Here is a 72,089-nt window from a genome sequence, read left to right as displayed (position 1 = left end):
AGAGGATGGAAGTATCTTAGACATGCCAGATGAAAATTCACTTGAAATTGATCTGAACTCTAATGGTCACTTACTCAGGTTAAGTGGAAGAAAATAGCCACAGATATAATGGAGAACCAGCTGCTGGAAAATTGTTGCAGTAATAGTTAAAAAGAATGTATTTTATCTAGAATGTGAAGATGAGGAGCTAGAAATCTCATTAGGTTTCATTATTTCATTAAAGACTGTCATCTTCTTCTTTGATATTTTATTCCACCAATATTGAATTATCAATATTTAATGATTTCCATTTAATATATTTTATCACAGAAAATTTCATCTATGGTTTGTACCCTCTCCCTATTTTAGTGACTAGAAACACAATTATTCTAGAAATTAATGCTATCTCAAAAATATACACAAAAATAGGAATATATAAACCATAATCTTACAAAAGATTTTTATTCATGATCACAGCTTTTCATTTTTTTAAAAAGAATAACTGTTAATACTGCCCTTTAATACATTTGCCTACTTTTTATCTTCCTTATTGGAGGTTATAGGGAACTTGTTTGCTCATTTTATGTTGTTGATAAGATTACTAACCCTCTCCCCAAATGACCAATTTAACATCAAACAAAACATTACATAAGATCAAAAGGTAAACATACAACCAATAAACAACAGATAAAGGCTATTGAACACTCACAAATCCTGTGCTACACAACACATTTATAGATGATCTAGACAAAGGAATTCCAGTTGCTACCGAAAAGGGGGAGGGGAATACAGAAATTCGAACATAAGGGATATATCACAAGGAGTAAAAGAGAAACATTGCTTAAAAAATATCAATCACATTCCAGGCTTGTGATAGTTCTGGGATTCTGTAATCATATCAAATAGCCAAAATTCAATTTCCTAAGGAAGAATCTTCAGTGACTTGTTTTTTGTCTCGTTATCATCGTCTATATACGACCTACATAATTTTATGTATTACATTTATAATAGAATACGTAGGCTGAACTGGAGTGAATATTAATTAATATTAATGGTCTCCAATATTTATATGTTCTCATTGAAACTACTGGATAAGTATTAATCAAAGAATGGCAGAATTTGTGGAGCAAAAAGAGATGTTACAGTCAATATAACTTAAGGTCTTTATTTTATAGAGAAAAACACTAGAGTCCAAAGAATTTAAGGGATTCGTACTGAATAGAGAACATGTGTAACCCACTGATTGTCCGGCAGTTACATCCTAATCCAGAGCTGAGAAATCTGTCATTATATGTTCTCATAAACTAGAGCTCCGAGAATATCACCGTTTTAGGCAAAAAAGAATTTTATATGCAAACACAGGGTTAACATTTTTCATCTGCGGCTCCTCTGAGTATTTGAGAAACCTCTTCATTTTGAAATTTTCCCACTTTACGGGTTTTGCACTGCCAAAATCTATGCCTCTCTTGCCATGAATGCCGGCATTATAGACCTAGGTTCCTCCATCCTACATATTCATGAAAGACCTCAGTGTCAAAGTGAGCAAAGCAGAGTTAGTCATGTTTCCCAGAATTTACCATCCGTCAAACACACTGTTGAAAGCAACAGCTTTTTAGGGGTGAAGGTTGCAAAACCCCTGATATAAAATGTCAAGCGCCATTGCAGTGGCAAGGGTGATTGTGTTTTCCTGGAGAGAAACTTCAGAGTTGCGATTGAGTGTTGCTAGCTTTCTGCCTCTCAGGCCCTCCCAGGTTTCCATGTGATAGCCTATGTCATTTAACAAATCTCTTCTCTGCTTCTCTGTTTTTTTGTGACTAAAATCAATGAGCCATATATTGAGTACTGTTTTTTGAATTTCTGCTATGAGATAACTGTGGCACATGCTATGGAGAATAAAAGATGCAAAGATAGTTCATGACTCCTGGGAGTATGCACACTGTTAAAAATACCAGCAATTAAATAAGCCATGTGAAGGGTTGTAATGATTGCAGACAACAAATTAGAAAAAAAAATGCCTTAAGAGTTTAGAGAAGGGAGGTCAAATTAACATTCGTGGTGGTAATTAGTGTGTGGCATTATTGTTCTCCGATATTTTCATGTAAAGTAAGACTCCCCAGCTCTACCACCAGAGATTATAATACTTACAGCTGCATTTGAAGCTCAGGAATTTGCATTTTTATTAAGACTCCAGCTGATATTTGATGAATTCCGTACCCTAACTCCACCTACTAAAAAACAATACACAGATTAAACATAGACAAAGGAATTCAATATACTTTTTACACACACACACACACACACACACACACAAAGACAAACAAATGGCCAGTAGACACATGAAAAAATGCTTAACATCACTAATCATCAGGAAAATGCAAATCAAAATCACAGTGAAATATCACCTCACACCTGACAGACTGGCTATCATCAAGAAGACCAGATACAACAAAGCATTTGCGAGCATGTACGCTGATGGTGGGGAATGTAAATTGGTTCAGCTCCTATGCAAAACAGTATGAAAGTTGCTCAAAAAATTAAAAATAGATCTACCATATGATTCAGCAATTTCATTTTTGGTTATATACCCAAAGGAAATGAAAAGATATCGAAGAGATATATGCACTACTATGTTTATTACAGCATTATTCTTAATAGCCAAGCTGTGGAAGCAATCTAAGTGTCCACTGATGGATGAATGGATAAAGAAGATCTATCCGTCTGTCTGTCTGTCTGTCTATCTATCTATCTATCTATCTATCATCTATCTATCTATCTAAATATATTTATATCTATACACACACACACACACACACACACACACGCCCACACACATAATGGAATATTATTCAGCCATGAGAAAGAAGAAAATTCTGCCACTTGCAACATCGTGGATGGACTTTAAGGGCATTATGTTAAGTGAAATAAGTGAGACAGAGAAAGACAAATCTGGTATGACTTACATGTGGTATCTAAAAAATCTAACTAGGTAAAAACACAGTTAAATGGTGGGTACCAAGGGCTGGGAACTTGGGAAATAAGAGAAATGTCGTTTAAGGCTACCAAATTGCAGCGGGTAAAAAAATCAGTCCTAGAGATCTAATGCAAAGTATATTGAATAGAGACAACAATATTGTATTATAATATTCAAACTTGCTAAGAGACTAGATCTTAATTATCCCAAACACACACAAAAAAATGATAATTATGTGATATGATCAAAGTGCTGTCTATCCTTACAATGACAATCATATTACAACACATAAATATATCAAATGAACATGTTGTACACCTTAATTTAACGCAACATATATGCCAAATATATTTTAATTAAAATTTGTATAAGGAAGAAAATTTAAATAAAGTAAATAAAAACTATAGGAGTTCAGAAAAATTTTAGGAAAAATGTATCTTTAGAAATCATGCTTCTCAATTTTTTACAAGTTTTCTTTGATTATTATGAGCTTTATTGTCCCCCTTTACTTATCTCTTTTCTAAATGTTGTCTGATTTTAAGTTTCCGACTATGATATGGTATTGTCCAAAATAATGCTACATATTTCATGGGAACCTGGAAGGGCCTTAGAGCCAGGTGTTGTAAAATTAAAGAATAACCAGAATCCCAGAAGATGGTATCAAAACAGTCTAGGCAACATTATGTTTATAAAAGAATCCTCATATCTATGTTTATATTTCTCTTTGCCTAAGGTAATGCTAGCCCATATTCTATTTGCCTTTAACTAGGTCAGTCAGTATAGGCCATGTTACGGAGAAGTAAAAAAAAAAATCAAACCTCAAATCTCAGTGCCTTAATTTTTTAAGACTTATTTCTCATCTGTGCTACAGGTCAAGTGCCAATTAGATGAGGACACTGCTTTGTATAAATGTCATCCTTGCTCTAGGAGTGATACTAGTGGGGAAGGCATTGTGTGAAGTGGCAGAAGTAATAAGCGGTAAAACATGTCCTTCTTGTAAAATTTTCAACCATAAGTTTTATCTTGTTGTTTTGTTTTGTTTTTGTTTTGTTTGTTTTGTTTTGTTTGTAGGGGGAGCAAGTCACATACATGTCTGCTCTAAATTCAACTGGGCGGGGAACTGGAATCTCAGGAGGAGAGAGAGCCAGCATATTTGTGAACAGCATGTCAATCTGAAGGACTATTGTAAAAGTTTCCTAATTGATCTTTATGACTCCTCCACATTTCTCCTCCAGAATCCATTCTGTAGCCTACGGTCAAATTAATCTACTGAAAGGATGACTGTGACTACTTTGTTCTTTCCCAGAAAAGCCAAGCTTCTCTCCCGTATATTTAATAAGTATAATATCTCTGAGAACTTCCATACTGTGGCTTCTTACCTTCAATCTAATACCTAATAACTATTTACATGAACCCTGTGGTCCAAGCATTGGTATTACTGAATACTCTTCGCACTTGGTTTTTCTTTCTTTTTTTTTTTAATTCCCCATCCCCCACACTTCCACCCCTGACCTACGATGTTGCCCGTTTCCCTTAAGAACTGGATCTCTGAAGGTGGGGCATCTCCTCCCACTTGCTCTTGGCAGGCACCCTGGGCCTGGCATGGTGCGCCACTGGGGCTCAAACCCAGAATCTTCCGCCTTTAAAGCGGAAGATGCTAACCACTACTCTACCGAACTACTCTGGTTGTTCTTTCTGTTTCTTTACTTATATTGTTGAGAAACCTGAATTCAGGCTTAATTCACATTTATTAAGTAATGATTATATATCAGATAAATTTCTGTACAGTAATTATTTTGTTCTCATATCTACTTATCAAAGTACTAGCAACTCTTGAATCTTCATTTTAAAAGATATCTCTTCCAAGGAGACTTCCCTGATGATCCCAATTAGTTGTGATCTTTATCTGCTCCTAATCCTTAAGGTTTTCGGGTAAAACTTCATTTTAATATAACATATACTTTGCTTTTTACTGTAAATACCTGATATCTATCTAATCTTCAAATGAAAAATAGAAACCTTTTGGGGCCAGAAATTGATTTGCTTTTAAGTCATCTTTTGCTTAGCACCATGTAAATCATAGTATTTATTAAATAAATATTGAATTGCATTGTTAAATAAACATACAATAGCACGTGGACATTAATAATGACATATTTCACCTTGGAAATTAATTTTTTAAATTTTATCACTAGAGAATTCTTTAAGGCACTGTTCAAGGATGAACATTAACATTTTCTCAATATAATCAAATACATAAGCTAGTAAATACAATTCTGAGTAGAAACACACACACATACACATAGTAGCTCTAACAATGTCTAACTTTCATTTTTATTCAGGTTTTTGAGTTTGTTGAGGACAATATTGAACTGAGGGTATATTTAGCATAGTTCTTCCAAGTTTGGTAAATAGGACTCTCTTCTGCAGCCCATCTAAAAAATTCTTCATTTGTGTTTCAAAATAGTCATCAACTGCACTAACAACATAAGAAAAGAATAGGATGGTCAACTTCCAGGTGGGAAATTACTTCAACTCAGCGTCACATTTATTCATAACATTCAGGTTATAACATAAAGCAAAAATGGCCACAGAGGATGTTATTTTACTGCCTATAAGAAGCTCCTTTGTTTTTTTGAGGATTATATTTTTCCCTCGGTATATTTTAGGCACACTTTACCACTTAACAGGCTTTCGGTAGCTCATTCAAAGTACTTGCCATTCTCTCTTTTCAGGCACCTATTATTGAGGTTATCACTGGTAATAGCAGTCAGATTAATATATAATTCTCACATGTGTAATATAACAAATGAGATAGACTCACAGTTTGAGGGTCATGGTGTTCTACAATTGATGGTGTGATTTATATTTTCTCCCTAAAGTGTGATACCCATATTTACGGAAGGAACATTATTCAGTTTTTATTGAATAGTGCAGTTCTCCTGTCAAAGATACTTGGATGACATCTCAGACCTTGTGTAAAATTTTATATTCTTTTAAGAAGTAGCATTGTATTTAGATATATTATTTTTTAGTATTATTCTAAAAGAAAGTGAATTAATAATGACTTGTTTTGTATTATATAGGAAAGCTTATTATATATAGAAACTATTTCTGATGATGGATCCTTTGTTAACCCAATTATGTTATCTACTGCAGCATCCACTGTGGATAAGCAACATTCATTACCAAGCCAAGTACAGCTGTGCTAGAATCAGAGCTGGCACTGTGCTTACAAAGGAGATAAAAAAGAGAGAAACATACAGCAAGGGATGAGAAAGACATTGAGAGATCTGCATGCACACACGCACACACGCACACAGAACCTCCTTTTCTTTTTTTATCAACATTAAATCTGTCTTGTCCTTATAGAGTAAACATGGTCACTGGGTTTAGGGATGGCCACTTGTCTCAAGCAGTCCTTCTGATTTGTTTAAACTAGAATGGAGGAAAAAAATGTGCAGATCATCTCTGGGATTGGAAAATTTAATATAAAATTTGGTAGTTCCCTGTGTTTCCAACCATGTTAATTAAGCCAGTTAGTTGTAAGAAAGAATGAAACCCACAGAGAGAAACAAAGATCAGAAGCAGGTAAATTTCTGACGGCATCTGAGATGCTGCATCGCATAATTCTCGAGGATTAGCTGCATTCTTTCTTTCACATAGTTTGTTTGTAAACTATTCTACAGATTAAATGAGCCAATAAATTTTCTTTTGTCAAGCTAGTTATGTAGCGACCGTTACTCAGGACAAAGAGCTTTAACACAAAGTGAAAAACAGTGATACTGGAGGAACCTGGATGGGACTGGGAGTTGAAGAAATAGCACTGGATTTACATTGATGCTAAATACCAACTAGATAAGATGGACTTCAATGAACAATATGAGAGAAAGGATAGTGATTTGGTTAATTGTTTAATGACACTTCCCTTCCCTTTGGGGATAAATGATTGATCCCTAGCCTACTGATTCAGCAAATGGAATGTGAGTGGATATGTTGCGAGCACAGATTTTGGCTTGTCTTCTTTTGTTCCTTAGATCCATGATGAGAAGTTGACACTCTATTCAGACTATTGCTCCATGAATAATGTGGAAAAAGTAAAGCAGACTGAACTCAGCCTACAAGCTGAAGCAGAACCCTCTCAACCAATGTGCAGCCCATTAATGAGAAATTAAATACCAGTTGTTGTAAGCTACTGAGTTTGGGGCTGGTTGATTACATAGCACTTATTTTGGTAATAGCTGACTAATAAACATGAGTAACGAGTCATAGAAGTTCAAGGTAAAGTAAGTGCAAGAATGAGTAGAGAGACAACAGAAGGTGAAATAAAAGAGGTGAATAACAAGGGATAAAGAAAGAATTGCAAATAGAAAAACAAAGTTGAAATATGGCAAGTAGAGAAGTAGAGGATTGGAGAAGAAAAGATGAAGTTTTAGGAAGTAATAGAATTTTGATCGATAAAGTTTCTTTAACTCACACCTACAATGAATACCCTGAATGTTTTCAGAAAATGTCCTACTCAAATAAAATAGGCCAGATGACAATAGAATGTATAGACTTCATTGAGAATACTCATCACAATGGCAGTGATGGTTTAATAATTATGTAAACTTGAGTGAAATTTTCAAAATTTCAGCTTGCAAAGATTTTCTCTACTGAAGGTATTTTTCTCTTAAAAAAGGAGGAAGAAATGGAGGGAGGAAGAGAGGAAGACAGAAAGGGAGGAAGGGATGGGGGGAAATAAAGTACATACTGGTCTTTGGCCAAAGAGAGTCCATGTCAATTCATAAAGCATATGAACCAAGGTAACTTTTGTATTGGTTTGTAAGGCTAACCTTGACTAAAGTCCTGATATATTAAACTCATCTCTGTAAAAAGAGTAGAGAAGTAAGCTGATAATATTTAGTTCTTTTCTCCATGGGTTTTTAGAGGAAATAACCTAACAAAAAATTATTATGTCCTTATGAATGGTCTTGAAAAAAAGAATTCTCGAAAAGCTGCTCCCATTTGGATGTACACGGAGGTGTGAAATGATAGTGACTTTTAACTGAGAACACAAGTTGGAATACTGGAACATGTCATGTCACTCTGAATGCAGGATGTTCTAAGCAAAGTTTAATTACCTTGTTTTCACAAAATTAAAAAAATGGGACCTAGAGAGTTGAGCCAGAGTGTAGAAAAACCTAACTACATTATACCATATATTACAGCTATCTCAAAAGGAATCATGGCCCAAACTAGAAGAATCTTCTAGGGCAAGTCAGGGAAATGGCTATTTTTGTTCATGCATCCATTACCTAGGCTACTTTTCTTAGTGAAATTTGTTTAAAAGTCCTCCTGTCAAGAGAACCAAGTCGATAGTTTAAAATAATTGAATAAGAATATAAATTATGTATTTTCTTTAAAACTATGTGGCATATCATTCATATTTCCAAATTCTTTAGGAAAATAATTTAATATTTTGAACTTATTTTATATATTTCAGAAGAAAGTGTCAGAGCTATCATGGGGCCTGACATTACAATTGAAAATTTCATAAACATATGGCATGATACAATTGTCAGTCCTGCAAACAGAGATCAGCCACAAATAATTAAACTTTATTGCATACAATTCGAGTAGCATTCAGAGCATTAATATTTAAATTTGTAATAAAAACAAATCAGGAGAAATTCAAAATTGGTTTAGTATAATGACTCATGCTTAGTAGGCACACAATGAATACTTATTCTTGGACTAAAAAATTTCCACCGGATAATATTTTACATGATGAAATAAGGAATTGATGTATTTATGAAGATAATAAAAATCCAGGGAAGAATAAGTAAATTATCCATCAGACTATGATAGGAAAATTTAGTCAATCTCAATTCTGTTTAAAATCATACAAAATACCTCGCTGGTTAAATAAAAGAAAAAAATAAAGTAATTCTATTGAAATGTAAAATCTTGAAGTTTAAAAAAAATTGAAAAGGTTTTGCTTTAATGCCCACAGCATTTACTCTTAACACATATTTTGACAACTATGACTAATTATGGATATTTCATATTTGTATGGTAAGAGGCCTATGCATGAATCAAAACTTTGATCAACATCAGAACGCCAGTGCATTGAAGCATTTCTCCTGGGCCAGCAGGTATCTAATTTCTTAAGGAATTAAAGTGCCTACAATGAAAATACTCCTAAAGTGAAAGAGATTCCAATATATAAGTTTCAGACAATAACCATAATTAAAATATACAGCCTGTCATGTTGATTCAGCCCATGCATTCAATTTCTAAAGAGAGAGGAGCTTAAAAGTTAAAATTACTTCTTTCCACATAATGAGCTTTGATATGTCAGATCTCTAAGACAGGAATACTGTGTAATCAATACAGGGGAATATGGCAAATTGGGGTGCCAGGGACACTAATATGAGTCAGTTCTGCGGGCCACAGATGTTAAAGCTGCTGTAGAGATAGTAAAATATTCAGTGCTCACAGGAGCATCGAGGCATTTAGCAGAGAGATAGTAGGAGTGAACATCACCACATAGCTGAAAATCTTGAAAATCTTAGTAGTGGGGATGTGAGAACGTGTTTATGATCATTCAGAAGACGTTCAGGATGAGTAGATATGAGTGGCAGGGACCTTGAAGGGGGTGAATCAATAACTATGATAGGCCTGAGATTTTACACTATTTCTAAGCTAACAAGTTAGTCACAATGTTCATCAGACCAGGAGAGATGGACATGACTAGCTCCAACCTTACTTGATCCTTTGAGCTAGGATAACTGTATTATTATCCAAACCAAGACAGTTTTGAGAGTGAAAAGGGTGATACTATAATTATGCCTGAAAAAGAGGTATAAACCACATGGGTCATTTCTTAGAAATCTGCAATGTATGTTTACCTCATACATCCCTATTGTACTAAGGAAACAGAAACTCTCTGTCCTACTATCCTCATATTAACATTTTGTGAAGCTTGCAAAAAAAATGGGTTAATGTGAATTATGTGCCTATCCTGGAGACAATTACTGTGGCAAAGAGAATAGAGTGTTATGATTGGATAGTCTCTTCCCCTCTTTCTCCTTTCTAATGCTATTCCTCTCTCACAACACCTGACCTCCTTCTGATTAAGAAGACCCATTGCCCCTTACTTCCTAGTTTGCTAAAACCTGTTCCTGGCTTTGTCTTCGAAGGACTGTGGTAGATTCTTATACTTAGAGAAGAACATTTATAATATATACCCCCTCATGGAAGAACATAATAAGTAATCATTATGGAAGATCTTCCTACCAGCAATGAATGTAAGCAAGAATGAAAGAGTGGAAGGTATCAGAGTCCTCCATTCTGTCACACACACACACACACACACACACACACACACACACACACACACACACACACACACACACACACACACACACACACACACACACACACACACACACACGTACGCATTTGTATTTGGTCTCGAGTTCAAACTTTAGTTTCAAATGATTTTATCAGGCTGACTTATTTGTATGGATACAGCCAAAAGTAAGCACTGATTCTCAAATGATTTACTTTCTGGAAGTCAAAATAATAGATTAAATAAATATACTCACCAAAATAGAGGTTGGTAATATTACCATTTTGTTAAAATAAATGAGAGTTTTGATCAACATAATTTATCAATTGCTACCTTCATCTAAAGTAGTAATTAGGTCACTGGAAACACATTTTCACACAATTTGCTTATATTTACACAATTTTTCTGCTCTTATCTTTATTATTAAATAAAAATTTTCTTATTCAAAAAGCAGATAGTTACCCCTATGCTGTCTAAAAAAAATACACGCCAGCAAAATTGGAGATCAATTGGGCTATAGCATTTTGAGCATTTTGGGAGTCTGCTATCACAAGAAAATACATATCTATGCTATGACAAAATAATTCATTTATTTTCAAGATATTTGGGAAGATCTCTGTTGGTGTAAACAAATCTCATAAATTGAGTTAAGAAGTATGCTCTCATCTTCTATTTAAGGGAATGTTTTGTTAAGGATTGGTATTAATTCTTTTTCAAATGATTGGTAGAATTCACAAGTGAAGTCATCTGGTTCTGGCTTTCTGGCTGCTGAGTGTGTGTGTGTGTGTGTGTGTGTGTGTGTGTGTGTGTGTGTGTAAGGGAAACAGAGAGAGTGAAGAGAGAGAGAGAGAGAGAGAGAGAGAGAAATGTTTTTGATTATTTTAACTCAAAATTTTTACTTGTTATAGGCCTATGATAATTTAAAAATTTCTTCTTGGGTAAATTTAACTCAGTGCCTTCCTAGGAATTTGTCCAATTCATCTAGATTATCTAATTTGTTGACATATAATCCATAGTATTCCTTTAATTTTTAAAAATATTTCTGTAAAGTTGCTAGTAATATCTACTGTTTCATTATAGATTTTAGTAATACCATCTTCTTTCTTTTTTGCTTGGTCAGTCCACCTAAAGATTTGTCATATTTGTTAATCTTTTTAAAGAACTAATTTTGGTGTTACTGATTTTCTCTATTTTTCTTTTATTCCTTATTTAATTTATTTTCTCTTTAATGTTTATTATTTTCTTCTTGCTTTGGATTTAATTTTCTCTTCTTTTTATAGTTTCTTAAGATGAAAGGTTAAGTTACTAATTTGAGATCTTTTTTCTTTATAACACAGGTGTTTACACCTATAAATTTCTCTCTGAGCAATGTTTTAACTGAATTTTCATTTTTATATATTGTGTTTTTCTTTTTGTACATTTCAAAGTATTTTTTAATTTCCATTTTGATCTCTTCTTTGACCTATTGGTTATTTAAGAGTGTGTTGTTTAATTATACATATGCATGAAATTCTCAAATATCCTTTTATTATTGATATCTAGTTTCATTGCATTGAGAATATATTTTGTATGATTCCAATCTTTATAAATTTATTGAAGTCTGTTTTATGATTTAACATATGTGCCATCATTAAGAATATTTCACATATGCCAAAGGCACTTTCTGCAACAGGCAGCCAGCCCCAGACCGTGCTGTGGTCTTTCTTTAACAAGTTCAGGGGTCTGTGGAGGCCAGGTGGGAGGCTGCTGGCCTTGGTGTGCTCTAAGCCTTCAGCTGAGTGTCCCCAGAATCAGCACTGGCAACAAATCTGAATCGGAATTAACCTGGAGAACACCACTCACCCCACTCTAGTGACTCCCTGAAACCCTGCCTTACCCAATTCTTTTACACCTGAGACTCTTTCAGTGGCTGAGCTTTATGGGCACCCAGCATGTGGCAACAGGTCTTGGGGTACCCTGAGCCTTTTGCTGAGCTTCTCCAGGCCTGATACTTGGGGAAACCAGCCGTGGTTCACAGCATGGCCTTTCCCCTGCACCTACAGGTTGAGCACAGGCAATTGCCAACTACAGTCACTCTATGGTTCCTACCAGGTAGATCCTGGCTAGTAACAGGCAGTGGCTGACCTTGGCTTGCATTAGAGCTCCTCTCAGGAAGCCCCAGAACCAACACACGTGGAGGCCAGCATCAAACCACAACATTGCACTATGTGATTAATACCACAAGAAGTACACCCAAAGGGTGATGTTCACCAGCACCAGAGTCTGCTGGGTGACTCCCACCCTATGGGGTCAGCCCCCAGACAGCAGCTAGTATGCTGTGGGTGTGGCCAGTCCTCACAGCCAGTCAGCTTAAGAGTTAATCCCACCGACTGATGTACGAACAGCAATCAAGGCTCAATTACAACAAGAGGGCTCACACAACCCACACAAGGGACACTCTTGGAGAACTTGGCATAGGTGATTAGGGGAAACTGCACCACTGGGCCATCTACTACATAAAGCCACCTGGCCAAGACTGGAAGACAAAGCAGATCTACCAAATAGATAGAAATAAACACAGAGAGGCAGCCAAAATGAGGAAACAAAGAAACATGTCCCAAATGGGAGAATGGGAGACAACTCCAGAAACAGAACTAAACATAATGGAGGCATGCAACCTCTCAGATATAGAGTTCAAAACACTGATTATAAGGATATTTAGAAATCTAATGAGAACTTCAGCAGAGAGATAGTAAGCATAAAAAAGGACATTGAAACCATCAGAAGGAAACACTAAGAAATGAAGAATACAGTAACTAAAATGAATACACTTTATTCATTTTAGAAGGGATTGACAACAAATTAAATGAAACAGAGGACTTAATCAGTGATTTGGGAGATGAAAGTAATAAAAAAACAAACAAACAAACAAACAAAAAACACCAAATGAGAACAGCAAAAAGAAAATAGAATCCAAGAAATAAAGGGTAGTTTAACGAGTCTCTGGGACAACATCAAATTTAACAACATTCACATCATAGGTAGCTCACTAGCACAGAAGAAGAAGAGAAAGAGCAAGAAATTGAAAACCTATTTGAAGAAATAATGATGGAAAACTTTCCTAACCTGGCAAAGGAAATAGACATACAAGTCCAGGAAGTACAGAGAATATGAAACAAGATGAACCCAAACAGGCCCACACCAAAACACATCATAATTAAAATGACAAAGATTAAAGACAAAGAGAAAGGCAGCTAGTTACTTATAAGGGAGCTCTCATGAGACTGTCAGCTGATTTCTCAACAGAAACATTGCAGTCCACAAAGAATTGGCACGATATTTTCAAAGCAATGAAAAGAAAAGACCTACAACCAAGATTACTCTACCCAGCAAAGCTATCATTTGGAATTGAAAGAGAGATAAAGAGCCTCCCAAACAAGAAAAAGCTAAAGGAGTTCATCACCAACAAACCAGTATTAAAAGAAATGTTAAAGGAACTTTTTTAAGAGGAAAAGGAGGGGGAGAATATGAATAATAAAATGGCAATAACTATGTACCTATCAATAATCACTTTAAATGTAAATGGATTAAAGCTTCAATCAAAAAACACAGGGTAGCTGAATGGATAAGAAAGCAAGACTCACATGTATGCTTTCTACAAGATACCCACTTCATATCAAAAGACACGCAGAGACTAAAAATAAAGGAAAGGAAAAAGCTATTTCATGTAAATGGAGCCAAAAAAAAAGCTAGGGTAGCAATATCTATATCAGACAAAATAGACTTTAAAACAAAGGCAATAATAAGAGATAAATAAGGATATTACAGAATAATAAAGGAAACAATCCAACAAGAGGACATCATGCTAGCAAATAGTTATGTACCCAATACAGGAGCAGTTAAATATATAAAGCAAATATTGACCAACATAAATAGAGAGATTGACAGTAATGCAGTCATAGTAGGGGACTTTAACACCCCACTGACACCAATGGACAGATCTTCCAGACAGAAAATCAATAAGGAAATAGTGGCCTTAAAAGACACATTAGACCGGATGGATTTAATTGATATTTTTAGAGCATTTTACCTCAAAGCAGCAGAATATACATTCTTTCCAAGTACACATGGAACATTTTCGAAAATAGACCACATGTTAGGCCAAGAGAAAGGTCTCAATAAATTCAAGATTTAAATTATAGCAAGCATCTTCTCTGACCGCAATGGTCTGAAACTAGAAATCGATTACAAGAAAAAAACTAAAAAACACAAACTCATGGAGGCTAAATAATGTACTACTAAGTAATGAATTAGTTAACAATGAGATCAAAGAAGAAATCAAAAGATACCCTGAGACAAATGAAAAGGAAAACACAAAGACCCAAAATTCTGTGGGACACAATGAAAGCTGTCCTAAGACAGAAATTCATAGCAATACAGGCCTACCTCAAAAAACAGGAAAAATCTCAAATAAACAATTTAACTTTACACTGAAAGGAAATAGAAAAGAACAGCAAAGCTCAAAGTGAGAAGGAAGGAAATAATAAAGATCAGAACATAAATAAACAAAATAGAATCTAAAAAACAATGCAAAAGATAAATAAAACGAAGAGCTTGTTCTTTGAAATGACAAACAGAGGACGTGGTTCCATAGTGTAGCGGTTAGCACATCTGCTTTACACACAGAAGGTCCTGGGTTTGTGCCCCAGTGGAGCCACAGTTCATAGTCCATGGTCTACGGCCATGCCACGCTGAACAAGCCTGCCATCTGATCTGGAAGCTAAGCAGGGTTGGGCCTGGTTAGTACTTGGATGGAAGACCACCTAGGGAGACCAAGTGACTGTAGGCATAAATAATAATAAGTAATAATAATTTTTTAAAAAGATAAACAGAATTGATAAACCTTTAACCAGACTTGTGAAAAAAAAGAGAGGATCCAAACAAACAAAAAAAAAAAACAAGAAGAGAAACAAGAGAAGCGACAACTAACACAACAGAAATACAAAATACTATGAACAGTTATATACCAACAAATTCAACAATCTATAAGCAATGAATAAATTCCTAAAAACATACAATCTTCTAAGACTGAATAAAGAAGAAACAGAAAATCTGAATAGACTGATTATTACAAATGAAATTGAATCAGTAATCAAAAAACTTCCAACAAACAAAAGTCTTGGAATTGATGGTTTCATAGGTGAAATTTACCAAACATTCAAAGAATTAACAGCTATTCTTCTCAAATTATTCAAAAAATTCAAGAGGAGGCAAGTCTTCCAAGCTCATTTTATGAGACCACCATCACGCTTAAATGCAAAACCAGGCAAAGACACTACTGAAAAAAAAACTACAGGCTGATATCCCTGATGAACATGGATGCAAAAATCCTCAACGAAATCTTAGCAAACAATTTTATTTATTTATTTATTTTTTAATTTTTTTATTTTTTTTATTTATTTGTTGCTGTTTTTAACATGATTGCATTTTAAATAAGAAATCCTGATAGTGTTTCTTGTTCAGCTGATCTGCTAGTGGAAAACTGTCAGATTTTGTTTATCTGCTAATGAGTTATTTCTCTTTCATTCACAAAGAATAATTTTGCTGGATATGTAGTTGAAATAATTTTGTTTTGAATATGACATTTAAAGCACAAGCAACAAAATCAAAAATAAAGTGAGACAACATCAAACTAAAAAGGTCTGCACAGCCAAATAAATGATCAATGAAATAAAAAGGCAATCTATAGAATGGGAGAAAATATTTGCTAACCACACATCTGATAAGGAGTTAATATCTAAAATATATAAGAAATTATTTAACTCAATAGCAAGAAAAACACCCATATAATCAAAAATGTCCATGCTTTGTAAATGTTTCTGGGTTCAGATAGCCCATAACATTTATTTATACATTTGGTTTACAGAATTAGTACATAAAAATATTATTATGTTTTATTGGCCCAGTAATTGTGTTGTGGCAAATATTGCCAATAATAATTCTGCTTTGCCTCAGTAGCCTACCTGGTCATGGCACATGGGGTTAGATGATGGGTTGGCACAGACCAAATGTCAAAGTTCTTAATTTCTCAGTCTTTTAGCTGCACTATCAAATGGCAAATTGCACAGGTGAAAAATGGTGTCAAATATCAGGTTAAGTTCCTGTGTTTTTCTTCCCTTATAGTCTTAGACCCACAGGTTCTTGCTGCCTTCGTAGTCTGACAGTGATTTTAAACAAGTTTTGAAAAAATGTTTTTCCTGATTCTCTGGTTGTTTACAACGTAAGATTTGGTTGAGAGAAATTACCGTGTCATTGCTGGAAACTATGTTGTTGTTTTTGTTTTATTAAAATATACAGAAGAAAGACACTTCATTCACCAACTTATGTATTGGGGCTTCATGTAACTGTAACCTTTTTAAAGTCATTTGAGTTTATTACCCTTGAAAGAGCAAAATCATTAAATTAAATATGATGGGCACTTAAAAGGAGCTTTGTGAAATAGCTATACAAGTGCTAAACTTGGGAGTAAGAAAATAGAAGTTTGCACGCAGAAGCTGTACACTGTAATGGCTAAGTTGCAGTTTAAAGGTTTCTTCTTAATGCAAATGGCTTTTATAGTATCATATCCAAGGCATTTTCATGGAAAAGACATGAGCAGTAACACACTTCTTAGTGCAGAGTAAAACCTGGGGGCAGTTCACTAGCATACAAAGAATGAATCAGATATGGGGATCAGAAAGGTCTCAAGCCACACTGAGCAATGTCAGATATGATTCTAAAAACTGTAAGTAACCAAGGATCCATTTGATAATCAGAGAAGCTGAATATTCTAGACAGCAGTTTAAATTGAAAGGCAAGTGGGCTGTAGCAGAAAGGGGAATTCTTCTGGGAGAGAGGGTGGAAGGAACAGACTCAGGCACTGTGAATAAGGCTGAGAGAAACTAGGTCAAGTGCCGGGAGTTTACTTAGGGTCGAGTACTTAGGGAGAGGACATCAGTGGTTCTAACAAAGAGGATTTAATGATGAGACAACGAGTGAAAGAATATTAACAACTAGTATTTTAAAAATAAAATAAAGAATAATAAGAGCCCTAGAAAGGTGGCAGTTTTCCCTAGACCAAAGCAAACTAAAGCGGGAAAATGTGCAGAGTTGGCTAGCCAAGCATTAGGTAAACATGTTGAGATGCAGAAGTCATTATTTGACAGAGAAACTACTGGGAAAGGGAAAATTGAAGAGAGAGAGAATGAGAGAGAGAGAGGCAGACAGACAGACAGACAGACAGACAGACAAACACTAAGAATCCAACATCCAGATTCCGGGTGACAGAAACTGATCTATCTTAGATAGCTATAGTAGTTTTCGGCTTCTTTCCATATGTCTTGACTACCCCTCAATATTTTAATTTATTTTTATTTTATATTTTTAATTTTTAATTAAGTTTATTCGGATAACATTGGTTAATACAAATATATAATTTTCAGGTGTACATTATCATTTGAAATCTGTATATTCTGTTGTGTGTTTACCACCCAAAGTCCAATTTCCTTCAGTTATCAAATATGTGATCCCCTTTACCCACTTCACCCTCCCCTTAAATCCTATATTTGACCCCTTTTACCCTGTCTACCTCCCCCCTCATACCCCATCTCACTAGTAACCACAAGTCCATAGTCCTCCGGTAACCACTAGCCTATAGTCCATGTCCATGAGTCTCTGTTTGTCCTGTTCATTTGTTGCTTTTAGGTTTATATCTCATATATAAGTGATATCATATGATTTTCAACTTTTTCTGTCTGTTTTTTTTCACTTAGCATGATTATCTCGAGGTCCATCCATGTTGTCGCAAATGGCAGTATTTCATCTCTTCTTATGGCTGAGTAATAGATAATTGACTGAAGAAGCTGTGGTACATATATACAGTGGAATATTCCTCAACATTTTAAACTCTGTACCTGTCATGTTCGAATTACTCTCCCATAAAAATTACTGTCTATAACTAAAATGAGGCTCCATATCATGACAATGCCCTGGCCCAGCTAACTTCCACTTTCCTACTTCTTCTGCAGGATGTCTTACACTATAGATTATTGTCTGTATTCCTAACAGAAGAAAGTGACTCTCTCTCTCGCTCATTTCTACATTCTCACATCTCCTTTTACAGCACTAGATACAGAGACAGTGTTCAAAAGTTGTTTATTGATGAGTAATTCAATAATTGCATGCCAATTCGCCTGTGGACAGGCTTAAGCAGACAAGAGCAATTGGACAGATGATTACTCCAAAAAGAAAATAATTAAATGTACTAATAAATTATGAGTTTCTAATGAAAAGAAATACTGCCATGTGTATACTCTTGGCCACAGAATGATCCTCTTCTATTGAGGAAAATTCTTCCTCACCTCACCTAGTAATCCAGGTCATGCAAATGGACTCTGACAACCAACGGGCAACAGATGTTACAGCCAGATGGCCAGTAACTTGGAACTTGTTAACTTGTACTCAGGTGATTATATTTCTTTAAAAGTGTTCTATAGTCAGTCTCCTTTTTTGATGAATGGGCAGTTAAATACTTTATGCTATTATTTTAATTAAGGGTGTACATTAATGAAAACTAAAGAGATAAATGAATACATTTCTGATGCTTTGGTATAATTAAAACAATTTAATCCAAGCCTTCAAACCTTAAATCTTATCGCTGACCTTGCAAAACCAAATTTATTAAGAAATAGTAAATATTGATTAGTGAGTATCTCAACTAAATATTTTTATTTGATACATACTCTGGTACAGAAAATAGAGAAGAAGTTTAAATATAAAATAGACATGTTAATTTGGGAATAAAAATTTCAAGGTTATTAGATAAAAAGGGAGGCTGCAGCGATTTTAAGAATGAATGCTATAATATAAGCCCTCTGAGGTTACTTTCCTAAGGTGTCTCTTACTTCCACTATGTGTCTTTTGCACTTTGAAGTACTGTTACAACAAACAAAACATTATCAGTAGAGAAGAAACAATAGCAGGCTACAAATTAGAGATAGTCTCTCATTTTGAAGAAACAGTAGGCTAAACCCAATGTTAAAAAAGGCAACCCTGCTGACTACAGCTACTAACTTTTGTACCTTTTATTAAAATAACCATCACTCAAACATTGAGTGACATTGTGTAAGATCATCCACATTTTGAATGTGTGACGTAATGCCTCAAATAATGACACCTGGATACATTCTGTGATTGTATCAATCTATAAAGTGATCTATATGGAATTTTTTAAAAATCTGGTCTTCGAAGACATTATCTCATTATCACTTACAGGAATACAAAGTCAAGGAAATACTTTCCAAAGAATATCAGATTTATTTTATTTTTAATTGTTTGGCTGAAAGTCTCAGCTTTTCTCCTGCAAAATATAAATAATAACGCAATGATATGGTAGAAGAGCAGTGGTTCTCAAATTGATTCCAGACGCAGTTCTGCAATTATGGACTAGATATTATTATGCCTATTTTATGAATGAGAAAAAAGAATTCCAAAGTCCTTTTTAAAAAAAAAAAAAAATAGGTGTGAGTTGGGTAAAAATTAGATGGTCTTTTAATTTGGGGTCTTTCCAATTGTCTTAGCATTAATCAACAGTACATGACCCATGGCATAAAGACAAAGGATCCTACACTCTCTGGCATTCTCATCTAACAATTCAAATCAACTATTCTTGCCAAGAGCACAAAAAAAATCTCTTTATGATTAAACCAAATTGATCCATTTAGTCCTTATTTCATACAACCTGCACTTTCAATTCTTAGTAATTTTTTAAAAATGGTCTCTTGGTAAAGTTTTTCTGGCATCTCACATTCCTGGTTTTCTTTTTGTCCCCCTAACGGCTTCCTCTTAGGTATGTTGTTGGATGGCTATCAAGATGGGCTTCATTCAGAAGATAAAATTTGAGTAAAGTCATCAACAAGGTAAAGATGTTAGCTAAGCAGGTATCTATAGGGAGAAGTTTCCAAGAAGAAGCAACAATGGGCGCAAAGTCTCTAAGATAAGAGTAGATCTCTATTTTCAAAGGATAGCAAACATATAAGAATTACTGGAGCTGCATCAAGGAGAGGAAGAATTGTGGAAGATGAGGCAGAGGGCTCCTAGGGTTACCATGTTATGCAGATCCCTGCTCCCTATGTGAGGTCTTTGACTTTACTCTGTGTGAAATAAGAAGCCACTGAAGAGCTTTGATCAGAGAAGTTTCACGACTGACTTACTTTAAAAATAAAAAAAAGATTCACTTTGGCTTTTTTTAAAGAGATTTTACAGGGGCAAATAAAAGAAGGGATTCCAGTCGGGATATAGCAATGCAGGTGAGAGATGAAGATCTAACTACCACAAATGTAGAAGTGGAGAGGGTGGAAAATAACAGAATTCTAGAAATATCTTAAGGATGGAACTAATAGGAATTGTTGATGCCTTAGATGTGAGGTATGAAAGCCAAAAACTATTTAAGAATGACTTCAGGGTTTCTGGTCTGGGCAACTGAGGCATTGAATTGACGTCAGCTGAGAGGAAGAAAGCTGTGACTGAAGAGTTTGAAGCAGCAGTGGGTTGTTGGAGTAAAAGACAGATCAAGAATTACATTTTGAATACTTTGAATTACAAGTGGCTTTTAAATTTGCATGTGGAAATACTGAGGCAATTGAATATGTGTCGAGTTCAGAAGAGAATTTTGGATTGAAGATATTAACAGGGAAAAAGTAGTATATGATGAGACCTGATGCCATGAGCCTCAGTGAAGTAATCAGGGATGTGAATATTAATTGAGGAAAGGACAAGGAACAGATCTTTGAGCAACATCAGCATTAGAAGGTGGAAAAGAGAAAATGATCAATAAAGGAGATAAGAAAGAGTGGTCAATGGGATAGGAGAAAACCAAGAGAATTTGGATTCCTAGAATCCAAATGAAGAAATATTATTGAAACAGAAGACATAATATGCTATGTCGAATGCTTCTGGTTGGTTCAGCCCAACAAAATAAAAAAAAATGGGACTTGATCATTGAACTTGGCAACTTAGAAATTATTAGTTTCATTGGTGAGCATAGTTTTGGTAGCGTTTTATCATGAGAGTTTTATTAGATCGTTTAAGGTAGGAAGGGAGAAAAGGAATTGAAAACAGAAAGAATAGATAATTATTTTTTGTTTGTTCACCCAGCCTCCCAACCCTCCTCCCATCTGGCAACCATCAGTTTGTTCCTTATATCTATGAATTCATTTCTGGGTTTTTTGTTTGTTTGTGTGTTCTCTTATTTTATTCTTTAGATTCCACATACAAATGAAATCATATGATATTTGTCTTTCTCTGTCTGACTTATTTCATTTAGCATAATACCCTCTAAGTTCATTCATGTTGCTGCAAATAGTAGATTCTATTCTTTTTTATGGCTGAGTAATATTCCATTGTATATATGTAACCACCTCTTCTTTATCCAAGTCTATTGCTGAGTGCTTAGATTGCTCCCAAGAATAGATAACTCTTTTCAGGATTTTGCTGCAAAGGGGATTAGTGAAAAGTAGTAGTAGTTTAAAGAATTGGTGTTAGAATTTCACTGTTTGCAATGTGTGAGAGAACATGCTTAAAACAGTAGTGTCATAAAAATTCCCAAGCTTCTTTCACCCATGTTATTTTGTCCTCACCTACCTCCTCACCACTAAACCCTGTTGTTTCTACCTCCTTAATATGCAAATCAAGTGATTTCTCTCAAATCCCCTAGTCACTATGATTTTTTTAGGATTACTGTAACACTATGAATAAAATATAATCTCTCCTTACATCTTTCAGTTTTGCCTTTCTCCCATTCACTATCCAAACCACCTCTGAATAAATTATTTTATTGCAATACAAATCTGATTACATTATTCTCTTATTTAAAATACTTTAGTCTGTGGCCATGCTACCTTAAACAAGCCTGATCCCAGAGTCTGATCTTGGAAGCTAATTTTCGTTGGGCCTGGTTAGTACTTGGATGGGAGACCACCTAGGAAGACCAGGTGCTGTAGGCATAAAAAATAAAAAAATAAAAAAATAAGGGATTGTAAACTGACAAGGTCCTTGCAATCTGTGAGGTCAACCAAGGATTGCCTCATCTATAAACAAATAAATAGATACATAAAGAAAGAAAGAAAGAAAATACTTTAAAGACTGTTTATCATCTACAAGATAGGTACAAGATTTTATCTTTCTCTAAGGAAAATCAAACTACGTGACTCCTTGTTTAAAAACTTATGATGACCATTCATCATCTGTTTGAAAAAATTTAATCCCTTCAGTTCAGCATGATGGGTCTTTTAAAATCTGGCTCCTGTTTATTCTCAGTTCACCCTTTACTTAATCTTATAAGCAACTTGAGAGTAGAAATTTTTCTGCTTTGTTCAGGATAGTATCTTGAGAATGTCAATATCTGGTTTGTATCAATTAATTTAGAAATAGATAACTGGATATCTTGATGGGTGGACTCTATTTCCTTGCTTTTCACAATGCCTAACACATGATGAGTACCCAATGTGACTGACTATGAAATGGAAAGGACTCCTTCCCATATGCCCATGTTCTTGAGTTTTCTGTTTGAATACAAAAACAACAACGACTAAGGGCACTGATTTTTTTCTCTTTCAGTTTCCTTTCTTCACTAATAACCTCACTGCCCCCTCCCTCCACTCCCCCCCCCACACACACACACCCACGCATATTGTGGGATTGTCTCTGTGCTCACTTTTATCGGATGCATGAGCCAAACTGGCCAATAGAAAATTATGTAAGCAATAAATGGAAATGAACTGTAGTGTGTTTTCCTCCTGAGCCCTTGGCTATAAGTATGAATATGTGCTGCTTATGGACTTTCACACAAGGTCAAGTTTATCGACTCATGTCAAGAGTTAAGTAATCTGTACAATAAAAATCAGAACTGAGATTCACCTCAGTTTTATACTCTTTCACAGTTACTGTAGCACGAAACTTCATCATTGCCATAATTTTTAATCAACTCTATTTTACTGGATACAAAGTTTTATATGGTATGATATCACAAATGAATGTCACTATTAAGGAAAGAACAATTATGAAGGAAGAATTAGGTATTGCCATCACATTTAATGCCTAAGGAGTTAGAGGTCCACTGGTAAGGAAGGGGGCCTGAGGCTAAAATACTCTGTGTGTCTCACAGTCGATTTCTGTTTCCACAAACGATTCGGGCAGCTGGTCAGCTGAAGCGTGCACACTGTTTTAACCAACATGTAAAGTAGAAATGGTGGATTTAAAAAAGCAGGCTGCCAATCTCTGCTTAATGAATACATACTATAACTTTCCAAAATATGTTTACATAGTCACAAAGAAATCTAAACCATGACTGGCTTTTTTTCCCTCACATAATATAATCCACTGTTAAGGGACAATTTACAAATATGAAAAACATTAATCTTCACATCCATGAAGCTCAACAGATCTCAAGTAAGATAAATCTTAAAATTCATATCTAGACAAATCAGTCGATGCTGAAAGCTAATGACAAAAAAATCTTAAAAACAAGAGAAAAACAGCTCATCCATGAGGGAATACCAAAAAAATTAAGCATTGATTTCTCATCAAAAACAATAGAGGCCAGAAAGTGGTGGGATGACATATTCAAGGTTCTTAAAGAGCTGTCAATCAAGAATCCTGTATGCAGAAGTAGGTGGCCCATATATTCATCACTATGGGTGATTAATCTAAGTAACTTAATCTGAACATTCATGGTCCTGAAAACTTTCAGTGTTTTGTGCAGAGATGAAGAATAGAGGAAATTAACTTTGTTTTAAATTTGCTATAATTGAATATTATACACTTATACATACATTGTTATTTCTTTCTGATAAAAACTTTGTGATGTAGATTTTTTTAAATTAATTTTGAGTGCAATTTACCCAAAAACACATATGTAAGGTCTTCATGAAGCTTCTAAGATTTTAAATTCTATGCTCTTTTCAACATTCCTTCATGTAAGAAAAAGTAATGTAAAATTCCCATATAAAGTAAGTTCATCAGAATTCTATGGTATAAAATAAATATAAAGTAAAATTTTGGAATGTGATAGTAACACTACTATATATAGCATTAAATATTTTAAGTATATAAAAACATGAATATTCACAAAATAAGAAAACGCACATACTACTTTAGAAACCAAGTTAGTTAAAATGTTCAGGTCGTATTCTCATTTCTTTTTGCAATATCTAGCCTCACCAGGATATCCTTTACAACAGAGAGAACTTTGAAGTTCACAAAATTTGATTCAATGTTGGCATATCAACCTGACTTCAAAGGGATCCGCACTGCTGAAGAATTTCACTGACTTCAAGAAAGAAAGGAGAATTTCAACTTCTCGTGAAATCTAACTTCAGAGTACCTGGTACCTTCAGCAAAATTAGTTACATCTGGGTGTCAAAAACAGGGATTTAAAAGTACAGCTCAATTCACACAGAAAATTTCAATTTCTTCTTCGGTGAGTATTTATTGTGATGGGACAATAGGAAAACTAAAAGTTAGAAGTTTATTTTCTTGGAGATAAAGTTTTGCTGAAACACATATTTAATTCTAGGTATGAAACAACATTGGCAAAAACTTTTTTCCTGAAATTCATGTGTACAGCACTGGTTTAGCAATCTCATTTTTGCCTTCCCCGTGAAGGCTTTTTCTAAAACTCCACTTATTTTTCATAAACAGAGTTTGGGGACTTGATTTCATTTATTTTAATGCTTAAATTTTCAGCCTAAAAATTATTTTGATTACTTTCAGAAGTTTCCTTCTGTGTGTCTTACACTTTTATTTTTCTTTTTCTTGTGGTCGTGGCCTTCTCTCCCACCCCACCACTCCTTCCCCTACCCCACTCCAATATAGCAGTGCTAAAACTTATAGCTATAGAAGTGTTAACCTTAAACACCCACTTAAATTTTCCACCTAGTTTGCAGTGTTTCTTGTTATTTCCAGGACTATATATTTTAGTATGAAAACATTCACCTGTATGAATGAAAGGCTGCAATTTATTTTTATCTCCCAATTAGTCCTTTTCTCTGATTCTAGTTAAAAAAAGAAATTAATTCTTTTTGAGTCAAACTCTTTCCAAAACTCTTCCCATGATATATCACGTATACACGAGATGAGCAGAAAATGATGACCTATTTTATAATTACTAAGGCCATTTTCTTGAGAAATAAATACTTTGCAATTAAAACAATACATATACCTTATTTTGTACATAATCATTTCAAATGCATTTTCCCTTTAACTCTCATAACAATCCTATTGAATTTCAGATTTTGCATAAATGAGGTATTTGAAAAAGTATTACTTTCTGAGAAGTTTGAGAGATTGATATCTGGTAATAGAAATTTTAATAACTAAATTTTATTCAGCTATTTTATAGGTGTGACAGTATGCTGACCTATGAGGAATGTGCTATTATTATCCCCATTTCGTTAATGAGGACATTAAGATTTAGAGAGATTAAATCACTCACCCATCCTCATAGAGTCAGTCAATATTCAAATCCAGTTCCTCTCTCTCCAGAGCAAAAGCTCTTAACTACTACGTTTATTAGAATTTAGAACTGACAGTACCTTAGAAACCATTTAGTCTGAACCTCTTATCTTGCAGATAAAGAAATTCAGAAGAAAATAGTTTTCTGTACAAATCCACAAACCTCGTAGCGGAAACCCACCCGTCAAACCTCTGTACTCTGTGTTTACCACCTAGCAAAGGCTGCTCCCCACTGTCACCCTCAGGAGAGATCCACAGATTTCACCTCCTTTCAATTAGTTTCTCTCTCTATTGTAATAAAAAAAAAAAATTATGAGACGTCTTTTCTCTGTGTTTATTTGACTTACACTGAATTTTAAGGAAGAATTGTTATTATCGAAAACTACTATTTCTACTGCATTAGTTTCATTTATCCTTATAAATGTACTATTTTTAATTTGAAAATTAATTTTATATGATTAACATTTCTTTCTACTTTATATTTTGGTGATTTTCTTCCATAATAAAACTTGCCACAATCATCATCATCATCATCTTCTCCATCATCATCATCATCATCATCATCATCATCATCATCTCAGCAAATCTTAATCGGAGAACAAAATACCAAAAAGTTACTATTATATGACTTGCCACAATCATCATCATCATCATCTTCTCCATCATCATCATCATCATCATCATCATCATCATCATCATCTCAGCAAATCTTAATCGGAGAACAAAATACCAAAAAGTTACATATTATATGATTTAATTTATGTAATATTTTGAAATGGCAAAAAATATAGCAATGGAAAATTGATCGATGGTTACTAAGGCTTAGAAGTTATGTAGGTGGGTATGATGATAAAAAGGCAATACAAAGCAATACAGAATCTTTTTGGTGATGCAACTATTCTGACTGTTGGTAGATATATGAACTTACACATTTAATAAAATTGTATAAAACCAAATACATAGACACAATGACATTTTCAAGCTGGGTAGAATACGAAATATTGAGAAACAGTGAGTCAGCCTTAGAAAATATGGTCAATCAAGAAATAAAGTAAGGAAAAGAAATGCTGTATGAAAAGCTTGATTTAGAGTAACAGATTTATTTAATGTACTGAATCCAACTCAATTTTTAAAATACATTAAAACATCGAAAGAAAAACTACCTTGTGCAAAAATATTTCTAGAAGTATAAAAGACCAAATCGTGATATCCAGAGCTAGTAAAAATAATAGATTGACGAGTACAAGCATAATGTTTCCATTATTTAGAGAAGGTAGTTAATGGAGACACCTCTATTGTGAAGGAGGTAGAAAAAGTGACAGATAAACAAGTTAATGCAGAAACCATTCATTAGGATGGGGATTATAGGAAAATAAACAGACTGATAAATAGGAAGATAATTATTATTTGGGCCATGTTAACTTAGAGGATCTCATAAGTAGAGGTGTCTACTAGGCAGGAAAAAAATTGCACTACAGCTCAAAGAAGTATAAGCTAGTGTTCGTGTTTAAATAACAACCACTAGAAACTCATATGAAAAAATTTTCCCATGTGTGTGCAGAGTGCTATTTAAAAAAAAAAAAAAAGGGAGCAAGAGCAAAATCTTAGAACACAGGAACATTTAGAGTACAAAGGAGAAGAAAAGACTGGGAAGAAATAACCCAAGATACCGAAGGGGACCTAGTAGAAGTAGTGTGATGGAAACCAAGAAGGAAGGGTTTTCAGAAAGGGAGTGATCAAAATTGTCAAACCTAAGAGAGGTCAAACATGACACACAATTAAAGAGAACTTCTTATAATAATTGATTGAGAAATTATTGTGGACTTTAGTTAAAACAGTTTCCATTTAATGATGTGGTCTGAGATAGGAATATGGGTATTAGGTAGACAGATAATTGTTTTCAGTCAAAGATGGAGTGGGAGGTGAGGAAGTGATGATAGTAAGTGGAAACTATATTTGAGACTTTCCTGTTAACAGTAGTTAAAAAGGCCCCACAGGATATAAGGAGGTAGATTTTAAACATAGAAGTGACTGAAGCACTTAAATATATATTGTGGGGAAGTAGGTAATAAAGAAAGAATTTACAAATATAAGAGCAAGAGCAGGAAGTAGGGGGAGAGAGAGAGAGAGAGAGAGAGAGAGAGAGAGAGAGAGAGAAGAGAAAATTAAAATGGAGCATAGTTCTATCCTTAAATATATAAAAGTGAATATAATCCAATTTATATTTTTACATATGCTTATATTTCTGGCAATGAAATTAAAAAGGATATACTGACTGATTTTAATTTACTTTTTTCCATGATTTATATGACTTCAGAATTAAAATGTAGATCAAATAAAGTAATCCAAAATAATTACACAATTGATGAGATTAATGGGCTATGACTATAGTGCAGCATAATTTTTTTAGTTCAACACTTTTAAACCTTGTCATCAATGTGACAGCACATACTTGTTCTTTCCAAATAACATTTGATTAAGGCATTTTACAATTCCAATCACTGTTGCTGTGTGACTTTCCATGGCCAGCAGTGTGTTATACTGTATTAATTCACACATAGATGCACTGATGGCACTTAGCCTTCGATGTGAATGGATAGTGTGCATTTCATGCTCTGTCATGTCTCATTGCATTAATAACCATGTGTGTGACGAGGTCCATCATCTATGGCTATTTCGCAAAATTTCCAAATGCACTTGTCACAAATAGAGTTGCCACGTACTTCATTAAGCAATCCTGTTTCCAGAAAGCGTCTGTCTCCAGGAGAAGGTTGGCATTTGAATTAATGTAAGTTGCTTTTATCTGTGTAAGGTTGAAAAGGCACATGTAGTTTTAGTAAATCTTGACTTATATCACATCTTTCTTTCAGAAGTCAAACAGCATTCTCATAAAACCTCTCATTTACCATTGTCACCTTTCTTTCTGTTGGGCGCATATGATCGGCTCTGCCACTAGCTATTTGTCACCTTAGGGCTAGCACTTAACTTCTGCAAGCTTCCATTTCTCATCTGTAAAATAGAGCTAAATAGTAGGCTTATTATGAAGCTTCTGTTATAAATGACAATACATATAAAGCCCTTAAAACCTGGAAAATAATATATTCTAAAATCTATATTTTATTTCCATAATATAAATGAAAAGTAGAAATAGTGATAATATTTTGAAACCACAAGGAACTAGTTACAAAGCTCTAACTGGTCATCTAAGTATCCGAGGCTCACTATAACTATGAAAATGTATTTTATTCTATTGAGAATGGGATTTTAGAGAGACTTGTGGAAAACTGTAGAAGTTGTATAGTTCCTTTTTTATTGATGATTGACTTTACTAAGGATTTCTTCCTAAATCTCTGGTTACCCCAGTTCCTAGAACATGTGATTGAGAGGGCAACATGTAGCAACAGCCCTGATAGTTAATACTTTCTGTCCATCTTTTATTTGTGGCTTTGATACACTTATTCTCAGAATTTGAAGCTATGCTAACATTTTATGTGGGAAATCACTTTATTGACAGAATCTAAAATTTTCTTGTTGTTTTTGCTCTGAGGCGAAAAATTCGAAACTTTAAATGCCTAATATTGGAGATGCAGGGGACCAACTTCCAGAATCCTTTAGGCAGATATTTTTTTTGAACAAGGCCAGGAAATCTGGTGTCCTATCAACATAGACAACAAGAGAATTGGCACTGGACTTTCTCCCTCAGGAACTAGACAAGTATTGGAGAACAAGACCCAGAAAACAGTGTCACCACGAAGGTGGGAGAAACAGGAAACATTCGAACTATAAAAAATCTTAGCAGAGATTAGAGAAATCCCTAGCAAAAAGCAGATATTGGCTTCCACATAAATGAGTGTGCGCTCACTGTCTCCCAGAAAGTCAGGGAAAGACTTTGTCTGCAATTTAAGCTTGACGAGTTCAAGGAGTCAAAGCATGAGAAGACATCCTCACCTGCTCTATCAGGTGACCACTTGTTCATACAACATAATTTTGCTGGGATAGAGGTCTCTTACCCTTCGTGCATCAGAAAGATTCTGTCTTTAATACTCCAATAACTAAACTCGAGTCAGAAAAATCAAAACAACAACAAAACTAACAGCTCTTCCAATGAACCCAAGCATCGAGATCAAAGAAAGTTTGGCAGAATAGTAATAATACACATTGGTGAAACAAAACTGCTAAAGACCTGGCTATGAAAAAAAGAGAGCTTAAGAATATTGAAATGCAACACACACACACACACACACACACACACATAGATTTAATGATTAAGGAATCCATGATTTTTCTACTTAAAATCTCAACAGGTAAATTTAAGGAGAGTCACTAACGAGAGGTGGATTAGCAGTCTGGACAATCCAGTGCAAGAATATCTCAAAGCACAGAGCAAAAATAGAGAAATGATAAGACAAAAATAAAGAGACTTGCAGATAGATTTAGAAGCCCTAATACACAGGAGCTTCAGAACAGCAACAACAGCAACAACAATAACAAAAACTAATAAATAATAGTACAACTATCAACCAAAAAAAACCAAAAAACCACACATTAGTTTATCTATTGAAAGAATTTCCTAAATTCCAGGTTAGGTATATAACAACGCAAATTGTGATAAAAAGTGTTAGATTGAAGAGAAAATATCACAAGCTTCTAGACAGAAAAAAAACAATGTATCTAGAAAGGAAATATAGGAAGATATTTGAGGGCATGAAAGAATTCTGAGCAGATGTACCACCATTCTATTCCAAACCTGAGAAAAATATTTGAAAAAATATTTTAATTAAACATCACTTAAAAAATAATGACTTCGAGATAAGGAACTGAGAAGAAAGGAAAGAAATGAGCAAAGAACCCTCAAAGATATTCAGTTTATCCGTGAGCAACACGGGTTCAAACTGCACGGGTCCACTTATACACGGATGTATTTCAATATGTTTCTAATAAATATATTAGAAAAATTTTAGATTTGTGACAGTTTGAAAAAAATGTGCAGATGAACTGTGTAACCTACAAATATCAAAAAATGAAGAAAAATGTAGATATGTCCTAAATGAATGAAATGTGTTAGTCTATTTTGTCATTTACACAACTCTATTTAAAAAATTGATATTTATCAAAACTTATGCACACAAATGCAGACCATACATACCAACATTCATAGATTAGAGAAATATAAATAAATGTAAAGATGCAGTAATAAATCATAACTGCATAAAATTAACTGTAGTATATACTGTACTATTATCATAATTTTATAGCCACCTCCTGTTACTATTATGATAAACTTAAGTGCTGCAAGTATTCGCTTAAAATGCTATGTGATACCAATAATCTCCATGTGAGCAGTTTGTCTCTCTAGCAAATTGCATATTGCAGTAAAAAGTGATCTCCCGTGGGTCTCGCATATTTTTCACCAGTTTAGCACAATACCGTAAATCTGGACTAACACCATGGGACACCCATGAAGTGTCACTAATGATGCCGGAAGTGCTCCCAAGAAGCAGAGAAAAGGCATGGTGAAAAAGTTGAATTGCTTAATATAATTGACCATAGATTGAGGTCTGCAGTTGTATTTGCCCACCATTTCAAGATGAATGAATCCAGCATAAGGACCAGTGTAAAAGAAGAAAAGGAAATTCATGAAGTCATCGCTGCAACTATGCCAGCAAGCATAAAAACCTTGCACTTTTTGTGAAATACTTTCTATCTCATATCGAATGCAGCTTTACATGGCTGCAGGATTGCTATAAGAAAGGCATACCTATAGACGAATATGATTCAAGAAAAAATGAAGTTATTATACGACAACTGAAAACAAAATGAAAGTGAAGGATTTAAAGCTGGAAAATTTAATGACAGCAAAGGATGGTTTAATAATTTTAGAAAGAGATTTAACTTAAAAAAATGTCAAGATAACAGGAGAAGCAGTTTCTGTCTACCAAGAAGCAGCAGAGAAGTTCCCAGATGGCATTTAGGAAAAAAAAAAAAAACACGGAGGAGAAAGGATGTCTGCCTGAACAGGTTTTTAATGCAGACAAAAGTACCCTAATCTGGGGAAATAAAATACCCCAAAGGACATTTATTAGTAAGGCAGAGAAGTGAGCACCAAGTTTTAAGGCAAGAAGGGATAGGCTAACTTTATTGTTTTGTGCAAATGCAAGAACTGTGTGAGACATTTTTGTGTCATCACCATCGTCATCACCTAAATATTCATTGTGTAGAATATCATGTCCAAGCCTTTCATTAAAGTGGATAGCCTATCCCTACATAGGCATAAGGTGAGCGATATTTCATGTAAAATTAATGTTACTTTGCTTACTGTTTTATAACTTTGCTTTCAAGAACTATATTACCATACAGTATGCCTCTCTCAAAATCAGAGAAACTGCATATCAGCCTGTCGTCATAGGTGTTATTTATTAAAAATGCAACAATGTATTCATTAGTGTATAGGCTAGCCTGCCATGAAACAATCATATGACAACAACAAAATATTAAGGGCGAGTGAAGAGAGGGAGAGAAACAAAATAATTACAATGGTATTTCCCGGATGGAGGAAGGGAGTAATAATAACAAAAGACAGGGGATAAGAGTCTAGCAAATAAGAACATTGGATCTATCTTATTTGTGTTCAGAGAAATAGAACAGAATTTGAGCATTTCACACACAGTGCTTAATTACAAGATTAGGGAAAAGAAATATAACCATTGATAGATGGAAATTGTCAGTAGAAATTCTTTATTAGCAAGGAAAAAAAAGTGAAATAAAGAACACCTTGAACTAAGAAGCAAAGATGGAGTAAAAAAGAGGAAACAATGAAGTAAAATCATAAACATGAAGTGAAATAAAATGAATAAAATCCAGTATATTATTTATTACATATAATGTTAAGAGACTTAACCTTTTCATTAAAATGCAAAAACTATCAAATTAAAGTTAAATGAAGTTTACAATAAACCCACCCTAAGCATGGTAAAAATTAAAAGTTAAAATTAAGAGATGAAGTAGGTATCAATCATATGTAAACAAAAGTGGTAATATTAACATTAGATCAGGTAGAATCTAAGATTAAAAGTAATAAACAGGATAAAAGAGAACACTGAGTAATAAAAAGTCATGCTTATAAAGAAGATATGAGTCACAAATCTGTGTACATAAAATGAAAAAGCAGATAAAAAAACAAAACATCTTAATAAGATATGAATAAAGTTGACAAAAGTACAGTAATATTAGGAATCATCACTTTGACTCTCTCAAAATTGGGTAGATATAATAAAGACTTAGATGGTTATAAATCAGGTCCAGAACTCAGATGTTCCTTATTTTCAAGAGGAAGTAAAATAAAACTTAAAATCAAGCACAATTAACAAAAGAAAATTGATGTGATTTGTTTCTGTTTACAGCCTTGCATTATATTATTCCAGAAAGGTTAATTTTAGTCTACTTTGAAACAGACAATAATTAAATTTAGAAAATATTTGGTCCAGAACCAATCTTGAGATTGTTTCCTGCTATCTTTCTTGCTTATAATTAAGCAAGCCATGAACCAAGAAAATGCAAACAAACAATAAGAATCAGTCTTTTATAATTACATATTTACAATAGTCATGCCTCCGATTTTATCAGTATTAAAAATGAAGCATATTATAAAGAGGGCAGAGTATAGTCATACTCTTTAATGAAAGAAACTAGGAAAAGAGTTAGAAAGTTGTTTACTATTCTTTTGACTTTGTCTTCAGTTTGTAAGGGATATATTTTCCCTGTTGAGAGAAAACTTGCAAAACCTCCAGTGTTTTGATGTACGATATCTGAACTCCAAAGAGAATGTAATCTTTGTGGCAAGCGATCCAAAAGAAGTCCTCATGGAATTTGAGCAAACTCTGAAAAAGATAACCACAGCAACAGGATGTTTCTCTAGAGATGAAACACTTCTAAGAGCAAACAATAAAGAGCACAGTCCTAGTTATTCAGTTTTTATGTTTAGTGTGTACTAATAATTTCTATATTTCTAACAATTTCAGGATGATCAGAGTGATTTCCTCCCAAAATATATAAAAACACAATTAGACAAATGTTTAACTTCAACTCCTGGAGTCAAATTATATGCCTGACATATTTAAATTTATGATATCTTATACCTAAGGGATTTTGATCATTTCCATACTAGAAAAAAAAAAATCAGAATACTCACTACAGAAGAAAAAACTATGTTTAGTATAAAGAGATATGCACACTTTTAACATCTAGCAATAAAGTTATATAATAATACTAAAATAGTTGTGAAGTTAATATATTTGAATATAACATTCTATTGCAAATTTCTTCAAGTAATATTATTAAAGGGAATGAATATTAATAGATGAGGTATTTATAATTTTTAGATATAATGTAAAATATTCAATATATTGAAAGCCATGCCTAATTATTTATCTATTTGATGACTATAAATTAAATGCTGATTAGATGACAGAATTTCTAGTTTAATGTGGCTTTATGGGGTCTGATTTTAAAAAATAAAAAAACTTTAGCAAAGAAATACTGATTTATATGTCTTCTAATAAATCGTCTTCATTCAGTTCAAATATAAAGATCAAACATCAAAGATAATTCAGTTATTAGTAATTCATTAAGCATTATGTAGAAATTTATATAAATTTTGAAACAATTTATATTTTCACAATGGGTCTCCTAGTGTTAGGTTGAATCCTTTTGGAAGCCAACATTGAGACATGGATTTGAGCACACACGGTTTATTTATAAGAGGATCTGATCCTGGGAACACCAGTGGAGTGACGGGAAAGTGCGACAGGGACAAGAAGAAAGCCTGCCGTGGATAAGGGTCCTGTCACCAGAGAAAGTTCTTAAGCAAAAAATAGTTCTATGGAGCATGTAATAGGAAGGACTCGGGTTAGCATGCAGATGAGCTATGGGTGCGGTGCCCTGATGCTTCTGTACGTTTTCAAGGCATAATGAAGTCCATGATATCTGTTTGTTTTCTACTAAAGAAAGCAAACAATGGTAAAATAAAACCACAGGATTATGTCAGCTAATTCACTAAAAATAAGTTTTACCTAAACTATCATAATAAAAGTTAGTATAATATAATTAAAAGTACATGGGTTTTATGTTTTACATAATCTTCAGCTGTGTGACCTTTAGAAAGTCTCTTAATCTTTTGAACCTCAGTTTCCTCAGTGAGAGAGAAAAGGCTATGTCACACAAATTACATTACAATGAAATGAAGTTAAATTATTTAAAATATCAAGAGAGCCTAATGTAGCCCAAGTAAGCCTTATGTACTTAAAGAATTAATTTCCTTCCTAGTAAAATCTGGAATTCTGGCTGAAGTTAAATCATTCTTTTACTATTTGTTATTTTAGGCCCAGTTTTAGATAAAGCAAAACCTTAGCATTTGCCTAGATTACTCTCCTTTGAGCATTTATTTTGTACCAAATTCTGTTCTATTTATCCATCTATATGGAAAGCAAGTTGTCATTATTGTGGGGGTTATTATTATCATTATTCTCATTTTATAGATAGGAAAATGAGGCACTGACTATTGGAATAAGTAATGAGCTGGAATATTAACCCAGAAAGCGCAAATAATATAAAATGACAAAAATCTGAGAAAATATTTACTCGAGCTAGATAAGACGGAAAATAAGAGTAACAGGCAGTCAAAAGGAGATGTCAGGGTGAGTAGAAAGAAAAATTATTAAAAGGAAACTAAAAAATATAAAATAAACCAAAACGATTAATGGGAGATGGTGAAGACAGAAAGGAAGAAGAGTTTGGGTATGAACAATAGACACAGGATAAGAAAGAGAGCGGAAACACTCTCCCAGAAGACAAGGGAAGGATACAATAATAAAATTATAAGAAGTCAGGAAAACTGTAAAATGTAAAAAGCAAAATTTTAAATTTCAAGTTTTAATTAAACCTAAAGGAGAGATCTGAAAAGTGGAAAAAGAAAACCAGTAATTCTATTTCCTATAAAGCATTTTATCTTCACAATAATCATATGAACAAGTAGACAAATATACTTGCATTTTGATGTCAAATGATATCGAATTGATGACATGTATAAGATTTCGAAATATGCTGAATTTTATATATCCACACAAAGACCTGCACAAGAGTGTTCTTGACAGCATTATTCATAAGTCAAAATTGGAAACAACCTAAATATCCATCAATGAGTGAATTCATAGACTTAACAGTGAAATACCCTATAATAGAGTACTTACTATTCAGTGGTAAAAAAATAAAATAAAATAACGATAATATTTTGAATGAACTATTGATATATGGTAAGTGAAAGAAGCCAAATGAAAGAAATAACATATTTCATGATTCTAATTCATGTGATATATCTAGAAAAGGCAAATCTATAGACAGCAAATAGATTAGTGCTTGTCTAGGGTAGGGGGTGATGGATGGCAGAGTAAAATTAACAGTTAATAGACCTTAGGGATCTTAATGATGTGATGAAAATATTTTAATATTGATTTCTGGTGATGTTTGTACAACCTGGTGAATTTCTTTTAAAAATTATTGACTTGTATAAATAATATGACATGTAATATATGCTTCAATAAAAATGTTACATTTTATATAAAACTAAGAAAAATATAAAAGCTCCAAAAAATGAAAACAAGTAAAAGACGTGCAATAAGAAGAAAGATATATTTGAGAATATATATTTCAAACATATTAATAAAAATGTAGCTTAAAATTGCTTACAAAATAATGCCTTGCAATTCTCCAGAGACCTTATTAGAAACAGGAAAGATCCCTAATCAAAGAGGAGAGGAAAGAATCACTGGGTTTCATTATTCCCAGCAAGCTATTGACATCTAGATAGTGAAGAAGAAGCCAGGCTGTCCTCTCTTGGCCAGAAGAATTGCAGTTTATCTGTGAGCTGCAATATCTAATTGCCTTGGTACACTAGAGAGAGAGAGCCGTACCTCAGAGTCAGCTCAGTGAGTCTGTGATTCAATAGGAACAGTCAAGCAAGCATGGACTGTGGAACCTGCTGCATCATGACCAACCAGGTGCTTTCATGATTGATGTACTGCAACATTTCAAGGGTCAGAAGACATTTTAAAACAACTATACCTGAAAGTCTATCACATATTCACATTTTTTGATATCATACTAATGCCTAAATTCTGCCATCTACTTTATAAACAAATTGCATGAGCAGTTTTCTAAGATATAGAGGTTTAAATCACTCTAGAGGAGGACAAAAGAAAGACAATGTCACACAAAATCACGTGTATGAAACTGACAGCCCTAGGATAGGTATTATCTCAGACCCCTTAAGCATTATAAAGACACCTTGAACGTATCCTTATCATATCCCTTAAAAGCTGATAATAACATGTACTGTTTGCGAATCTGTCTTGAGTACTAAATTCACCAAACTATAAGTCTTTGAGGGCAATTGTGTTTTATTTAATTTTGTCATTCCAACAACCAAAGCAGTGACATAGTAGGTTCTCAATAAATATTTGTTAAAATTAATTATTCCTTAATTTACTAGTATAGTTATAAAGCACCAAACTTTACTGTGAATGTGCATCTTGGGATTGGGGTATGTTGATAAACAGCCTGAACTCCTTTTTGTGTTTCCTTTTCTTGCAGGGTCATCTATCTTTTGCCAGCTATCCAATTACCAGTTATAACAAAGCAAGTTTACACAGTTTGCTTCCAGGAAAATATTTGTATGCTAACTCTGTGAACCAGGCAATATTTAGTCCCTACCAGCTTGTGATTAGTCTTTTAAACAAGAGAAATATAAATGTGCTTGAGTATTCTCACCAAACATTCATAAATTTAGGTGCTTTAAAATCTCATCCAGATAGTCATCAATTTATAAAGATAAGATCATCTGTTTTGGCAGAGTTCTGTAAATTCATAATGCATTGTACCTTTTGTATGTTTTTCTTGAGCTATCCTATGATTGCCTTTTTTTGAAGCTTGAAAAGCACTGTAAGAGGTGTCCTTCATCATGAATAGAAGTTACTCATTTATTCATCTATAACTTAGTATGAAAGCAAACATATTTTATTGATATTAAAACATTAAAATTTGCACTTTAGATAATCAAAGTTAAAATTTTTTTAACAAAATATTTTGAAATCTGGGTAGACTAAATGTAACTAATACCACAGTCTTATTAACATTTATGCGATGTATGGTATAAAATAATTATTATTTTGCTCCTTTTATGGTCTATTATTTAGATTTTCAAAAGTTTTATTAATCCTAGAAGTAAATAAATTAATTTGAAAGTTCTGATATATCAAATTTCTTACTTTTGTGAATATTTTTCTTTTAGTATTTTGAGATGTTGTATTAAAAAATGTGATAATTTTAGCAGCAATAGTAATTCTTTCAGTGATGATTGCTGCATTTTTATACATTGTTCAAAAACAATATGATAATGTTAAGCTCTGTAACATGAGAACTGAAATAGGAGGCTGATTTAAGTTGTGAAGTAGAATAACAAGAGTAAAAGCAATATGATAGTGGTTTGCAGAAAATGAGGAGAGGAAGTAAAGACTTTAAAAACTGTAAAAATGAAGCAAAGGATGATGCAGGTGTGGCTTATGGAGGAGGATGCAGTGTGGAGACCAGCATTTTAGGTTAAATGACAGGAGCTAGTGTAAATTTAACTCCCGATAACAAAGAGCACACATAGTACCCACATCCTGGATTATAAACAACATTATACACTAAAAGGAATGAAGGCTTCTCTGAGAAATGGCTGATTCCAGGAGTAGAGCAGGGAGGTTACAAGATGAGTCTGGAACATTTATTGTGCCAGAAAGCACGGAAATGCTTAAAGAAGAATGAAGACATGTTGAGAAGATAAAGTACCTTAAATGAAAGAGGCTTTCTCTTCCTGGCCAACTATGAGACAATGTCAATATTAAAATAAAATTAAAAATAGATCATTGTACACTGAATGAAATGACGATGCATGCATCTATACTGAAAGAAATAAATGAATAAATTGAGAGTTTGCTGAGTCATGCGTTATTCCAAAGCACCACTCCACAAATTACCTAATTACAAATGGCAAAAGAAATATTTTCACAATGGAGAAAGCCACAGAGACATGACTGTTAATGAAAGGCTCAAAATGCACAACACTGTAATAAGATACTTGTCTATTATTCTTGCCAGTGAATATAATCTAAATCTAATTATGAGAAAACATGAGACAAAACCAAAATGAGGGGCATTCTACAAAACAACTCATCTGTATCTTCAAATTTCAAAGTCGTGGAAGTCAAAGTAAGAGTGAAGAGCCATTTCTGACTGAAGGAGACTATTAAAGACCTTATGACTAAATAGCATGATTCAAATGTATCTTTTTGCCATAAAAGACATTAGGATTATCAACAACATTTGAGTGGGGTTGAAAGATTAGATGTGGTAATATATTAGTGTTAATTTTCTGATTTTGATAGTTGTATTGTGATTTTATAGGAAAATAACTTTGCTTTTAGGAATTATCTACAACATATTCATGATAATAAAGCATCAGTTTGGCAACTTATTTTCAAATGGTTTTGGAGAGAAAATTATTTATATTATACTTGTAACTTTCCTAATAAGTTGGAAATTGTTTCAAAATTACATTAAAAATAAAAATGGGCAGGAGGGAATTCTAGTGGTCATGGAACTATTATATATCTTGATTGTATATAAATACGTTAAAACTCAATGAACTATACACTTAAAATAGGTACATTTCATAGTATACAAACTACACTCATACAAAAAATACTATTGGTTAAAAAATACATAGTTGTGCTTGAAGATAAGAGAAATATCTTGATTGAAAATAACAATAAAACTCGCTATAGTGAGAAGGCCCGGATTCTGTGATTTAATGTGAGACACATCGCATAAGAACTAAGGGCCTTTTAAGGACAGAAAACAAACACCTTGAACGTGTCAGAAAATTCTAATCAGAATTCATTCATGAAGTCTAAATAAGGAATTGTGTGGTCCATGTGTAAAAGGAGTCTTAAAGAGCTTTATTGGGCTTTCCAAGTTGTGAATGCATGTGGCCAGAACCTAAAAGCATACCACTCGTAGTCACAAGCAAAACTTTTAACTAAAACTTATACAATCCACAGGACCAGGATTTAAGCAAACACTATATCACTATACAAGGTAGGATTTGCTCAAGAGATTGGTTTTTAAACATGAAATACCAAACACTTCCATGAAAGGCATGCAACAGATTGAACAAAATGTAAAATAATAATAATAATAATAGAATAATATGAAAAAGATTATGAGGCAACTCTATTTATAATCTTTACATAGATAAGTAGTGAAATATTTATTTAAAAAAGAATTTATTAAAAACTAAAGGACAGTTTTAAAACTAAAAACGAGGCAATTTTTAATTGAAACTTTAGAAATGTAAAAATATAGTAAAACTGCCAACATACAGGATAAACTTGATATAACTAAAAAAGAATTTAACAACTGGATAATGCTAAAGAAGAATTAATTGATTATAATATAATGAAGAAAATATCTAAGAATGCAGCACAGCAAGGTTAAATTATGAATGATAATAAAGAGACACTAAGAAACCTAGCAGTCAGAGCAAGAAATTTCAAAATGTTCTAATAAAGAAGTGGAGACAAGTTATATTTGATAAGATAATGAGAATGTGTTTGTGATATGTGTGCATTTCCCAGAATCTACCAGCAAAAAAATTCCACATGTTGAAAAATTTCAGGAGTCGAAAAATTTATAGAATATATAGCTGATTTTTTCAATTAATATCTAGACACATCATTGAGAAACTGCTGAACATGAGGAATTAAAGAAAATACCCAAATCATTAGAAAATAAAGGTAGATGCCACAAGAAAGTGCTGAAGGAATAGAATTATAAATACAAAATTATATGTACTATAAACTTATCGAGAGTATGTGCAAAATAAAGACATCTTAATATTATCAGACTCACAAATCATCCCTTCAACAAAAAGAAAAATGAAGCCAGAAGAAGAAGTGGGATCAAGAAGCACCACTGAAAAAATAATTTATTAAAACGGTGAGGAACAAAATAAGAAAGTCAAACCACACGTTAACAATGAATAAACATAGATTTTTAAAAGATGAATAAAATTGGTAAACTACTTCCAACACTAAAATTAAGCAGAGAGAATACTTAATGAAATAATATTAGTAATAAATAAACATTATAAGACATAGACAAAAGAGATTTTTCTTCAAAAAATAAATAATAGTACAATATACACTAGAAGAAATTATAAATCTAAATAGACTAAAAAAACTTCAGTTAAAGAAACGTAATCAATATTAAAACTTATCCCACCATATAAGGCACCAAGAATAAGATAATTTTATTTAATTCCTCACTGATTATCAATTATATTGTGTTCCCTATTTCCCTTCAGTGAATGTGAGAAAAGGCATAAGGAAAATGTATCCTTAACTTATAAAACAAGAAAGGTAAACCTACATCTTGTTTATCTTTTGAATCTTTAAATGTACTCCAATTATTAGAAGTTAAAAATGTCACTAAGCCAAAGCAGAAGTAAAAATAGTTTTTGAAATGACATCTATAATTAGATTCATAAGGGAAAATTATTAGTCTCTACCTGAAGTTCAATATTAAGCCCTGTTCTACTGTGCCAGAAATAATTTCTGTGTTTTATCATTCATGAATAAATAACTATTCTCCTTGGGAACTAATTCAGTTCATCAATTAATATCTAATGTTTTATCTAGTATTTTTCTAGGGGAAAAAAAAGAGAAAATAATTACCATTAATTAGTGACCATTTACTTGCACTTAAAAACAAAATATAATTCACAAGCAAAGATTTATGTTTTTAAAAGTATGTATGCTTTAAAAACTTTTTAAACCTTTGCAAATATTCTTTCTATTCAAAATCACAAACCTCTAGGATTAAGTGTTTAGAACAGTTAATCTGACATATAATTTTAAAATGCATTGATGTTCTAAGATTTCAATTATTAGAAGTGTTTCAAAAAATGGTATTCTACACATCTGGGAAAAAACTAATAAATCAGGTGTAATATTTTCTTTTCTTTTGTTCTTATATTCCTTCTTAAACATGTTTCTAAACACTACGATTGCAGGTTTGTCTTTGATAGTGGATGTAAGCATAAATCTGTTTTTCTCTCCAAAGAAAGAGCATCTAATCCAGCTAGTCATTTGAACAAATCGATTGCATGATTATCTCAGGCTTGTGTTTAATCTGGGGCTTTGCTGAATTAAGCACTCATCTCATCTTCTAACTAGAACCTCTCTTTCCTCTCAAAATAAAGAGCATCTTTAGGCCACAGGTTCCATCTTCTGTGGACTGTGGTTCCAAAGTCACTTTATTATTCAATCATTGAGGGACTATTTGGGTCTCTTCCACATGCACTCTTCCATTGGCAAGTCGATGGCCTGCTAGTTGTGTTCTTCAAGTCTTTGATATTCTAATGATGATCAGATCTACACATGTGCAGCCCAGGAGTGAGCCCAAGACATCATACACAACTTTGCAGGGTCTGTTTTCCCCCAAGTTAACCCCTCTTCACAATCTCTCTGGCAATTTCTGGTTCTAAGGCTCCCTTTTTCATCATTGCAATCAGAAAGATGAGGAGTCCTGGAGGGCAGAGAAGAAAAACACTGACAGAGGTTCACTATGCCCTCTTGGGGCCACAGTTCCACTGATCATAGAGGAAGTTCCCCTCCCGCAGAATGATGGCTCGTCAAGAGCCTGTTGACAGGGTTGCCGCTGCCACCACAGGATGGCTTGGGGCCTAGGGTGCAAGGGCATTAAGAAAAAGAGAGAATGGAAAAATGGGGGTTTTTCCAGGCCCCTAAAGCCAGAACTAGAATGCTTCTTTGGGTCCCTCCTTGTCTATGTCCTGGTAGCTACTTCTGTGCTTTGGACTACTGCTGATATTCAGTATAGTTTTTAAAATATCTACACGTGAATTTGACATTCTACCTGTTTTTCTTTGTCCCTAGTCCTGTGAATAATTTTTTCTCTCCCCATATCATTGTATCTTTTATACCTAGAAAACGTGTTTTTATTTTTCAAGACAAATTTTAACTTTCATACCTACCTGAGACACAATTCCTAAAAATTCTAAATGTCTGCCTAATCTGAGTTATGCGTATGTCCTAAGTCCTCCTCTTACCTCTGTCTTGGCTATGACTACATCTTTTTATTTGTCTTTATTCCACATATTCCTCAAATTCCCTGAGGGCAGGCACAACATCCAGTTCATTTGAACTCCAATGTGTAGCAGACTGCCTAACACTTGGTTGCACTCAAAAACTTTCAGTGATTGAAGGAAGAAAGGAAGACGTCCAAACTGAGTATTATCTATTACAAGCCTATGGCTAAGGAGAGAAGCCAGAGCTGCTGATACATATTTATAAGTCTTCTGTGTGGAATAAGTCATTGAAGCTTTAAGAGTGGATGAGATCACTCCAGAGAATGTAAATAGCACTGGTTCTCAAGTATGGCTACACTTTAAAATTACCTAGGGAGCTTTTTAAAAAAATAAAAATGCCCAAGATGCATCCCCAAGATTTTGAAACAACATCTCTGTGGATGGGGTCAAGCCATCCAGTTTTGTAAAATCTCCATGGGTGATTGTAATGTGAAATCAGAGTTAATAAACACTGGTAAAGTTAAAAAAAAAAAAAAAAAAAAAGAGAGAGAGACATCAGTTGAATGCAAAAGACTTTGAAATCAAAATATCTAAAGATCAAGATAAAAAGAGTTTAACCAAACAACAAACAGATAAATAAATAATAAACTTAGAAAGATGACTCAGAAAAGTAGAAGAAACTAAAGCTGTAATGCCACAGAAGCCAGTAATGGAGAGAGTCCTGTGAAGGAAGCTTGTATAGTAGAGTGTAAAATGCCAGACTGACTCCCTGGACTTAAAAACTAAAATAAAAGCGAAGAGAAAGTGACAGATTTGGGAGGTTATTGGCCATTTCTTATTAAAAGCTGGTTAGGTAGTGAGATGAAGAGAAATGAGTCCGAATTAGAGTGAGTTAAAGAATATATTAAATATAGGAACTACTAATTTCTCTATAAATCCTAACGAATATTTGTTACAAAGTTTTTTCAAGGAATTACTTCAATGTTTTCTTTATTTCTTTCTTAAGATATAGTCATTCTTTATTATTCCATAATATTACTCTATAAATGTCACAATAAAATATAATATTATCCTAAAAGTATAATGTATTCCCCCAAATAACATGAATCACTTTCTATGTAATCACATATTAATCTGCTTTATATTGTATATATGTAAACAGTTACAAAGGTGTAGGAATAAAGAGAATGATAATCTATTATTATTGTACTGTATGAGAGAAAAGCTGATTTGCATTTTTTTTTTTCAGAAAAAGGATATCTGTCATCTTCACCTTATTTCAGAATAACAAATACTAGAATTTTCCTGATCAGGGTATCTTGTTGCTATGATTGACTCTTAAAACCAAGATAATACAGGTGAGAAAGTGTAAATTGTCAACTTCTCCCAGCTGATGAAAAAGCAATTACAACATAAGTCAAGATAGGCTCTAAACTAATTTCTCTCCTGCAGAAAATAGATCATATCGGATCCCAATAAAATCCCATTTAAATAACTTCGAAAGCCTATTTTAAGGCTTTTAATGTTAATTAATAGTTGGGTTTTAATAGTTTTTAATGTTAATATTTTTTATTTGTGAGCATTGCATTGTACAAAATAGAAAGTAAAAGATATGCACATCTTACCATCCTAAATTATGGTTCCCCATCTTCCCAGTTTGGAGGGTATATCTATAACTTTACTTACGTCACACATTAAAGGTGCAGTGCCTTCATGTATCGATCTGCAAACAAACAATGCTTATACTAGATTTTGCAGATCTATTACTGAAACATCCAGGTCTGATGGCTCACAGATTGAGAAAATGTGCCGGAAGCCAATGAAATTCATTTCATTCTCTAATTAATGGACTCTGAAAGAACATTTTTGTTTGGCAAATATATCAATGAAACTTGAAAACCATTAAGACTTATTTCAATTTAAAAATTTTAATCACATACAATGCATTCGTGATATTTCTAAGAGTATAGCTACAGACATTTTTATGATTTTTTTTTTGACAATATCAATCTTTGTCTTCTGTTTTTTCTCACCTGCTTGGAATAAAAATTCACTTATGTGTAAACCACCCATCTATGAAAAACAAGGAGGGATTAAATAAGTAGTAAATAGAGTCTCAACTCCACAAACTAATTAGGTAGATGCTTCATGTAGACTTTGGATTCTCCATTTTAGAAAGGGAGGAAATACATCCATTCCTCTACAGACATCACTCCTTTCTTTATTCTTCTTCACAGCATAGCTCCTTGTTACTTCTTATTCATCTTTTTCCATTCTCTTAGATCTTACTCCAGTAGAATTGCAGTCTCTACTCATCCAAAACAAAGTTTGTCAAGGTCATTATGACAACAAATTGGTTTAATCAAGTACTCACTGTTCAGTTCTAACCATACTCAACCCCTCAGTACAATTTGATGGTTTCATTCTCTTGACTCACTTTCTTCAGTTGGTTTCTAAAATGCCACCCTGTCTGAGTGCTAGTCTCCTTTATGATTCTTTATGCTCTTCCAAATCTCTAAACCTCACAATGCCCAGGTTTGGTATATCAAATTGCTTAATTGATGTTTCACTGAATGTTTAGCTTGCCTAAAAAATGTAACAGATTCAAAACCAATTTCTTAATTCTCACCATCATTGATAAAAGACAGTATTTCCTAAAAATCTTTCTGTTACTTCAGGAGCTCAAGTCAAACATTTTGATATCATCATAATATTTCTTTCTTTCATATCTCACGTCCCATTCAGAAGCACATTATGTTAACTCTACTATCAAAATATATTCAGTATCTGATCTTTCCTCACCAACTCTACAATATTATTACAGTCCAAGGAGCCATTATTTCTTCTATTATTGCATTATCCTCTTGTTCTATTTCTCTATATTAACCTTTATTTCCTAAAGTATTTTTAAATGTTTTTTATTCATTTGAATCCCTCTAAAATCTTCTTACATCAAAGTAAAATCTAATGTCTTTATAATTGCCTGTAAAACCCTATGTGATCTGGTCTCCCATTCCTTTTCATGCCTTATATCCTTCTACACTTTCCCTGGCCACTCTGCTAAAACCACATACTCTTTCCTCTGCTGGCATTTTCCCCGTATACACACTTTCCTTCAAGCAAGGGTGAGTAGAAAATTACCTGGTCTTGAATGTCCATCATTTCTTTTAGATACTCAAATGGACTGGAATTGGTGAAGATATCAATTAAGAAGTTAAACTCAGAACAATATCTGGATCAATAAAACAACCTCCTTTTATTTGAAACTTACAGATTCTATGATTAAAATTATGTAGTGAAAGTTGAGATGTATAGTGACAAAATGAATCCCACCTGTCCTGTGTTGGCCACTCTTCAAACTGGCCCCAACGGGTCCCTATCTCCTGACATTCACATTGTTGTATAGTCTTCTCCCACATTGTATCGTGGTTGTTCGGTGTAACCTATAAAATAGGACAGATGTGATGATGTATGAGTTATGAAGCTAAGTCATAATGGAAATTGTGGCATCTGTTTCTCTTACTCTCTCTTAGATCACTCAGTCTGGGGGAAGCCAGCTACTATGTCATGAGGACATATAGTAGTCCTATGAAGAGGCCCACATTGCAGAGAATTGATGCTTCCTGCCAAAAGCCATGTGAGTGAGCCATCTTCTAAGCAGATTCCTCAGCTCCTGTCAAGCCAACATATTTCTGCGGCCCCTATCAGGTCTTGTATGAGAAGCTGTGAAATATAATCACTTCACTAAGTTATCCATGAAACCCTAACCATGGAAACTGTGAGATGCTAAATATTTATTTAGCCATTCATATCTGGGATTAATTTGTTGTACTATAATAGGTAACTAATATATTTCTCACAATTAATGTGCTAAATGCTAGTTTCGCATATATTTGAATAACCTTCTAATAATCAGAGGCCTCTCCAACATGGAAGTCTAGGTGATTGCCCTCCACTATAAAGGCCAAAAAGAGCAGACACTCATTTTTCCAACACCCAACATTGCAGCTTGGACACCTATATGTGATATAAGCTCATAAATTTCACCTAGGACTTTGTATTAAAAGTTAGTTATTCAATAAATCAAGGATAATGGAAAACATTACCCTAGTAGTACAGCAGAGACCTCAGCAACGCAGAGCCAGCAGCAATACTGAGTGTCCAATGCCAGACGCAGTCAGAATGACAGTTTTCAGTGTTCAGCTGTGAAAACAGAAGTGTCTTCACCCAAATGATTCAGCAGTGAGATTTGGCTGTGATTTTTACTTTTACTTTTTCGTTATTGCTGCCAGTTTTCCAGCCCTGATCATCTAGAATTCCAGCAAATCTACGCATATATCAGGTAAGGTAACTGTGGCTGATTTAATAAATCACTCAAAATATCAATGGTTTAAAATATAAAAGTTCATTTCTCGTCAGCTCAGTGACCTTCAAGGATGTTTTGGTCAGTGGGTAGAGCAGGCCATTTCCATCTTAATGCTCTACCACTGACTAAGATATTGTTAACATGTGTAATTAGAGCAAGAAAAATAAGAATGGAGAAGTTCTCCCATTTTTAAAGCCACACACATCACTTATGTTCACATGAAACCCAAACACCAAACCCATGTGGATTCACAGGTGAAGGAAGAGGTAGTCCATAGCTTGCAGTAATTTCTCAGCAACATTTTCAGTAGAATAGTAAGTACAAAATCTGTTTGTAGCTATCCATCTCTGTCACACGGAGCTATGAATATGTTACAATTAGTTTGTTTTGCTTAAACCAGCCAGAGGTAGCTTGCTTGCAACTGGGAACCCTGCCTATTATAGCTGTGTTCTCAGTTACTTGATCAAAATCAACATATAATTTGGCCAGTTAGCATAAGTTAAGTTGAATTAACTCTTTTTTGCATTATTAAATTTCTTATTTTTTGAGTAATAAGCTGTTTATCAATAAATAGTTTATGAAACCCACTCTCATCTGTAACCCTATGAAAAAGTCTCTAGCTTCTGCTTATGGTGTGCGTATTCAGAAACAAGGAAGGGCTCATGGTTATAAACTGTTCATTGATTATGGCAACCTTATATTCTAATAAAACCTAGAAGGATTCTTATTTCTTTTACCTCCATTAATCAACAACACCAATAGCCGACACTACTACTAAGCACATTTTTTTTTTTCAGAAATAATTTCAAATAATGGAAGCTAGTTTTCCATTAGGGATTAATAATAGCTACGGATTATTTATTAAATTTCCTTAGTAATTAATTAGTCAAATTATAAATAATGATATCACATAATTATAGTCACATATTTAATTGCTATGGAGACTCTATAAACTATGAATACAACTTAAAATTGCTGTATTGTTGGTCTTCAAATCTATTTTCTTGAAAAATAAGTCACTGTTAAGAGAATGAAAAGACAAGATATAGACTGGAAGAAAATATTTGCAAACATATAGCTGACAAAGTACTGGTATGCAAATGACATGGATGGATCTAGAGGTTATTATGCTGAGTGAAATAAATCAGACAGAGAAAGATAAATACCATATGATGTCACTTATATGCAGAATCTAAAAAACAAAAACTAATCAAGAACGGACTCACAAATATAGAAGACATTCTGGTGATGACTAGAGAGGAGGAGTACTGGGGGACTGGGAGAAAATGGTGAAGGGTTAAAGAAGTACAAATTAGTAGTTGATAGAGGGTCACAGCGATGGGAAGTATGACATAGGGACTGCAGTTAGCAGTAATGTAATGGCTACGTGTAGATCCAGAGGGAAGATAGAGTAATCACGGGGATCATTTTATAAACTGTATAAATGTTTAGCCAATGTACTGTATACTTGCAACTAATAATAAAATAAAATACAGAAAAGAAAAAAGATAAGAAAATAAACAATCCAATTAAGAAGTAGTCAAAAGTTCTGAGCAGACATCCCACCAGAGAAGACATACAGATGGCCAATAAGAACATGAAAACATGCTCAACATCTTATGGCATCAAGGAATTACAAATCAAAATAATGGATACCACTACACATCTATTAGAATGGCTAAAATTCAAAACACTGACACCACCAAGTGCAGGCCAGGATGGCAAACAACAGGAACTCCCATTCATGGCTAGTAGGAATGCAAAATGGTACAGCCACTTGGAAGACAGTTTGGCACTTCCTTACAAAACTAAGCATGTTCTTACTACATGATCCAGCAATTGGATGGTTTGTTATTTATCTGAAGGAGTTTGAAACGTATGTCCAAAAAGAATCTGCACACGTTGTTTATAGCAATTTATTTATAATTACCAAAACTTGGAAGCAACCAAAGATATCTTTTAGTAGGTGAATGGATAAACTGTAGTGTATCCAGACAATAGAATATTAATCGCACTAAAAAGAAATGAGCTAGCGAGGCTGAAAAGACATGGAGAAAACTTAAACGCATATTGCTAAGTAAAAGAAACCAATATGAAAAAACCTATATACTGTGTGATTCCAACTATATGACATCCTTTAAAAGGCAAAACTATAGAGACAGTAAAAAGATCAGTGGTTGCCAGGGTTTTGGAGGCAGAGGTAGAGAGGGATGAATAGGTAAAGCATAGGGAATTTGGGGGGTGTGAAACTATTCTGCATGTTAAAACAATATAGATCATTATATATTTGGAACATTTTCTAAGCCTCCCCACAACCTCTTGTAGCTGGTTATACTAACGATGAAGTTGTTCTAAATCCCCATTGTTCTGTATAGCTTAGCTCTTAGTCCTCATTTCCTATCAGGGAAGAAAATCTTGAGTTAATGGGAACTTTATGTTGTCCAGACTCTTAAAAGGTACTGTGACTTACTTATCTGATTTATTGACATTGGAAAAAGTCAAATGTGTTTTATACATAAATGTATATTGAAAGAATAAGAGAAAAAATAATGAATACTCATGTATTATATTATATGTGTTAGATATGTATTGACAAGCAACTATACATAGATACCATGAACATAAGAATAAATAAAACATGACCAGGTTCCTTAAATACTTCACAGTGTAGTAGGGAAGACAGACATGTAAATAGATAATTATAAGGCAAGGTGATCTATAGAATTTTGAAACTTTTAGCATACTATGTCATCTCCAATTGTATTTAAATATTATAAAGATTCTGGTTACATTGGTCTTAAACTGGAAACCTGGGCAAGACTAAAAGAAATCAAAAAGAAAAAGACTATATCAGGAACTAGTAGCAAAACTCGTGTCCTTGAAATGGTTGAGTTACTTTGGATATCATCTATCTATAAGAAGCTATTTTGAGGAAAAAAGCAATTGAGCGCAATTTTACAAGTTTTGTTCACATACTAATACATAAAGGAAAATTAATGCTCTAAAAATAATGATAATGTTAATGTTTTTTCAGAAACCTTTTTTTTCACTCTCTCAGTACAGATAGAAATGACTTCAATTTAAGAAACTGGCCCAGATTAAAGGAGGCTAACTAGACATGATAACTAAATGCAGTTTGTGATCTCAGATTAGATACTAGAAAAGTTAATGACCCTTAAATAAGGCTTGTAGATTATTTACCAGTAGTATTGTACTAGTATTCATTGTCTGGTTTAGATAACCACACTGTGATTGTGTAAGATTGACATTTTGAGAGGGTCAATGTCAGGTATATGAGAATGCTTTGGCCATTTCACAACTTTTTTTGAGCCTAAATTTATTTTGAAATAAATTTTTTAACTAAATATTAAAAATGTAATAGAAATTGCAAATTTAGTTTAATAATGTATTTTCTGGTACCCTAAGCCAATAATGTATTCTGTATTTATATAAATATTATAATTTACCTATACAGATATTTCTCTGTACATTATATATTTTAAGTCATAGGGTCAGAGTGAAAGAAAATGTAAGACAATCTTTGTCATTTTTAATTTTTAGTTTTTAATGGAAAAATAGAATTCTTCTAAGTCCAGCCATGAAGGCAGTCTTTTTACAGGAACCACCATTAACTTCCCATTTTCTTTGTATTTTTAACTCCAATAAAATACAGTATGCTCTCAATCCAGCACTGAGACCTTCTGATATGGTGCTTTTAGTTTTCTGTGGTTTCTATACTAACATTGTATTATAACATTTTAGGGATTCGAAGAGCTATTAACATTAAATTACCTTAGTAGACTCCTTAAGAATCTCAGGAAAAAAAAAAATGTCAAACTGGACACGAAAATATAGTCAATGATCTGAAACCATTCCGGCTTTTAATGATATGTGCTGATGACTAATGTGTTATCTGGGACCACTTTTTGAGATGCACAATCTGTAAGAAAACTCTGACTTTCATCCTCTTCAGTGGACAGGTGAAAGGATGAACAAAAATTAAAAGTTGTATAAATGATAGTACAAGTGTAGGAAGGGTGTTAATTATACTTGCTTAACACAGATCTGATAAAACATACTAATATTTGAAATATTCATCACTGAAAATAATGTTTTAGCCATCTGAGTGCAAATACATTGCAAAATGGAAAATCTTGCTTACTCATTTACATTAACTTTTAAAAGTCAAAAAGTCTAACTTCAAAATATCAGTTAGGTAGCCATTTGTTGAATGTCCAGGACTTTACTGAAAATAAAAAAGTTGATGTTTTTGATTGAAGATGACAGCAAAGTTTTGCCATTCCCCCTATCAAGAAATGGTATCTATTTCCATATTTCTCTTTGGCTGGACTTATTACTTGCTCTAACCAACATAACCTGTCGGAAGTGACACCACATTGCTTCTGAAGCTGTGCCTAAAGAGATTTGTGGTTTCTACTTTACACACTTGAAACACTCCATTTTGGAATCCAATTGTCACTGTATTAAAAACCAAAGCTATAGGGAGAGGTCCCCTCCACTAATACAGAGAGAGATACTGCTGTCCTTAAAGCTATCGAAAAAGGTTACAAAGATAAAAACTACAGCACTTTGATCAACAGCCTTGACTGAGTTCCCAGCCAACAGTCACTACTAAACCATCAGACACACAAGTCTGCCATCTTGAATATCTGAAGCTCGATGTAACTTGATAGCAGCTCATCAATGTGACATAGAACAGAAGATCCACCCAAATGTGTTCAGACAAGCCACAAAACCAAGAACTACGATAAATGGCTATTATTGGTTTAAGTTTTGAGGTTTGTTAAACAGCAGTATCTAACCAAAATGGAAGGTGCATTCATATTAACGTCTTCATTGGGATATACAATTTCTTTGATCACAAAGGCAGCTCCCAATGTAGTAGCCTCTATGATACTACAATGTCATTTTTATTTCACTTCGATCTTAAAGCATTTTTCATAAAGCTTTTGATAAGTTTTCTAGTATAAAATGCATTTATCACTATAAAATGCATTTTTCAAGGTACATTTATTTTAGTTCAAAGTATTTGTTGAATTTTGTGCTTACCACTCAGTTTAGTAAAATGAGGAATAATAAAAAAATTATAAGACATAGCCCTTCTCATTAAAATTCTCGTTACCATTATAGAGATATAAGATACACAGCATATTTATTTAAAAACAATTATGAAGCAGTAAGAAAGAGACCGTCAGTAAGTGCAAGAAGGCATTCAGAAATTTAAGTGGGACTGAAATGTTTCTGGAAGGGTTTGGGGAACAATAAAATAAGTGTTCCGTCTTCAGGAAAAAAAGGAAATGTGAATAGTAAAAAAGAAAAGTGAGGGTGCTTTATTTTGTGAAAGAACCATATGCAAAGATGAGAGACTAGTCATGGGCATTGGGAGGCAGTGAGGAAATGAAGGTGAGAAAACGCTAGGAGGAAATAACCAAAACATGCAACTGATTTATATTTTTAAAAGTATGCAATTTGATTTGTTTAAATATTCTTTGTTCATAATTAAATATCTTTTTTGAACATCGCTGAAGAGAAATGTAGCTGTTGGCCATAATCACGAATTTTCTTGCATGAAAGTGAGCATGCCAGATTTTGCATTTAAAATTCAGGGAACAAAATTCCATCATTTCACACAAGTCTGAGTCTGCAATGGCATAGATTCCTGATGGCAGAAATAGAGATTGCTAGTTAGAAATATATAGAAAGTGAAGCATGTAAATGATGATGAAATGCAAATTTGCTGAAATAGTATTACGAGGTTTTCTCCTTCCTTTTTAACTTCATTTTTTATATCCTTGACTGAAGACTACTTATTTTCTGTCTGGAGAAATCATCCTCTGATACTTCGTGGCAAAGCAAAGGGAACACTCCTGAGCACCGAGAGAGGGCATAGATACTCGTTAGCTAACCAGATTACCACTGGCAATCAGAAATATGGAATATGTTTCAGTTAAATTGCCCTTATATGCATTAAGTTGTGACATTGCTATCACTCTGAATCCTGGCAAAGAATTCTTGCTACTCTAGGAAAATACAATTAGTATATGAATAGATACATTCTTTGTCTTTTACCAAAGGTATTGATTTATATTGAGTGAGAGGCAAGGAAAGTAGTTTATTACATAATCAGAGATTTGATTAAAAAAATCAGTGTCTGCACACTCTGTATTTGCTATTTAACACTCTTAACTTCCAAAATAAGAAATAAGACTCCATGCTATTTCAGTCAAAACTATGTGTTCTTATTTTCTCAGTAATAAATGGTCACATTAATCAACTTTTTATCCATTATTCATTTACACCTATTGTTAATGTGGTAGGCACTGGGACATAAAAATTAGACATGATCCATATACATTATACCCATTAGTATTATTTCTAATAGTTCAGCTCTATCTCGTAACAGTTAAGAGGCATTAACACACCTCACTTTTTGATACAAAATGCAAGCACACAATTTCTTAAGTTGTCTGAACCCTCCAAAACCATATTCATATGGCTCATATACAGAGATTTGCTTCTCATACATTTATTCTTCAATTTAGTGAACATTTATTGAGTACTTATTTACCAAACATAGTGCTAAATACTGAAGATATAAAGATGAATAGGTTCTTATACTCGAGGAATTTTATGGTATATTAAAACAATTCAGTCACTCAAATAATACAGGCAATAGGATATCAAAGTGCAACAATAGAAAGCTTTGCACAGAAAAAAAGTGGCCATTGCTACCCTAAAAGAGTCAGAAGATGTTTTATAAAAAGGTGATACTTGATCTGAGATTTGAAAGTTGAACATGTATTCAGCAGGCAAACAAGTATGATAGAATGGTCTAAAACCAAAACAGGTTATTATCAGAGTGATTTGCAATTGCTTTTATGAGATGTAAAATTTTAAAATTGTTGTTCATGTACATGAACATGAATGCATAAATATGTACAAATGTCTGTGTCTCATTGAGTTTTGGGTTATCTTTTCAAATAGGAAGAAAACCAGAAACCATGAGATGCCGATATTCTTCTTTGTGGATATTGCTAAAAATATTGAATTTAATAATTTTTAAAAATCTTTATAGATTCACACATATGAACAATTAATCAGATGTACCTTGCTAATTTCTTATTTTCCTTTGTCTTATGTAATATTACTCCTAATTTTTCTTAAATTGCAGTCTTTGACATAAATCCATTATCTATCTCTATCACATTTTAATATCTGTAGAATAGTGATAAGGATACCCATTTCCTAAAAGTATTGAGAAAACTACTAGGAAAAATAATTTTTTGATCTGAATATTTGTAGATCTGATTCTAAAGGGAGAAATAAATCTAGATATATGCATAGAAAATGTATGTATTATACAAAATCTCACTAATGACCTAGGAATGGGAAGAAGAGGCTGTAAAACACAAAACGAAACAAACAAAATAAACAAAAAACCCTCAAAAAAAACCTAGTGATAAACAAAGTTTCTAGTAATTTATTTAAAAGTACAAGTAGAGAATCAGAAACAGTAATTATATCACCAGATGTCTATATAGCAATGCACAGACTATGGATGTTAAACATGAAATTATACAAAATTAAAAATAGGTGCTTTGACAGGTTTCAAAAGTAATCAAAAGCTATAAAGAATAATACCTAATTCAAAAGAAAAATTTATTAGCAAAAAGTAGTTCTAGTACTGTATGAAAAATAAATATACTCCATGAAAATCATAAGAAAGACAATTAAGGTAAAATGCTACATATTTAGATGAAATGAAAGGGAAATTAGAAATTACATTTTTGTAAAAATATGCTATTCAATATATAAATAATTAAAATTTTAAAATATACTCTAGAATAATACATATTAGTGTAATTGAACAATACTCTGAAGAAAGAAAGGAGATAGTGAATATAAGATATAAAATAGTAGTTACTTCAGATGAACTAGAAATAATCTGCATCTAATTACATGGTATTCACACCCTCTTATTGCGCTGTCTCATTAGTGGATGTACCATATTTTATTTGACTAATCCCTTCCAAATCCCTTTGCCAATTGGTTGTCTCTTGTGCTGCTTGTTAGTTGATAAGAAAATCTTTTTACTTAATAGGTGAATTAAGCTTATTTGCACATATTGATATGATTGATATGCTTGTCCTTTGTTCTGTACCTATAGCATATAAATATTTACTTTTGTATTAATAACTGCATAAAGTCAATAATCTTTTCTTTTCCTCTCTCATTATTTATTGTTACCCTACTATGAGCAATAGGAAATTAGCTATTAACCAGTTCTTTACTCTATCTTCTCTTTATATGGCATCTGATATGAAATAGTAAATATTACACTAAATTAATAACTATAAAGAAATCAAGTTTATTCTAACTTTCATGTGATCTTCTCACTTTATTCTTATTTTTTTTATTTTTATTAGTTTCAAGTATACAGTACATTGGTTAGACATCTATATAGTTAGTAAAAAGATGCCCTCAATTGCTCCCTCCCTCCCCTGACTCTCTGCCTAGCCAATGTATTAATGCTAATTGCATTCTTTATGCCATGTTCTCCATCACCGTGGCTATCCGTCAGTTACTAATTTGTACTTCTTTAATCTTTCACCCCATTCTCCCAGCCCCCCAAGTCCCCCTCCCTTCTGTCCATCACCAAATTGTCCACTATATTTGTGAGTCTGTTTTTGATTAGTTTGTTCTTTTTATTCCTTAAATTGCACATATAAGTGAAGTCATATAGTGTTTATCTCTCTGTGTCTGACTTAAATACCTTCTAGGTTCATCACAGCAATATCTTTTCCATCCCCTTTCTTTCCATATGTAGAAGTCTTATTTTCTTATCTTTTTAGCCACTCCATCCCTTGGTTGGAGCACTTAATTCTTTTCCCTTTAAGGTACTTATTGATAGGAATGTAGTTGTTACCATTCTTTATTCCTGTTTTTGATACATGTTTTTTCTTCTTAAAGAAGTCCCTTGAACATTTCCTGTAATACTGATTTGGTGGTGATAAATTCCTTGAGCTTATTTGTGTCTGGGAAGGTCTTTATCTGTCCTTCAACTCTAAATGATAGCTTTGCTGGATAAATTATTCTTGGTTGTAGATCCTGGGTCTTCATCCTGTCGAATATTTTTTGCCAATCCCTTCTGTCCTGCATAGTCTCTCTTGAGAAATCAGCTGCCAGTCATATGGGTATTCCTTTATTTGTAATTATTTGTTTTTCTTTTGCTGATTTTAAAATTTTTTCTTTGTGTTTAACCTTTGGCATTTTAATTATGATGTGTCTTGGTGTGGGCCTCTTTGGATCCCTGATTTTGAGAATCCTCTGAGCTTCCTGGGGTTTTATGTCCATTTCTTTCACCAGGTTAGGGAAGTTTTCCATCATTATTTCTTCAAACGGCTATCCAACATCTTGATTTTCTTCAGTTACGTCAATCAGACAAATATTTGGAGCTTTAATATCCTCTTTAAATCATCTTTATAGTCTGGGCCTCTTTTTTTTTTTTGCCATTCTGTTTGAGTATCCTGATTCCTGTCCTCTAAATAGGGCATGTGGTCCTCTTCTTTGTTCACTTTGTTTATTCCTTTGTTTATTCCATTTAATATACTTCCTATCTCAGATAATGTGTTCTCCATTTCAGACTGGTTCTCTTTTATAATTTCCACTTCCATTTTCATGTTTTTTATCTCTTTGTTGGAGTTCTCACTGAATTTATCTACACTTCCGAAAAGTTCATTGAGCATCCTGTGAGCAGAGTACAATCATTTCCATTGTTTCACATTCTTGCTGTTACTTGTAATTGTCAGCTTCTGTTAAGATTCTTCAAAGAATCCACAGATGATGTGCTTATAGTTGCCTCAAAAAGCCACACCAGAAACCGAGGCCAGCTGCCTCCAGTGCAAGTCTAGGTGCTGCTCAGCAAGGAGCACCTGACTCACTGAGGATACACCTGGATGTGGCTTAGGTGGGGGCCCGGGTAGGGGGAGGAAGGGTTTCAGGGAATCCTCTAGGCGGAGCGACCTCTGTCATCCAGTTTGATGACATCATGGCTACGGTGGCGCTGTGTCTGGTGCACTGGGAAAGGGGCGGGCTCAACAGGGAACAATGGATACTGCCGGCACTTTTGTACAGAGCAGGTCTCGCTTCAACCCTTTCTCTGACAATATCTCCCTGTAAATCTCTCATGCCCTCTGCACGCAGCCAAGCGGGGCAATGGTGCTCAGAGCGAGCAGGTCCGTCGCCACGAAAATCCGCTCACGGACGTGGCCCCTTTAAGAGGCGTTTGCCGCTGCCTCCATCTCACCCGCGTCCTCGCCCCGTCCTACCTTCTGTCATTGCAGGGTGCTTTCTTGGATTTCTCCCTAGTTGTATGGCTTGTTCGTCTAGATCCCAGGTGATTTTTCTTTGCTGCTGCTCCTTGTTTTTGTCACAACCTTGATTTGGTCGCCAGAGGGATGAATAGAGCCTCCATCATCTATGTCATTTTGAAGCACTCCCTTCTTATTTTTTGATGGTTATAATCTTCCCACATCATCAGAGCATATGGTTATGACACACTTTCTTTTATAACCATTATTATAATCACTTATCTCTTTTTTTATAACCATTATTTAGTCTTGATTCTGAAAGAAAATGTATTTTTATGTTCATCGCCAGTACTTATGTTGATGTCTATTCTGTCATTTAGTAATTTAATGTAATTCTTTAATAGATTCCTCAAGTGTGTATGGAAATAATATTTCTTGAGGAAGTTATTGTGGAAAAATCTATAGACTTGCATATTTATAGCAATGCACAGTCTTTTTTTTAATTATTAGTTTCAAGTATACAGTACATCAGTTAAACATTTATATAGTTTATGAAATGATCCCCCTGATTACTCTATCTTCCCTCTGGCTCTACACACAGCCATTACATTACTGCCAACTGCAGTCCCTGCACCGTGCTCCCCATCCCCGTGACCCTCTATCAACTACCAATTTGTACTTCTTTAACCCTCCACCCATTTCTCCCAGCTTCCCAGCCTCCCTCCCCTCTGGTGGTCACCAGATTGTTCTCTATATTCGTGAGTCTGTTTTTGATTAGTTTGTTCTTTTTGTTCCTTAGATTCCACAGGTAAGTGACATCATATGGTGTTTATCTTTTTCCATCTTATTTCACTCAGCAAAATAACCTCTAGGTCCATCCATGTCACTGCAAATGGTAGGATTTCATTTTTTTTTATGGCTGAGTAATGTTCCACATTGTATATATGAACCATCACTTCTTTATCTAATCATCTGTTGATGAGCATTTAGGTTGCTTCCATATCTTCTATTGTAAATTGTGCTGCCACAAACATAGAGATGTATAGATCTTTATGAATTATTGTTTTGGTTTTCTTGGAATAAATCCCCAGAAGTGCAATGTCAAAAGATAAATATATCTTTATATATACATCTTGCTGAGTCAAAAGATATATATATCCATTCTTAGTTTTTTGAGGAACCTCTAGACTGTATTCCACAACGGCTGTACCAATTTGCAATCCCACCAACAATGTATACACAGTCTTTTTATTTGAGAATTAGTTGGACATAAAATTATTGGCTCACATTTTCCTTTCCAGAGTATTAAAGGTGCTATTCATTGTCCTCTGATACAAGATGATTACTATTAAAAGGTCTCTTTATAATCTGATTTCCCTCACTTGTAAGTGACTTTTCTTAGAGGCCCAAAGGATATTTTACTTTTATTATAATCCAGTAGTTTCATTGGAATGTCTGTGTTTACTGTTCTATACACATTTTCCCATATATACAGTATGTTCCTTCAATATTTAAATTAGACCTATTTTTATAAGAAAATATTTAAATTCAATTTTTTAATTTGAAAAATTTCAGGAATTTATTTTAAATGCACATTTATTTTTATTTTAAAATTTAAATTTAAAAATTTTAATTTAATATTTCTTTTTTGAGGACTCCTAACAGAGCTAATTTTTCACTGGTAATTATAAATCAGTGTAAATTGATCCAACAGATAATGTGATATATAGAATAATTCAAAATAATAAGACATGGAAATTGCCTAGCAAATCTCTTCTCACTTTTCTACTGAAATTTTGTGTAAAATTCTCTAATGTCTTTCTCACCCCAATATTTAGTGGCTTCTTTTAAATTATCATTTTACATTATTTTATCTCTGACAAATTTGCTTCTGTTGACTCTCAGGCTTTGTTTTAATTTGGATTCCTTGCTCTTTGTTCATTCTTTTTCTATATTTCTCAATTATTCTTTTACTTCTTTTCTCTAGCACTTAAATGATTAAATCCTTAGGGTTTGGTTTTCATTCTTTTTTTTTTTGGTTACATATATCTCATCGGGATGTCATCTGTTCCTAAATCTTTAGCTGAATTCTATCTGTTGAAGATTTTCTAACCTCTATCTCATGCTCCAATATGTGTTTTCTACTGCTTACTGAGTACTGTTGTCTGGTGATACCTCAACCCTAATATATTCATAATAAATCCCATTACCTGCCTCAGATTCCAAACCTGCTTTTCTTACTCTATTTGCATCAGAGTTAATTTTGCGGTTAATCTTATGGATTATCATTTGGCTCCACTTTTCCACTTTTATTTACATCTAGTTTCTGTATTACCTTAAATGCATTTATTTAAACCTACACTACCACTGCCTTTAAGTGAGGCTTTTCCAAATTGCCTTCTTCTGCTTCCTTCAAACTGCACAAGATCATCAGAACAACATCTTACAATGCGTAACTCAGTATATCATCCCCCTTTCTTTAAAACTTGATAGCTCTCTATTGCATATAGCAGTGATCATCAATGTATTTTACCGTTATTTTAACAATGGTTCTTTATCATTTTCTCTGATATGAAGTCCATAGATAAAAAGCATTTCTCTGGCAAAAGCAGGCATGGGAGTGGTAGAGGGTAGTGGGTCCAGAGCTTTGCCCACTGAATCTTCTTATCCCCTACAACCTAGGGCACCCCCGATGAATCCTAAGAATTCAAGATATAGGGTCTGAAATCTGCTGGTCAAAAGCCTCAAACTTTTTAGCATGTTATTAAAGACCTTTGACAAACTGGTTCTACCTACGTACTTTTTTTTTTTTTACCACTCCACACCATCTATCCTAAACATTTGCCATTCCGACCTACTCGCAGTTCACTGAATATAGTATGCATTTCATGACTGTTTTCTTCCTATACACTATTCTCATTCTTCTTCCCTCTCTATGCTTAATAACTGAAGTTCTTCCTTCAAAGACCAGTGTAAATATCCCTTCCTCTTTGAAGTCATCCCTCAGGACAAAACGAATTTGCCTTCTATGCACTAATCCCTGAGAGCACTTTACATAAACATTTCCTATAGCACTGAGCATGTTGTACTAACTTGTATCTATGTGTATATCCCGCTATGAAAATGTAAACATTTTAAGTACAGGGTCCATGTCTTAGTCTTATCTATATATTCCCAATGTCTTACACAACCCCCAGAATTTAGAAGCTATTGATAAGTATGGGCACAAGAACTGACAGTGACTATGTAGAATAAAATATAAAATAATCATGGTCTAATATATGCTACACTGAGTCTTATTTTCTACTCTGATATCCAGACTCAGTGGTCATCTTGTCATATGCCTGAAGATCTCTTCCATATTTATTTTGTGGCATTTTGTATTTTCTAAAGATGGCTGAAACAATATCCTTCATCCCTCTTCTAGAACAGAAAGTGGCAAACTGCCAGATCAACCTAAATTTATATCAACTTTTTTTTTACTTCCCATGAGCTATGAACGGTTTTTACATTTTTAGATAATTATAAAGTAATAAAGAATATGAGATATTGTATTTGGCCCATGAAGCCTAAAATGTTTACTATTTGGTCTTTTGCATAAAGTTTGCCAAACTGTGCTCTAGAAACTTGATGCCCCCTTCAGGTATAGAATCAAATTTCTTTCTCCTTAAATCTGGGTGTGTTTATGACTTATTTGTAACCAATAGAATGTGATAGATGTGATATGATGTGGTCCAAAGGCAAAGTAAGAAAAGACTATGCCATGCTGACCTTGCTCACTGAAATGCTAATCGAGATGTTCTGGGGTTGAGAGGAAGCTCAAACTCTCTCCCACATGAGAAAAAGACATGGGAAAAGGTAATGAGTGGCTCGGTGGGGAGAGGACAAGAACATCCGGGTTGCTGGTAATGTTCTGTTTTTTTGATCTGAGTGATGGTTACATGATTCTGCACTTGTGAAAACTAAATTACATTCATACGACCTGTAAACTGTGTTTAATATTATACTTTAATTTTGAAAGGGCCTATTTTTAGATGTCAATTATCTGTAGTGACGTATTAATGTTAAGTGAACTATGCCTCTGCATCAAGAGGTAAAGAAGTAATATAAAAAGGTTAGAAAGAGAACAGACAGAACAGATCATGTAATGCAATCACTTCATATAAATGAAGCCATCTGACATCCCAAGATACATACAAAGTCATGGTGCAATTTTGGAGCTGAATTAAGTGGTTTTATGACTCTGTTGAGTGTTCGTTTTATGGCGCCTAGTGATGTGGTCATCAATAAAAACATTTTGCTTGTTCTTGAATATATTGCATTATGAAAATAGCCTATGAAGATTAATGTTTATTTCTTTACCACAATCTTTAGCTTGTGAACATACTTATAACTATATTTATGCTTCTGGTTCTTGTAAAAAGAGCTTGAGTCTTTTTTATTCATTGCTGACCCAGCAAGTTTCTGGCAGCTTTGACCTCCGAAGACGTTTTTGATCTTAGAGACCTTGTAAGTATATTTAAGAGATCCTCCAACTCTGCTGAAAAGTCACAGTCTCTGGGTTGTTTCCTATTAAAGAAGTGTAAAAGCTTAGATTTCAGCCTGTTCCCTCTCTGCAGGCATCGAGTCTTTATTAGGAATTTTTCCTAGCACACAAGACAGAACTTTACACTGCATCCTGCTGGGTACAAAGACTGTTCTTAGGTTTCCAGAGAGAAGTATCTTGTGCAATGACTCCTCTGTCCTTTTTCTCATTTCTAGGTCACTTTCAACTTATTCTTTACAATAATACATGGAGATTAATCAATCAGCTTCTCTGATGACCGTATACTGTTAATCAGAATGGTTCCAGTGTGCTTCTGCTCCACAGCTGTCTGCTAGCTGCTCACTATTCCTTTTGATTAGATACCATTCCTTATCATCACAAAGCTTCTTAGCATTTTATGATGTTTTTACATTAGAACTTGGCAGTTTAATTTTCCTTTATGATTTTTTATTTTGATTTCTTTCCAACTAAAGTTAACATATACACAGTATAAAAAAAAATGGAGAAACACAGGACATTTTCACAATAACAGTATCAAAATAACAATCATAATAGCTAAGATTTATATGCAGCTTACATGCATATTTATTTACACATATTAATTTATATGCAGCTTACATGCAAATTTATTTACACATATTAATACCTACATATTCATACCTTACCTAATCCCACAATATCCCAGTGACATAGACATAGATATGGTTAAAAGAAGAAAAGTTAAACCGTTTACTTCAAAATCATATGGCTGAACAGGGAATTGAATCTAGATCTTCAGAATACAAAGCCCAAAATCTCTCTTAAATCTGCTATTTAAAAATAACCATTGTTTACATTTTAGTGTTTTCCCCTTACATAATAAACACATATAGCTCTAAAGATATTTTTCCTATATAATTGGGATCATTTTGTACAAATTTTTACCCTAATGTTATCACTTAGAATTACATTATAACAATTTTCTCATTTTATTAAAGCTTCAAAGTGTTGAAATCTGAATTTTCTGGGTAATACGGCATTAAAATAATTTTTTTAAACCTCAGCGTTTAACAACTCTTCATTTCTCATACATGTTATATCAGGTTTTCAGGTCAATTAGGGCCCTGCTGAGCTCTGCTATGGATGAGCTAGACTTGACCTCACACGTTTTCTTGATCCAGAATCCTAGCTGGAGGAAGACCTTCTGTCTGGGAAAAGTGTTCATTAGGAAACACCAGAGCAAGAGAACCCCTGTCAAGTCATTTGGTGCAGTTAAACCTGTGTTCAGATTTGTCAAAAGTCACAAATGTTCATGTCAAACTGGCAAAAATGTGCCACATGGCCAAACCCCAAGTCAGTGGTACCAGGAAGCATGGCAAATGTGGGGAGGGAATGAATGATCCTTAACCAACACAACCTACCACGGTATTCATTTCGATCCTGCAGCAAAATGTACACTGACTCCCTCCTCAAAGCACTCAAATGTCTTTTCTAGAAGTAAAAATAGGCTCAAAGCCCAAGATCTTGCAATCTATATTAGAGGCTGTTAGAGCTTCTTTTGATTCGATAAACTTCAAATTAAAAAGATGAACTATTTGCCCCCTACTTACCCAGAGTACAGTGAGGAAACAGAGATGGGTGATCACAGTGAATATTCACATAGAAACAGAAAATAATATATTCACAGTAATCCTGCTTCTTAGAAAATCTGAGATCCCATGGGGCGAATGTGAGAGTGCCCCCAACCTAGGGAATACTTCTTGATCAGGCCCCCAGTTCTGTCCCATGGAATTAATAGCTCTGTCCATTGTACTCCAGGCACTCAGCTCTGTCTTTGGGGATATTGCCTCTGGCCGTTGGGGTGTGCCCTCCTTGTTACTGAACAGATTTTCCTGCCCGTAGAGAGCTGGGAGGAATAAGGGAAATTTTATGTCTAGAATATTTACAGTCTTTTTAATCAAGACATGTGGCACTTTGATGATACATCTTTCTCTCTCTGAAACCTTACTATTTTTTTTGTCTGCATGATTTTAGTTTTCTCTATGTGACAATAGCCAAACTCACATTTCTTCCTGATTTATATCTCTCTCGCTCTCTTTCTAGACTTAATTTAGGTTCTTTGAGTTTATCAGGCTTCCATCGAGGCTATAACAGTATGCTTTCATCTTTAAGAAATTTTGGCCAAATGAAAAGATTTACGGAGGACCACTCAATAAAATCAGATTTAAGGAAAGTTTTGACATTTATGCCTTTGATTTAGCCTTTGTCCCCAAGTTTTGTTTCTATGACCACATGCTTGATTCAGTTTTTACCTTTAGGTTTGACCTTAATTTGAGAATCATTTACCAGCCAGTGATAAAGAAAAATTCATTTTCAACTCTGCAAGTCTCTAAGTTTCTGTATTTTTCCTTCTTCCTCACTTGGAAATCATTTTTTTCTGAGCTCATTTCTCACTTGAAGTATCTTTCCAAATGGAGCGAATAATGACCCACTCAGGTTGCCATTATTTTGCTCAAAACTTAAAATTTTTTTTCTTTTAGCTATTTTATCCTTCAGCCTACAGTACAGACTTTTGGAAAGGAAAGTATTAAGGATGGATTATAATGTGCAAATCTTGATCAGTTCCATGGGCGGTTGTATTTCGATTTTCATAAATACTAAAGAGGACTAGAGGAATATTAAGATGTGTCATCACTGACCCACTTTAACTTTTTCACAAAGAGCCTGTTCCATTTATACAGCAGAAGCGGCTGCTGGGCGACTAACATAAAAGTAGATTTAACTCAAAGAGTAGCAAGAACTTCCCTTACTGTTTATTGCCACAGCTGCAATATAAACCGATAAATTCAGGGCTTCTACCCCACAGACACAAAGAGAAGTCCAAAAGGCAGTAGCCAGGAGATAAGCATTACCTTAGCAGGCTGAGCTGCAGGGCCCTTTCTGCATATCTTCCCACAGCTGAATGGCCTTTTCCTGCCAAAACTGGTGCAAACATTTGTCATGCAAATGATACATTTCTGAATGCCAGAAAATAAAAAGACAATGACACCTGGAACCACAGTGTACTCACCAAACGCTCATTATAAAATGAGATCATGTCGGAAAATATGCAGGTGTTATCTCCAACAGCTCTATTCAAGGAAATAAAATGTTCGGGCATGGAGCCACAGGTGTTTGTTTTAGCCTTTTTCTTTCTTTCTTTCTTTTTTTTTTTTTTTATCTAGTGGCATGGTAGGCTGAGACAGACTGTATTTTCAGGGTTTCATTGCCTTATAAATCCTCTTTTGCGGGACAATAAATTGCAGCAGAATGGAATTTTAACCATGCAAATACTGTAGAAGGATGTTATTTACAAAATGACTGATTTTTCACTTTCATGCTGTTAAATCCTCAAATGGTCAACTCAGTTGCAGTGATCTCCCACTTCTTTGAGAGATTTGAAGAGAAAATCAGACTAACCCTAAGTAAAATGAGCTTATTCTCTATAAACAGTATTTCTTTATTCCACACTCACTATTCTATGGGGTATGTGTAAGCCCACTTTAAACTACCGATCCATATTATGCCAATCCTTTTCCCCAATCGGCTGTCTTCAGCCCTCTGCCAAGTTCCCAGAAATCCTTCAAGCCATGCCTATACCCAACATTCCACCTCTGAAATGGAATGCTCCAATGTATCTGAACGGTCTGGTCTGGGAAGAAAAAAATCTAACAAGCGCGTCTGCATTTAACCCTATTTTTTAACTCCGTGATAACCCAAGAATAACATTCACTCCAGGAAACTTCCCTGTTTTCTCCCTGATGCACAGTATCCGAGGAGTGAAGGTGCTCATCCGCTCAGTGCTGTTACTAGTCCAGCTATTCTGCACCGGCAGGATCTCTCCTTTGGGGCCTCTCCGACACTTCGGACTGCTAAAGCTTCATGCTGGTCCATGTCATCCCATAGCAAGGACACAGGAGAAGAGAGAGTGGTGTCGAGAAGAAGAATATGATTCTCTTTGGTATTGTACTCTTTTAGACAGGGCCCCAGTGTGTTTCAAGACTAGATAAAACTTTTCTTTTCGTTTTTATTTACAGTTCTTTCTCTCCTCGGGACTCAGATGTAGGTCCAAGATAGCTAGCTTGGACTCTAATAGCAGCCATCATTCTTGTCAAGATCCTTCAATGAAGTCTCAATTTTGTTATGAGGTTAAGATCTTCATCTCTGACTCTTTCTTCTCTTCGCACAAATATCTTCATGAGATGCTTCTTATTTCCCTGAATATATGCTTCTCTTGAGCTATCCTATCAGTTTGTCAGTTCTACACCTAAAATCCAACATTGATTTATAAATTAGCAAATATTTATTGAATCTCCATCATTGACTAGACACTGGATTATATTCGCTGAAAAAGTATTGCCCTGTATGGACATTAGAAACAAAACCCAAAGATAAATTTTACTTAATTACTTTTTAGCAAAGAACTAATCATAGGAATGAAATAACGTTTGCTCCAAATATTGTATCTTAGTTCACTTGTAATTTTGTGCGTGTATGATAGTACATGTTGTTGACATTTTCCAAGTGTTAGCTTGTGTCAAAGCTTCTCTTAACCTCTTCAGTCTGCCAACTTGCCCTTCTCCAAAGAATGCGGAGCCTCACGCTACACTTTCTATACTCCCTAAACAGATTCTCTCAACAGCCTCATCAAAACTCCTATACATTCCATGTCATCTTTCTTATTGCAGGTGGTGAGTGATGAACTTTGACTTTCAGAACTGGTTTTACAATTTCTTTAAACATCTTTCATAGATAACCTGAAATTTCAGTTCAGTATGTGAGGGTACTTCCCGCCCACACAATTTTTTGAAGGATCTGCTAAAAATCTGAGACAAAGGGGAAGATTTTGTGTTATAAGCTATTAGAGTCACTTTTTTTCATCCTCTACTTTATTAGCATAACTCAGTTTAGACAGTTGCCTACAGGGCTAAGCTATGTGAGGCAAAATTGAGCCTTCTTTTTGCAGCTCATGCACTTAGAATTCACTGAGGAAAGTATAAAGTTTGACTAAATTTCTCAATAATTCTTTCTTATCATTTTTCTCTATTGTAACAGTTTCGCAGAATAATATTTAAGATGCCATTTTATCATCAATCAAATGAAATTTCCACTTCTTAGTTTCCTCATTTTCCTTTTTTTGCTTAGTAATGAGAAAAAGTACAGATTTTGGTTACAGAGTAAAGGAAAAGAGGAAAGGGAAAGCTGGAGACCAATGGCATTATAATATGACTTAAAAGCGAACTTGCGAACTACTCATACGATGGCTTAATACTTGCTATTCACCAGAATAGCAAGTGTTTAAATTTCATATTCTTTCAGATTTTTTCACATAAACGTTCCTTTTCCAACTCATCAGCTCAGTATGAAGGAATATTGTAGATGAAAACTTTCAAAACTATCTCATCCAGTTATAGCATAGATCTTCTGCTTTAGGAGCCCTTATGTTTTTATTTAAAATCTTTGTAATATTCTCAACTCCACACCTTTCATGTTAATAATCAGCCAAAATTTTAAAACTATACACCAGAGAAAACAGCATTTCACAGAAACCAGCAGGTATACAATGGTTCAAAAATCTATCCCTTCTTTAAATGAAGTGATTGTTCCATTAAACACCTTGTTAAACTCAGCATAAAGAAGAAATCTATGAAAATTATTCTCTTCACTAAAATATTTCAATAGTAGATCAGAATGAAAATTGTATCCAAGGGCTCCATATTTGGAGAGGACACGGAGTTAGAGGCCTAGACATCCATAAAAGCATTACTCACAGTGTAAAATCTTTTATAAAAGAAAAGATAAATCTCTAAAGCTTTAATTCAGGTATTTAGGTTGGATAAACTTTCAAAAGAGCAAACAGCTATTCTTGGATTTATTATGGAGTTAAAAATAGGGTTAAATGCAGACAAATTTGTTAGACTTTTTTTCCTTCACAGAGAGGTGTCATTCTCACAGCAATCTAGTTAATGGTATACTAGTGGGTTGGGGAAAAAAAAAAAATAGAAGCAATATATATCCACAGAGAAAAAAATATCATGAAAACCGCAATTCACTTTTAGATAGTGTTTGATAACTTAGAAAGCACTTTTACATTTTTAATCTTGCATTCTCAGAGTTTTCAGAGTTCATACCATTATCCTTACTTTACAAACAAAAAGAATACAGCACCAAGAGGTAAGATTTACCTAATATCACATAACTACTTAATGACATAGCTGGGACTCAAACCCAAATCTAACTCCAAACAGATGAATGAGAGCCTTTTCAATAGAAAGCAGACCATTTGCTAGTAAATCCTTCTAGAATTATCTTAATCTATAGGGGTCTGAGCCTTCTCTTGAATTAGGCCTTACAAATCCATAAATTGTGATTTACTGAGCTCTGTTTTTACCAATAGCATCCCCTACAGTACGCATGTGAGTGCATAATATATTCCAAAACTAACAAATATGAGTATGTTGGAGCAGTTTATATATTTCAGAAAATTGGTCAATCTATATGGTCTATAGATTATTATTTTGATGATGAATAAAAATCTCTTCATCAACAATCTATTGTCAGGCATTGGCAAATAACACAACACTATGACTGTTTTAGAGATTCTTAAAAGCAAGTGAATAATTTGGGGGAAAATATCCTAGTACATGCCAAATGAAGGGAATGTGAGATGCGAGGTAGCATTCAGAAGAATATGTGGTCTGACGGAAGCCTACAACCCATCATGGTAACAACCCAGGGAGTCCAGAGGGGAAAGCAAAGTGAAAATCGAGGGATTTATTTCATGTTCGATTGATTCAGGACTAGTATGACTGAGGAGAATGCTATGTTCATTGATGTAGAGAACTTAATTTGACCATTTAAAATAATTACCTGCTTTCCCTAAGTATTCTACAGGTTGGATTGTGTTCTCCAAAAAGAGACAATGAAGTTTTAAACCCTGGTAGCCGTGAATGTGACCTTATATGGAAATAGGGTCATTGCAGATATAATTAGTTAAGATGAGGTCATACAGGAGTAGGGCGCATCCTTAATCCAATGTGACCGATGTCTTTATAAGAAGAGGGAAATCTGGACACAAACGTAGAAGAAGACGTCCATGTGTCCTTGGAGACAGAGATTGGAATAATGCATCTACAAACCAAGGAATGTCTGGAACCACTGGCAGCTGGAAGGGGCAAGGAAGGAGTCTCCTCTAGAGTTTTTGGAGAGAGCCTGCTTCTGCCAACACCTTGAGTTCAGACTTCTGGCCTCCAGACTATGAGAGAATAAATTTCTGTTGTTTTAAGCCCCCTTGTCCATCATAATTTGCACAGCAACACTAAGAAACTAATACCAATTCCTTCCTAGGTACTAAAGTAACAAAGACTCCTGAAAGTGGTTGCTTTAATCTATTTACCTTGGTGATCACGACTGGACAATGTGTGGCATAATGTTATTAATATAGAAAAAGAAAACAACAAACTCTTGTAGTATGGTTGTCATAAACTCTATATAAAAATCTGGCTAATAATGGCAATGATTATCATGTACCTGATACATGATCTTTAATCTCCACAACCATAGGTGGTAGGCAGTATCATCCTTTTTATAGGAGAGGAAAATTAGGCACAAATAGGTTAGGATTTATCACAAGGTAAAAAGTCACAATTCAAATCAAGTCTATGTGACTCTATGCAATGTTCTTTGCATACTGCCTTTACTTTTCCTTATAAATCTACACAATAACAAACAATTTAACTGATTTTTCTTAATCGAATTGATTGCATGTTTGAATATTTAAAGTTGCATTTTTTAATGAATCAGTGGAAATGAACTGAGCCCAAACATTATTGTATTTATCTGAATCCTTTTAGTCCTGTCAATCAGCATAAGATAATTACCAGAAAATGAAATCTTCTCCTACTCACTAGTCCTTCATATGTCTACTGCCAAGTCTTACATGTTCCAAAAATCAAATGATTCTGACTTGACTCTTTAGGGAAATGGCATAATATATTGACTAAAATGGGAATGGACTGCTATGTTATAGTCCCTGTGTTTCAGTTTTAGTTCTGCCCCTTAGAAGCTGTGTAAATGTGGCTATTTCTTTGCACCCTCAGAGCCCCAGTTTCCTCATTATTAAATGAGTGTCATAATACTTATTTCATAGCATTACTGTTCGGGTTAGCCGCTTAGCATAATGGCAGGCACATATACTAAATTGTTATTACTATTATGCCTTCAATAATACACTTAGAACTAGGAAAACGTGTAGATTACATAAAATTGACCACCATGTATCGTGAGTTATGTAATTTAAACCATCAGCTTCCTTGTTTCTATCATCAAAAGGAATTTTTTAAAGACACGAAAATCAAAGAAGGCATTTTCTTTCCTGTATTATTTAAAGAATTTCCTACAAATCAAAATACAAAATAGTTTTGAAAAGTTAATCCTCACAATAAGAAGGAATCTGTAAAGGTTAAAATTCTATATAGAAAAAGATGACTTACATAAGCAGATTTAGCATCAAGCTGTTTCCAAATTCCCTCCGATAAAACATAATAGTCACATATTTCCCATCCAAACCACTTTTGCATCACAATAGAAATGAAATGGTAAAAATAAAACGAATTTACTGGGATTTTGTTATTTCAAATGTAGTCTTTCTGAATGATTGAATACTCACTCCCCAAAAAGTTTCAAAAGTAAAACGATGACAGTATTAAGGTATTAAGGGAAACAAAATATTTATATTTTCTTTTTTTAAATGCTATCTACTTTCAGGTTACTTACCTCTTAAAATTTTTTTTTGTCATCATTAGGATTAAGGACAGTGAGGCAGCAAAATGCAGTGGTTGAAAGTACAGTATTAAGGTATTAAGGGAAACAAAATATTTATATTTTCTTTTTTTAAATGCTATCTACTTTCAGGTTACTTACCTCTTAAAATTTTTTTTTTGTCATCATTAGGATTAAGGACAGTGAGGCAGCAAAATGCAGTGGTTGAAAGTGAGGCCTCTAGAATCAGAGTTTTGAGTTATTTATCCCATCTCTACTGCTTACCAGTTGTTAAAACTTGGGCAAGCCGGATATGTACCCATTCATTTCTCAGTTCTCTCGTGTGCAAAATATAAATATGAATAATATTAATCTCATAAAGTAACTGAAATAATTACATAGATGCACATAAAATGCTTTAAGACAGTGCCCAGCACAGAGATAGGAATGCATTTAATTTTACAATTATTGTTATTAAATCTTATGGCGTGTCTTATAAAGAAAAATTAACCTAATAGCTATTAAAAGTAAATAATAAGAATAGCTTCTATGTTCTAAACCCTTATTCTGAGCCAGGCTCTGGAATGAGTACTTTTTCCTAGATGTACCTCGCCTTATACACTATTACTGACCTGATTTTACAGATGATGGAGCTAAGATGTACATCGAAGCACTCTCTCTTGCAAACTGTAGCACCTGGGAGATCCAGAATTGTTTTCACCATCCCTCAACTGTGCACCAAACACTGAGGGGGTACTTAGAATACAATAACCTCTTCTGCCTCCAGGTGCAGATAGGATTTTCAAATTGGATTCTCTAAAAGAAGAGCCTGGAATAGCGACTTTAGTGAAATCACTTGTGAAAGTGATTTAGTGAGGGAGTATTTTTAGAAAAAGAGGAGAGAAGAAAGTAAGATACGGCAGGAAAAGAAAGCTAAGCAAGGGTTTGGTCTCAGCTGGAGACTAACTTTATCCTGGATTGTCAATGGCACACTACCCAGTTGGTCCCATTTGAAGCTAGGGAGCCAGCCTTTTGTACCTTCCATCGGTCAATC

Source organism: Pteropus alecto, unplaced genomic scaffold (genome assembly GCF_000325575.1).
Source record: "Pteropus alecto unplaced genomic scaffold, ASM32557v1 scaffold106, whole genome shotgun sequence".
Taxonomy (NCBI): domain Eukaryota; kingdom Metazoa; phylum Chordata; class Mammalia; order Chiroptera; family Pteropodidae; genus Pteropus; species Pteropus alecto.
Note: the sequence above shows the minus strand (reverse complement) of the source record.